This window comes from Rhododendron vialii, chromosome 5a (assembly GCF_030253575.1).
Source record: "Rhododendron vialii isolate Sample 1 chromosome 5a, ASM3025357v1".
NCBI classification, from domain to species: domain Eukaryota; kingdom Viridiplantae; phylum Streptophyta; class Magnoliopsida; order Ericales; family Ericaceae; genus Rhododendron; species Rhododendron vialii.
The window spans coordinates 35,437,369-35,487,990 of NC_080561.1; the positions used below are offsets into that span (position 1 = coordinate 35,437,369).

Sequence of the window (50,622 nt, forward strand, 5' to 3'; positions counted from 1 at the left end):
TTTTTTTTTATCAGCAGGTACCTCCCACTTAAATATCTACTGACACGCGTTTTCTTCTCTCTTGTCCCACTAGACACAGCCTTTTCTCTAAAATTAAGTGTTCCAAATTTCAATCCGTTTGAATGGGTGAGAAGATTTTATTTATCTGATCATTTAATTCTAAAGGGTCATAATTAAATTTTGACTCTAGGGCTCTCGTTGGTTTGTCCTAAGAGATATTTGATTCTACGACTTTCTTAGGGTTAATCAACGAGAACCCTATAATCAAAATTTAATTATGACCCTTTAGAATTAAATGATCAGATAAATAAAATCTTCTCACCCATTCAAACGGATTGAAATTTGGAACACTTAATTTTAGAGAAAAGGCTGTGTCTAATGGGACAAGAGAGAAGAAAACGCGTGTCAGTAGATATTTAAGTGGGAGGTACCTGCTGATAAAAAAAAAAAAACAAAACAAAAGGTCGGGGGCAGGTACTGCTGATCAAAAAAAAAAAAAAAAAAACAAAAGGTCGGGGCCAACACCTGTTATTGCCCTTGGGGCATCGAATAATTTCTCATTTTTATGACACATGTCATTTTTTTTTGGCCCCTAGCAGGTTTTCTTTTTTTCCCAAACTTGACTAAACATTAGGTTCAGCTGATATTCTTATTTTTTTAAGTACTTATTTTTTATTCTTATTTTTTTTAAGTACTTATTTTTTCCTCAACGAGACAGATCATTATTTCAATTTTTTTCGCTTCACGACACAGATCATTGACTTACAATACATCACTTTTTATTAAAAAATAAGTATTTATTTTAATTAATGAAATACATCTTAAACGGTATTTTTGATAGGGTTTTGCTAGAAATAACCCAATGGGCGTCTACATAGGGAAGACAATTGACAGCTGTTTTCATAACAATGGTACACGTGTAGGGACTTTACTTTCATCCCGTAGGCCTTTTGAAACGTCTGCAGGGTAGGCTTTATAACTTCATTAAATGTCTGTTTTAACCTTCGAACTTCAACCTTTTTTCTCTTTTAGCAAACACCTCATCAGGCCCAGCTACTCTTTAATTTTTCTTTACTCCTATGTCTTTTTGGATCAATTTCTTATTCCTTGTATTTTTTACTCCTGAAATGAGACAGCTAGTAAGGTATACTACGAAAAATTCCTAAATTTTTGGATAAAACATGAAGTCCTTCTGTGCACAATTTTTTAAATTTCTTCAAATTATTATTTTTGAAATATCTAAGATAAAGCAGGCTTTTTGCACTTTTTGGGCTTTATCTTGGATATTCAAAAAATATTTGGGTAAAAATCATATTTTTTTACTTTTTTGGTTCCTTTTGTCGAGACGAATCAATAATCCAAGAAAATTTGTTGCAAAACTAACAAATATAAAAAAAATTGAATATGGACAAAAACGAAAAAAGCCCAATAATCTCTTAGGGGAATGCCACCTTAGGCTTATTTTGGCCAAATAATCCAAATGGATTAATTTTTTTGTTCTTATTCAAATTTTTTTCACATTTGTTAGTTTTTTTATTCGTCATGATAAGAGAAATCTAAAAAGTAAAAGATTAAAATTGAAACCCAAATTTTTTTTTAATAAAGACCAGATCAAACCCAAGGTTTTTTTTTTAATATAGACCAAAATATATAAGCCAATAAGCTGCTTATTTCGTCTTCTTTCAAAAAAAATGAGTTCAAATGTTAATTTTTACTACTTTTAGATTCCTCACGTCATGATGAAGCAATAATTCACAAAAAATTGACACAAAATTAACAAATGCAAAAAAAAAAAAAAAATAAGGATAAAAAAAATCCTTTTGGATTATGGCCAAAATAGGCCTAATAAGTACTTACAATTGTCTGGATGGGTTGATTTTTTACAAGGTCACTTGAAAATTTATTTTAAAGTAATTGGAGTTTGGAGTTTGTGGTGAAATTGAAAAAGAAAGTAAAATACTTCATCAGTGAAGGGAAAAAAGAATAGAGAAGTGTCGCCTGACAAAAAGAAGAAGAAAAGATTATAAAGGGGAGGGGAAGAAAGAGAGAGGACAAAGTGCCTCAGTGCATTCAGGCTGTGTTCCAGAAACAAAAAAAGAACTTATTTTTTGTTGAATAAGAAGGGTTGTTCCGGAAAATAAGAAAGATGGTAATTATTTTGGTAGAATTTATATAGGTACCAATGGGCGGCGGGAGGGAAATCGTACCGGCGGTAGCGCCGGGCCGTCTCCGGCCACCGGACGGCTCGGATCGGTAGTCCGGTGGCCGGAGACGGCCCGGCGCTGCTGCCGGTACGATTTCCCTCCGCCGGCGCCCATTATCATAGCAACAGTTTTTTTTTGTATAAGGCAACTTCAAACTCAAAAATCATGTGTTTACGCAAATAATTTTCCTATCATTATGAATTTTATTTGATAGATCTCATTGAGATCTTTCATTTACATTATTTTTGAGTTTGAAAATGTGAAATGAACTTTTTATTTGTATTTTGTGGAATGACCCTTCTTATTTTTGAATGAGAAATGACAAAATAAGTACTTATTTTTTAAGAAGGTTTCCGGAACGGGGCCTCAGTGTTAAAAATTATTCAGTGTTGTTCTATTTCTGTTAATTTTTTATTTATCAAGCAAAAATGAATAAAGTAGATACTACGATGAAAAAGAGAAAAAATAAATAAGAATCCAAACTTACTGGAAATGGTTCTTCCATACGGAGGTGCTATTGGCATAGATTTTATGCGCACAGATCACAATATTGGATTTATTACAGGTTGCACACAAATAATTCAAGCAATTCATTGAAATTTTAATATTTTTTTGAGAATTCACACCAAAAATCACCTCAATACGATACTTATAGATATTCGATCCAATCATCTAATTTTTCATTCATGTTTTAGGATCTTATAATCTGAATGAAAAGTCAAATGATTAGATCGAACATTTATAGATATCGGATTAAGCTAATGTTTTGCGAGTGCTCTAAAAAATATTTTAAATTTAATGAACTACTCGAATCAATTTATGTGAGATCCGTAGTGGACTCTACATCACAATCTGCGAAAGACATTGGGGACAGACTTTTCGTGGAGAAATCACAAATGTGTTGCTTTAAGGTGCCCGTTCCAAGAAAAAAAAGTGCAAATAAAGCAAGTCATAGAAGGGCAAAAGTGTCCAGTTGAAAAAAAAATGATAGTCAGTGGTATCAATTTTGGTCATTAGGTAGTACACGTGACAGAAGCAAGTGCAGACCTTAAAGTTGATTGAAATATATAATAAAATATAAAAGATAGTGATGCCCTTTGGGCATTATGTATTTGAGCTTGAAATTAAAAAATCATTTTTAATTTTCTTTATATTTGAGCTTGAAATTACCTTCTTTTTAAAAAAGAAGGTTTTGAGAGAAAGGGAATGGAGCCTAAATTGTATTTTCGGCCTTTCTATTGTCAGCCTAGTGGATTGGCAATAAACACACAAGAGAATAAGGAAAACACTTATTTCTATTTATTTTTTTTACACTTTTTAATACACATTCACACTTCTTATTGTCAGCCCAGTGGACTGATTTTAGATTTTTCCTTGTATTTTTAGTGGAAACAAGTACTTCCTCCGTTCTAAAATGAGTTACCTTTTTGAGAAAACGTGTTATTTTCAATTGCTTATATCTTTCAATATGAATGTTAAAAAATATATACTATAGATTTTGTTTGATAGATTTTAATTAGTTCTGTTAAACAAAGTTTTCAAAATCACATAAAACTTTATAAATCAAAAGATATAGTATTTTAAAATGACACGGAATCCTAATAAGGTCACTCGTTTCGAAACGGATGAAGTAATATTTGGACATTAGTCTAGATACCAAAACATATTGGGCGAATTCTCTATTATCATGTTCTATTTTTCAGTACGTTACAATTACAGAGGAATCAAAAAAGTTAAAAATTTTAACTTTTACACCCATATTTTGAAAAATATCCAAAAAAAAACTCAAAAAGTCAAATTTGAAACGTTTTCTTGAATATTTCTCAAAATACTTGTTTAAAAGTTAGTATTATTTTTTACTTTTATGATTTTTCTCTTCCTTACTCACCCATATCATATACAAATCTGGCGTAAAATTAGCAAATATAAAAAAATTTGAATAAGGACAAAATCAAAAAATTATAGTGATTGGTATTTGGACAAATAAGCCAAAGTGACTATATTTTTTGTCCTTATTCAAATTTTTTTCGTATCACTTGGCTTATTGTCAATTTTTTGAGGATTATTGCATCCTCATGACAAGAGGAATCTAAAAAGTAAAATTTTTTGACCGAAATTCATTTTTTTTTGAATAAAGACGAAAATAAATTAATCAGTCAATTTTTTTATCTTTATTCAAAAAAAAATGAATTTCGGTCAAAATTTTTTACTTTTTAGATTTCTCTTGTCGTGAGGATGCAATAATCCCCCCAAAAATGACAATAAGCCAAGTAATACGAAAAAAATTTGAATAAGGACAAAATAAAAAAATTATAGTGATTGGTATTCGGACAAATAAGCCAAAGTGACTATTTTTTGTCCTTATTCAATTTTTTTTCGTATCACTTGGCTTATTGTCAATTTTTTGAGGATTATTGCATCCTCATGACAAGAGGAATCTAAAAAGTAGAATTTTTTGACCGAAATTCATTTTTTTTGAATAAAGACGAAAATAAATTAATAAGTCAATTTTTTTTATCTTTATTCAAAAAAAATGAATTTCGGTCAAAATTTTTTACTTTTTAGATTTCTCTTGTCGTGAGGATGCAATAATCCCCCAAAAAATGACAATAAGCCAAGTAATACGAAAAAAATTTGAATAAAGACAAAAAATAAGCCGCTTTAGCTTATTTGTCCGAACAAAGATGAGAAATTTCAAAAAATAATTTTTTGTAGCATTTAATATGTTAACAGAAATGCTACTCAAAAAATTGAATTTCGGTCAAAATTTTTTACCTTTTAGATTCCTCTTGTCGTGAGGATGCAATAATCTCCCAAAAAATGACAATAAGCCAAGTGATACGAAAAAAATTTGAATAAGGACAAAAAATAAGCCATTTTGGCTTATTTGTCCGAACACCCCCTTATTTGTCCGAACAAAGATGAGAAATTTCAAGCAATGAAAGTGGGTTATGGACACGTGTCATAAAACTAGCGTAGGCCGTGCAATATGGGGCAAGTTGACCAACGGAGAAAATAATTTGGTAAAGGCAGGGGTTATTTTTATTATTTGGCTTTCACCTCTTAAATGCGTTTCAAATGACAATCATGCTACTTACACGTATGTTTTCATATATCTTGCATATACATTTTTGTGGGGCTCATATCAAGATTTCATAAAATGATTCAAACCGTTTATTTTTTTAAAAATATTTTTTGGAGGGTTCCTGTAAAAAAATCAACTCCAACGGATATCGGTAAGGGCTTTCTCAGAAATCGTAGGACGAATCATTCTGTTTTGCTCTATGAATTCTAAGAAAGCCCTAATGATATCCGATGGAACTGATTTTGTAACGGCCCTGATTTTTTGTCAATAAAAATTTCGTTAAATATTTAAATTTTATTTTTAATTACTTGATTTCTTTTAAAAAATTTATTTTTAAGTCTAATAATTCGTCATAATTAGATTTGAGACTTATAAAATTTTATCTTTTAACCCCGAAAAATATAGTCATTTTCTAAAGACAAGTATGCTTGTAAAAGCACTTGAGTATTTTCCTAGTGAGTAAATAAAATCCTTAAATCATATTTTTTGATTAAAGGCTTTACTTGGCAAGTATAGTTAGCTTCTAACCAATTAGTTGGAAGAACCGAGCTAGGAAGTCACCTAGTTACTATGGATAGACCTTTTTGCCATCTTTGAACCTTGTGAACCTTTTCAAACCTAGACTAGAAAATTATTTATTTATTTTCTTTTATTATTTTGGTTTTCTTCTTTATCCATTGGACGATAGAAGTTAGGGAAACTTTTATCCATTGGATAATAGAAACCCTATTCTTTATATTGAAGGTATTCATTGAAAGATTTAGTTAAGTACTAATATCTATATAAAAATAGATTATATAATTGTTTTAAAGGACATTTTTGATTATTTAACTATAAAAATTTTCTTATTACTTTTGTCCATTGGACAATAAATACTAGAAAATTTATTATCCATTGGGTAATAAGGTTAGTCTTTCAAACTAAGTACTATGATTTAATAAACTAGTCAATTTCTAAATTTCCATATGATGTTGTACCTATATTTTATATTGTATGTACTTATTAGACTTAAAAGACCTAAGATTTCCTAAGTACTCTAATATTATTTTATATTAGGGTTTTGTACCCAATTGGTTTAAATTAATGGGAGGTTTGATCTACCTAGATTCATAAGTACCTATGAATATATTATATATGTACTTGGATGACTAATAAATTGACTTAGTACACATGTGCTTGTTAACTAGTTTAATAGGAATCTTAGCCTTTAAGTTTTCTTGACTCAAGTACCAAAGTACCTATTATTCTATGTTTATTTGTACATAAGTGTGTGTGTGTGTGTATATGTGTGTGTGTGTGTGTACCTTTGCAAGGGGAGAGAAGGAGAGAGAGAGTTGGCCGAGAGAGAGAGAAATGAGAGAAAGAGGAAGAGATTAAATTTGTACCTTGGCTTGATCTTCCATTGTACTTAAAATCCATGGAGATACACTTGTGCAAGCAAAATCTAACTTCTATTGTCCTATTTTGTACATTTACTAATTTTAAACTTTGTACAACTCTCCTTTCTTCCACAAATCTTCCCAAGATCAAATTCAAAGGACGAAATCTAGCCTTGCATGCCTAAGAACTAGTTAGAAGTTGTACAAGCAACCTTGACCTAACCCATCAAGCTTTCAATCAAGCTTGAAAGAAGAAAAAAATCAAAGATATATATATATATATATATATATATATATATATATATATAGAGAGAGAGAGAGAGAGAGAGAGAGAGAGAGAGAGAGAGAGAGAGATTGATTTCGGTTGAGAGAGGGAGAGGGGGAGCCTTGGCCTATAAATAGCAAGCCATTCCAAGCTTAAACTCACATATTCACTTCTTGCTCTCACTTCTCTCTAGAAATTCTAAGTGTTCTTGGTTCAAAAGTTCAAAGTTTCTTGAGTTTCTTGAAGTTCTTGAGAGCAACCACCAAACTACTTCCAAAACCACCACTAGATCTTTAACATAGCTTAGTTTAGTTAGCAAGTTGTTTCTAGGAAGAGAAAAATCTATCTCTCTTCCTTTCGAAGCAATCCGAAGCCGCCGAATCACAAAACCGACGACCAAATCTTCGTAGCCGACCATCGCCAAGAAGTAAGGTAGAATCCCTAGCCTACTAACTCTACGTATAGTATAGAATTATATGTTGAAAAGTAGAATGTCTTTAGTTCAAAGATCTTAACCGTTTCTCTAAGTATATAAGGTTATTTGTCATAAGTATATAAGGTTATCTGTTGACTGTTAAGTTATCTGTCATAAGTATATAAGGTTATCTGTTGACTGTTAAGGTTATCTGTCATAAGTATATAAGGTTATCTGTTGACTATTAAGGTTATCTGTTGACTATTATGGTTATCTGTCATAAGTGTATAAGGTTATCTGTTGCCTAAAATGTTAGAATTTCATGAAATACTTGAAAGGTGTTTTCTAGAAATAATGAAAAGGATGGGGAATATGTTGAACTCGTCAACTTATGTTTTGAGCATGCTAAATAATATAGAGTTGGATGATCTTGCTAGTTTAGTTTCAAGATTTCAATGAATGCTTTATGATTCCTTGTGTGGAAAGTTCTACCGCGGAGTCTATGCATGAAAACGAGACACCGAAATCAAGAAAGTTAGAAACATAGAACCTAGGGTGTGGTTAACAAGGAAAAAGTGTTTGAAGAAGGAAATATTTTGAAACTACATAATGACCAATTCTGGTGGCATTATGTGAGTTGGGGGTGTGTGTGTGCCAATGGAAACCCGGAGCGGCGGAACCGAGGTAGGGTGTGTGGCTTGGTTACCGCGGAGAGGTGCCAATGCAATTGTGTGCCAATGAGAACCCGGAGCGGCGGAACCGAAGTTGGGTATGTTAAACACAAATTTTGGAAACGTTGATTTGGAAAAAGAAAAGTGGAAAATGGTGACACGGTCTACGATGAATCGCGTAAGAGAAACACATAAAATCATGGACACCAACGATAGCTGAATATCGAATGTGGATGTGTTATTGTTACTGTTTGTTGTATAATTTCTATTGTTGTAAGTTAAGAGTTAGTGGTTTTATATTATTCTATTGAGCTTTTTAAGCTCATGGTGTTACCTTTGGTGACCCTGATATATTATATCGGTGGCGACGCTGGTATAATGTGTCAGACCTTGTAGATAAACAGAGTGAGCTGTACACCTTGGAGGCTTTTGGTGCCGAAGAGCTGGCTAGGATGGAAGAGCAGGCGGAGCTGTAGTTAGGAACCTAGTTTCCCTCCCTTTGTGTAATTATGGAAATTATGATGTAATAATGAGCCAGACTCTCTTTAAATATTCAATAAAATTGTCTATTTAACGTACCCAAAATTGGGGGCGCTACAGATTTTTTACAGGAACCCTCCAAAAAATATTTTAAAAAAGATGAGCTGTTCGGATAATTTTATGAAACCCCAATATGAATCCCACAAAAATGTATATGCAAAATATGTGCAAAACATATGTGTAAAAATCATTACTGTTCAAATGTTGTCAATTCAGCCACGGGACTCGTGCACATGTACTGCCCGGTGGGCGGTAACTAGCATTTCCCATCATGTATAGCCTCCCAAAAAAATGCTGTCCCCATTTGAAGAACCGGAAATGATACTCAAACAACCGTTGTGTGTTGTGTATTCAATTCTGACCGTTCAGATATGTTTGGACGCTCTAGATTTTAAAAAAACTCTTCTAATGAAAAGTTTAACTCTTCTAAGGAAAAGTTTGAATGAATCTTGACCATTTATTACAACAATGAACGGATGAAAATTGATTGTGTTTGATGTTTTGCACAACTGTTATGCATGTAGCATCTTTGTTGAAGAACACACTTGGGCATTATTTCAAACTCAGATATTTTTGTCCAGTCTGCGAAACGATAAGTTAAAAATCATACTACAATTTCTAAGAAAAATACAGAATTTTTACCTGTGAATTTTTTTTTTCGTAGAATGATGAAATCGAAGGGACAACTGCCCAATATGATTTTCATTTGGAGACATGTTATGCAAATAAGAATACAGCTAGTAACATGGGTAGCCAATAGACGTTTTCTCAATTTTATTAAAATTATATCATTGCTCTTAGAATTCTCATCACTAAATGCCACAAGGCCTCTATTTATTGATAACTCAAGTTCTCGGGGTCAACGAATACGCGCACCTCCACTAATTGCATATGTACTAAGCCGACCGTCCACTAAAGTTGAGCCTGTTTAATGGTCTAACTCCGCAATAATTATAAATAGCACCTAGAAAGTATCGATCATAATACCTAGGAGTTAGAAGAGCACAAACTCGGAAGTCCCAAGAATTTATCATCAGACGCATCTTCGGGAGTTTACAATCTGACAAGCGTATGCTGCCAAGTCTGGTAGGACAAATCTAAAATCAAACGATACGGTTCCCTTGCTGGTATGGATCTTAACACTCCAATTATAATCTCTAAGGTCCCGTTCCAGAAACCTTCTTAAAAAATAAACAGCTTATTTTACATTTTCAAACTCAAAAATAAAGTAAATAAAAAATATTTTTTTAATTTTTTTTGCATCGTATAAAAGATCTCATCGAGATCTTCCAAACAAGATTCATATTGCATATTTTTAGATTTTAATAAGCCCATAATTTTTAAACTTGAAATTGCCTTCTTAAAAAATAAGGACTTATTTTTTGTTCCGCAACGGAGCCTAATTCACCCTCTTTTTTTGATGATACCTCAAGTGTCCAGTTTACACACGTACTTCGACTAATTTACTCCTTTTACCTGATGATTTGAGAATAATAATAGTACTCGTTAGTATTTATCTGCAACCTTATCTATTATATTCATTGAAGTTATCACTCTAATCTCTCATTAAATAAAGCATCTTTCTCTATTATGAACTCATTTGGGTGCATGTTTAAAACGAGAATGAGGACTTCTTATCCGGTAGGTAATAATATGGCATCATTTCCCTACACTCACATGCGACAGGTTGGGTATTCATGAATCCCCTTTATTTAACAATGGAAACATAGAATTAGGGTTATATATATTTTTTTTTCTTTCTAACAACGTGCAGTGACCATTTTGCAGAATCATCAATAGCGTGATTTGGGTGTCATCATCATTCATGATACTTTAGCTTATCTACCACTTTAAACAATTGTTCTTTTAATTTTATTCCTCGCATGTGTAATAGGATGGTTCATTTGATAGCCAAGTATATGACCGATCTCTTTTTTTTCCATTGACTTGGAATGGGGATCGACTTTCCCATGTGGGTTCAGTTGGAAGCGACGTCGTTGGATATTCCTAATAATGAATAAAGCCTACCGATTGACATAAAAAAAAAAAGAGATAAAAGAATTAGGTTGATTTGTGTTCATACTGCAGTGTGTTTGGTCATGCGGTTTATGCACACCTCGTCTAATTCTTGCAAGACTAATCTTACAGTCCCCAATTTCCCCCAATATGGGACCCGATTAAATTGATACAAAGTTCGGCACAGACTAGCTACACAAAAGAGATAGTAGCACATAAGAGGTAAAACTTAGGAGGAAACAAATCTATTAAGTCTCGTGTCTTGATTACAAGGCCAACCCTTAGGGCTCCGTCAATAAGGTTGATTGCGAGAAAAAATTATAAGCAAAGCTTCTCGCTGAGTCCAAATATTAAGCCTTCTCTTTTTTCTACGCAACAAAGGCAAGGTTCGGGATATAGTATATAAATATGACATTATGACAAATTAAATTAAGGAACAATGTTATAAATACAGATGTCTCGACACAGATTCAGACACAAATGCATTTAAAACTGTTTGATAAAGGTGGGTCTCGTATGATGCTACACTTATCAAACGGACGACTGTGAACAGATTGATTTGTGTATCCAAATTATTTCCGTAAAAAGGAGCCTTACATGATCCACCTCTCTAAATGCTATGTCCGAAAAAGGAGCCTTACATGAGTTTGGTGAACATTTATTTGTAGCTACAAGAGGCGCATTTGACTAACCCCAATGGTTCGTCTACAGGTTTTGGTCCGAGACTAAAGAGTTTGTTTGTTTTAGGTCTTAAAACTTAACTTTTCTCTTTGCGTGGGGTTTTTAATAATTTTTTTTTTCTTTTTCCACTCATTACCACAAAAACCAAATCGAAGTGTTTGCTCCATCTTAAGATCTCAGATTCGAGTTCTCTTGTCAACAACTCTCTTGAGGCCACTTGCCGTTAAAAAAAAAATTTCTTGGGGCCATGCGTACCTCATGCGTAATCGTAAAAAACTGCTATGGGAGAAGCGGTAGAATTAGTCCGAAGTGTACACAAACTAATCCGGGACACCCTAGATTACCAAAGAAAACGAAAGACACTTGACTTAATTTGAGCCAGCCCCAACCTAAATTATCCTAAAGTGTACCTTAGCTGTTATTGCATCGCTGGGCTGAAAAAGGAACTTACGGTGATAGGCTATTAGGAAGTAGTTAGGCTTTTGTGGAATTATGTCAGCTAGGCCTAGGGCAAGCATAGCCCTGCCCAATTCTTGCCCAGTTAAGGAAATTTTTCGGTGCCGGGTGCATATCACGTGGTGTCCTCTAGGCACATTCGAGCCGTGGAGATATTTTTCTGTGTCGGGTGGGTATATCCCAAGTACATTTCATGCGGTACCCGCTCGGTACATTTGGGCCATCCAATACACTTTTGGATGGCTCAGATTGAAACCCTTTCTCACCTTTCACCCCAACACTTTCTCTCTATTTTTTCTTTCTTTAAATCCAAGCCGCCAAAAAATCCAATGAACGGCTCAAATGTACGAAGCGAACACCAATACCCGTAAAGGAGAGAGAAAATCATACTACAAATTAATAGTTAGGTAACATCTCAATGAAAAGTCATGACCATCGAACCTCAATAACCTCAGTGATCAGAGACCATTTTTCTCGAAAAAATGAATGTACAACATGATTATAAAAATGTAGTTTTCGTCGAGGTGTACAACATAAATGGTTCGGATCTATTAATTTGGTCTCGAGATGAATCTTGTATTGAATATAATCCCCAAGTCCGTCTTGGACGTACGTACATATAATACGAGTGTCAAAACTCAAATACTCCGTCCTGTGTATATTGAGGTTTGTAGTTTTGTGCTCACCGCGTGACTGCGTATTGAGGTTTGTAGTTGCATATCTCCGGTGGCGGAGACAACATAGGATCAATAGGGGCACGGGCCTCCACTGTAACTCAAGTGTTCAGGTCAATTTTAGCACATCTCGTTTAATTTTAGATGATCAATTCCACCGTCCACTTATAAGAGTCCCAATTAACGTTAGAGCACTGTATGACCTTGCTCCAAAGGAGTTAATAGAACATAAGACTTCAAATTTGAGATATTAGGAATGAGCAAACTACTAAGTCTCAAATCTTGACTATAAGGCCAACCCCTCGAGGTTTGTTTGACAGTTAATTTAATGGCTCTGAAATTAATCAATATGCACACAAGTTGGTCTGAATATCTGGTTAATTTGGTGCCTCCACCAAGTGGAATTCCTGACTACGCCACTACTGCATAGCTCTTACTACTATTATATATATATATATATATATATATATATATATATACACACACACACATATACATATAATATCATCTGCATAGCTCTCCATTTCTCCCATTTCTCTTTCAAATTTCGATGATCCGAGCCGCTCAATGTGTTCAGAACGTGATTTTAAGAGTACTCGCGAGGAATCAGCAAAAAAAATGACCAGGAAGTGCTTCATCCGAGCAGTTTTTATTTGAACCGTTCGATAAAAAACAAACAAAAACTGCTCGGATGAAGTCTTTCCGGTCATTTTTTTTGCTGATTTTTCGCGGGTACCCTCAAAATCATGTTCTGAACACATTGAGCGACTTGGATTATTGAAATTATATTGGAAAAGGGAGGTCCTCATTTTATTAAGTTAAGGTGGTCCTTAGGAGAATGAGACTCATAATATATATATATACACACACACACACACACACACACACAGAGTCCGTCTCCCGTAAGGACCACCTCATTTTAATAAAATGCGGACCTCCCTTTCTCGATTGAATTTCGATGATCCGAGCCGCTCAATGTGTTCAGAATGTGATTTTAAAGGGTACCCGCGAGAAATCAGCAAAAAAAATGATCGGGAAGGCTTCATCCGAGTAGTTTTTGTTTGTTTTTTATTGAACGGTTCAAACAAAAACTGCTCGGATGAAGCCCTTTCCAGTCATTTTTTTTGCCGATTTCTCGCGAGTACCTTTAAAATCACGTTCTGAACACATTGAGCGGCTCGGATCATCGAAATTCGATCGGAAAATGTGAGAAATGAGGAGGTCCGTATTTTAACTAAAATAAGGACTCCCTCATTTGAGACTGACTATATATATATATATATATAGCACACTGTTAGTTAAGCATCCATAGATCAAATGTCAGTATCATGATATATCCGAACTAGGGTATCCTCAAATGGCTCTTCAAAGAAAAGGATATATATCCTCATATGATGTTCTAGATTATCATGTGAGTACGTAAAAATAAGGCTCTTCACAATTCTATTTCAATGATTTAGCCGTTCATTTTATAAGTGTCAATGTAGAAATCATTCGTGCAAAAATTCAGGTTAATCAAATACCAATTAATACCAGGCCGAAGGTTATTTATCTCGAAAATAATGGACTTATCTCAATATGATTATAAATCTTCTTCTTCTTTTAAATTTCCTGCACGGTAATTTAAAGATTGAGAGCTTCAAGAATTTGTTTTGATTTCCTGTATGGTAATTCAAAGATTGAGAGCTTAAAAATGAACGGCCTAGTTAATCAAAATCGAACTGATGGACCTTAAAATGAACGGCTTCGAATTTAAGATAGCAAAACTTTAATATCCCTTGTTTCATAAGATTTATAGTTGGATAACACTTATTGTCACATTGCTAGTTAACTGTTCATAGATTGAATGTCAGTTTATCTGAATCATAAGTCTCTTTTTATGTTCCAACTCAGAGCCGGCTTATAGCCAAGGCAAGGGAAGCGGGCGCTTCTGGCCTCCGAAAAAAATTAAAAACGAGGGCCCCCAAATTTTTATGATTCCTATATATATGTGTGTGTGTGTGTGTGTGGTCCAAAAAAAAATTACACTAGCCTCCTTTACACAAAATAAGTCCAATTGAAATTTAATCCAGTTATAGTTGCATCGGGAGAAAGAAGCTTTTCAAAATTGAAATTGATCAAAAATTATCTTCGGTCAATCATGTCTCAAAAAAGATTAAATGGATTGGCTATGTTGTCTATCGAGAAGGAATTGGAGAAGAAGCTTGACTATGGAGACTTAATCAGTGCGTTTGCAAGAAAAAGTGCGAGAAAAATAATTTTCAAATGATGGATTTTGAGGTATGGTAAATCTTTTGTATTGGTTTTTTTTTTTTATGACTTTTTGTAGACCACTTTTATATGAAAAATATAGGGTGGCCTTATTCAAGAGGTTCGCTTCCGGCCTCCAAAACTCATGAGCCGGCCCTGTTCCAACTCTTCATGTGATAACTAGGTTTATAATGTGCGGGGCGGAATCCATATATTACGTCGGGGCAAGCTAGAAGAAATTAAATCTACACGCTATAAAAACATTGTATCCAACATAAACTTCATGGAAAGAGAGAGGATTAAATATATTCAACAAAAACAAATTTCAGCCATTATCAAAAACTTTATGGAAAGAGAGAGGATTTTAAAGAAACTTGCGTTGATGAAAAGAAATTTCAGTCAATTATACAATTATAACTACTAAGCTCACTTATGTGAGCAAAGAGACAGTGAAGTAGTATATGGCTTCCCCCTTTGCCACGATCAGGTCTTGCATTCGATTTTTATTGTGGAGTCTCATTCCCTATATTCGAAGTTAGAGTAGATTAGGTTACTTGCATTTACTCGTAAACAAAAAAAAGTAGGTCACTTTATAATGTAAAAACGGTAAAATATTGTGTCCGTGCCTTTATAAGGTCTACTATTCTATTTTGGTTGGTTTCTAAGAAAAAAATGTAGATTTTGAAAAGTCAATGATTAAACTTGGTAAATTTCCTGTTTAGCCATTTAATTTCTTTTATATTCATCCTTCCCAATTCAGAGAATCAAACTAAATGCATCAATTAAAGGGTACTTCTGAAAAATTAACAATTTTTAACTGCAATTAATGTGTCCGCTTTAAAATTTTGATTTTCAAAGATGGATACTTATAAAGGGACAGATGGAGTATAATTTTGTGTGTGTGTTTTTTTTATCTACTACATGTTAGTTGTTACTGTAGAAAATTTAAAAATTGTCATTGAGTGAGGGCTATGGATATCTATACTATAGTATAGTATATGAATATATTCTAGGACAAAAAGGAGGTCGTGGTCGTGCAAACTAGGGCTAGCTGTAAACGAGCCGAGATTTGTTGAGCACGAGTTAGAGCTCGGCTCGTTTACTAAATGAACAAAAAAATTGAGCTCTTCCTCTAGTCATTTACTAAACGAGTCTCTTTAATCGAGCCGAGCTTTTGTTAAACAATCCGAGTTTACTAAACGAGCCGAAAACTAGAGCTCGAGCTCGGCTCATTTACTAAACGAGACAAGCTCTCAAGCTGCTCGGTTCATTTACAACCCTCAACTCACTCGTGCATATCTATATATATGTATATATACATGCATACTAGTCAGTCTATGTCAATGTGTAAATCATCCATCCAAACAATCAAACATTTATTAGTTGTCGCTAAGGGTTTGGTCAAGTGGTATTTACCCTGAGCGTAATGGAACCACTATAATATTTGTCCCAAGATAAATATGATTCGTTGAGATGATTATCAATGTTTGCTTTGGATTTTTTGCACGATTAATTACTCGTTGAGTCTTTCAAAATGAACATCTCAGCTAATTATATAACACGGACCAGCTGGTAGGGATGTGACTCCGGCAAAGAAATCTCCAAGATTCAGGAGATTCACCCGATGTGGGCTATGTCGACGACCTACCTTTTACGAGTGAAAATCTCCAAGTACACAAGAACTCACGATTCAAGACATTTACCCGATGTGGGCTATGTCCACCCTTGCCTGTACGACTGTTCAACTATGATAGTGATTGATCTTTAATCAAAGAGACACATTACGTCATTACGTGGTTCCATTTATTTTTATTCTGAATAGTGATAGTTTACAAATTGTCCACTATGATCACTTAAAAATAATACTATACCATATTTTTTAATACTACAATACAACAATATCTCCGCCAATGTGTATATCGGTAAAGCAAACTAAGACGCGGTTATCTCGCTTGCTTTGGAGGAGTCAAGCTCTCTCTGGCTTGGTAATATCCAAGAACTCGAGCGCAGTAAAACTTCTCATTACACATTATCGATCGTGTGGCTTGGACCCATATTATTGCACGAGTGGTTGAGCTCAAAACACCATCACATAGACACCCTTTTTGTTGCCTGAAAATCTCACAACTATGCAAGAATGATATAACCATATACTTGTAAGAAAATAGTAATTACATGGATCACTATATGCAAGTCCACCATGTCAACAAAAATGCTACCCACACAGACAATATGTGCACAGATCGTGCACATGCGGCTTTGAGGGACCCACTTTAGTGTTCCCACAAACGATCCAAGCTATCCATTAGCTTTAAAATGATTTTCTAAGTCGTCTTAAAAAATCAGCTCAATCCGATACCTCTAAATCAAACACTTAGAGGTATTGGATTGAGCCAATTTTTTAAAATGACTAAAAAAATGATTTTAAAACTAATGGACCGGCTTGGATCGTTTGTGGAAACCCATAGTGGGTTCCACGGATCCGTATGTGCACAATCTATGCACATTTTATCTATGTGGGTAGCATTTCTGCCTTGTTGATGATTAAACAAATACTAAGTAGCAATGAATCTTACTCTTTAATTCTTGAAAAAAATGAAGAACTAAAAGAAGTAAAGCATAATATATACGTAGTAACAGAATGGATTTAGAAATCTACAAGGCATTCGTGAATGGGATGCAATTGCGAAAAAAATTATGGGCGTTTGGGTGCCCGTAAATGAAATTCGATAAATTGGTAAGTTTTCCATTCTAAAGTTTCGAATAAGTAAATATCATGTCATTTCTTACAACTTGTACAGACAATGGGTCGGGATTGAGGCAAGAATGATCGGTTCTCAACTTTCAACTGCCCGATGAGTAGCGAGAGAGACATGAATTTCATCATAGACGTGACCGACCCATATAATTTCACGGCAGAATTAGAAGATACTGACATCACAAAGGAGTTACTTTAAATCAGATCGGTCATGACCGCCTGGCTCCATCATTGTTATTAGAGTCCTGCAACAGTATTGGCTTATATATAACTTGTTCAAGTTAATTCTAAACAATTCTGGAACCCGAAACCGCAGGTCCCCCTGTGCCGAACATTTGCTCGGTATAAAACAAGGAAACATCGTAACCGGAGGCATTTGAATTCTGCAGGCAACTAGGCATTTTCGGAGGGCTTTTCAGCATTATGGTTAAGCTCCCTGTCATTGAGGATCCGATCTTCCGGACAGCCTCACCAACTTGAGACAGTGAGAGGCCAAACATAAATATGTTTTAAACTGGCGAATCGACAACCTTTGATTCTTCTTTCATGAGCAGCAATCAGAACCACTTTGGTAACCTCCTCCCCGCAAGTTTTCTGAAGCCACCACAAGATAAAGAAAAGGTAACTGCTTTCTGAAAACGAACAAACGTAACTGTTGTGTGCATGTGTGCAGATGCGTGCTTGAACGTGTCAGGGAGACAGGGAGAAAGAAGCAATGCAAGGAAATTGTTCATCAACCAACAGGTAGCACTAGGATGAACGTTATCTCTAGCTACTTGCAGAAAACATGGTGATTGCGAATGAGAATAGAAACAGACAAAAGAATAAAATTTGTGCAACGACAAATTGGGACAAAATCATCACCCCTCCCCCATGGATCTAATAAGACGGAATACTACTATTATAGGAAAGAAAGCAAGACGAGACAAAATGCGGTTTAGAGTTGCCAACCGAACTTACGCAGCAGATGCTACCAGCTCGAAAGTAACGCAGCATACAATATCTTACTAACTTGTGCAAACCTTCTATATTTGGCCAAGTGTTAAACCAACCAAAAACCATTTTCCAAAAAAATAAAAGCACTCTCAAAGGCATTGAACAACTTTAGAAAGTTACCGGCCAGAAGAGACAAGGGTCAGTGCGAACAACATTTAACCACAGATTATGGAAAGCTAAAGCTACAATGTGCTGAATTTAGATGGAAGGTGCTAAATTCAGGCAACTATATGCCGGAAGATTATTCAATCACTCCATCTAGGAAACTCAATTTAAATTGGGAAAAAAAATACAACAGGTGCAGGACAAGTCACAGACCGACGCAACACAAGTAAGAAAGAAAACTAGAAAAGGGAGTACCGTGCGCACCAACAAAATCAACCCGGCCTTTCGGACCAACCAGGTAGCCATCCAGTGCAAGACTAAGTACATCTCTTTATCTGATGGGGCCAAAGGATAAACCAATTTTCTGGAACCCGACACCCATCAAAGCCCCTACAAGCAAAGCGTCAAGAACATGATAACTTCGTTATGCATGAACTCGAAAGTTAACTGCACTTTATGCTCTTCCTGGTTTTGCACAAGCAAAATCAAAGATAATGATTCACTTCCTTGAAGGAATATAACAACAACAACAAAAGAACCCATGTAGTTCCTAATCATTGGGGGTATATGCGGGGAGGATTAGAGATAGACCTAACTTTTGGCAATATGCACAAAGTGGACTTCCTTAAAGGAATATACATCAAAATGTTGTGACGCCGCACACATGCATATAGTGTGTTGAATGCAAAGGGAAACAATTTTTAAAGCAAGGCGACAGTCATAGCAGATAGTAACATCAAAACTTCAAGGTCATACCTTTAAAGGCACAAACTTCTCCATTTCCCCAAAATCCAATTCACGCTTGAGATCACCCTCGCTTAGTATCCACCTACAACCAAAAGAACCATAATTTGGCACAGGATGGTGAATAATCATCCATGGTGAACAAGTAATTAGAGAAATATGTCCAGAATCAATTAATGCAAAACTCCAGCGAACAAGTCAAAACAAAAGCTGAGAACTTGCCTTACTTTTTGTTCCCAAAATGTGCGGAGAAATTTTATTTTCTTGTGATAACCAACAACAATTACTTTTGATTTTCTTATTTACCTTCTTCTCTCCACTTTTTCTCTTCTAACTTGGATAACTTTATTCCCTCCGATTCTTTTATACTGTGCCAGCCTCATATTTTCTCTACTACTTTCTTGTAGAATTTGTATTCTAATCAAACAGATGCAAGGGAAAAAATACTCCCTCCGACTTAATTTATTTGTCCATTTTTTAACTTTTTAAAAGCGTTTGACATCTAAAAAAATTGTCTATAATTTTCAATTCATAATGTTTTTAATATAGAATATGGATCTTGTTTGGTAGATCTCAATTAGTTTTACTATACAAAATCTTTAAAACCATAAAAAATATTATAAAATATAAGATATAAGTATATTTTTAAAAGACACGAATTTCGACAATTGAACAAATAAATTGGGACGAAGAGAGTACATACTAAAACCTTGTGTGTTAACCTACTAACATCCCGTCAACCCCTCCTGATGCATACAATATATAATGGAAAAAAACCCCTCAAAATCCAAGTGCTCTCATGCATTCATTTTACGTAAAATAAATATATACCCAAAAAAAATATACCGAAGCAAAAAACTTTAATGGAAAACGGGCCAAATAGCCCATTAGACACCATTCCTTAGCCCAAGGACAAACCAGTCAATCACTCTCCATATCTCAAAAACCCTAGCTCATATATATCAGCCCAAAAATCACTCACCTCCTTTCTTCTCTGTCGCCGCTCTCTCTCTCTCTCTCTCTCTCTCTCCACCTCTCTCTCACTAGAACCCTCGCCGCGCCGCCCGAGAAGAAACATGCCGCCGAAGTTCGACCCATCGCAGGTCGTGGACGTCTACGTCCGCGTCACCGGCGGCGAGGTCGGCGCCGCGAGTTCGCTCGCCCCCAAGATCGGCCCGCTCGGTCTCTCCCCCAAGAAGATCGGAGAGGACATCGCCAAGGAGACGGCCAAGGACTGGAAGGGCCTCCGTGTCACCGTTAAGCTCACCGTCCAGAACCGTCAGGCCAAGGTATATACATATCTTTTGATCGATGTGGATTTTTAATGGAGGGGTTTTGCATTCAAATTATTTGAACTATGACGGGTTAGGCGTAGGTGGTTTGTTAAGCGCAAGGGAAAGATGGGATTAGTGTGGTAAAGGAAATGCATTTTGTTGGGATGCTTGTTTAATTACTATTCTTAACGTGCGTTGTTTCGAATCACTGCTGTTGAATTGTTATTTTGATTCGTACCGAGGTAAAGTTACTAAGTGAATTTTTAACTACATATGTAATGGATGGATTTTACGTTCAAATTCAATGGAAGTATAAGAGGTTTAGGCGTAGGTGGTTTGTTAAACGAATGTGAAAGATGGAGGTAGTGGTGAAGGAGATGCATTTTGTTGGACCCTTGTTTAATTACTATTCTTAACGTGGATATTTCAAGTCACAATTATTGTATTGGACCCGACCCTTGTTTAATTACTATTTTTGGGGTACTTGGTTAATAACTCTTCTTGATGTGGGTATTTCAAGTCACTATCAAATTGGTGTGTTGAGTATTGTCATGATAAACCACAAAGTGGGTGTTTGAATCCATGTGTAAGCTATGAAAATTTAAGATATATTCATTGAAAACCATCCGAACGGAGGATGAAAGAGTGATCTTGTTCAAAGGATGTTAGAAATAATTGATGAATCAAATTGACGGTTTTTTGGCAATAAACAACATAGGTTGCTGTTGTACCCTCCGCTGCCGCACTGGTCATCAAGGCCCTGAAGGAGCCTGAGCGTGATAGGAAGAAGACCAAGAACATCAAGCATACTGGCAACATCTCGCTTGATGATGTCATCGAGATTGCTAAGGTCATGCGGCCGAGATCAATGGCCAAGGAGCTCACCGGGACCGTGAAGGAGATACTTGGCACTTGCGTTTCTGTTGGGTGTACTGTTGATGGGAAGAACCCTAAGGATCTGCAGCAGGAGATTGCTGATGGTGATGTGGAGGTCCCTCAGGACTGATTGGGGGAGGCTTTCTAGGTTTGTGTTGTTATGCTTTTTTTCCCCCGGAATTTGAAGTTATCGATTTTGGGTTTATGTCTCCGAGTTTTTAGTGTTTGAGCATTAATGATTACTCGTTAGATTTTGTTCGGAGATGTAATTTTTCTGTTTAGGGTTTTGGACATGATGATATTCGAATATTGAATTTGGTGAAATGTGACGAGCAAACTTGATTATACGTCTCACCTCATCAGTTGCAATTGAAGGCTAAATTTTTTCATTCTATTTTGTCAAATGAAATGCAATGGTATGGGTAGTTGTCTGATGGTGAGCCCTAGGAAATTTGAGTATTGCCATAGAATATTTGTGAAGTGCTATGAATCTTTTCAAAACAGCGTCACTTACTGCTGTAGTTCTACCTTCTAACTCTTCGATGTCCAGGGGTAGGAATGCTGAAGTTACTGATAAATGAGTAGTGCCTGGAGGGTGTTATAGTGTTTGGTTTAATGATTAACAAATGCGGTTTGTTGAGAAGAGAATTGGCCTCACCCTTTTCTGTCTATATGACCTCGTGATCTGTCCTTAATTTCAAACAATGTCTGCCAACTATGAAGGAATTCATATTGCCTTAAAGGCTTTCTTCAATCCCTTTTCTTCAGCATGCTTGCATTAGCCTCTGGTGGCCATTTTCTTGTTCGCCCTACTTTTTTAGCTTTATTTGTGCAAGTTCAGCATTTGCCTAATTTGAGTTGCTGCATATGGCTCTTTATAATTTCTGAACATTCAGTGTTTCCTTAATGGCATGAAAGCACCCATCGACTTCTTACTAGTTGCATAATGGTGACGGTTCATGTTCTAAATGGAGCCCATAATTTCTGGGCCACTACACTACTTTGCTTAAGGTTAATGTGGCACTGTTTTGGGATGCATCAACCTAAATTTCCCAATTAGTAAATGCGTGTGGAGCTTGTTTGTTATTGATGGACTTCAAGATTTTGGAGATACTTCCTGTGGAACAACATGGTTGATTTCGACTTTTTCATGGTTTAATTGTTGAAATTTTGTGTCGAGTACTCATGAAACTCTGTTTTTTCTATGCTGTTTTCTGTCGTTGCAATCACACAGCTGAGACAGATATGGGTATTGTATGACACAAATAAATCCCATATGGCCTTCAATTGTACAATACTGTGCCCTTCAAAGTTTCAGTTGTTGGATTCTGATGTTTCTTGTGGTATCCGCAAGTTTGTGCTTTTTGCTTTGATCCAATATGATTGTTGACACATGGGGTTTTTGATTTTGGGTTTCAGGTGACCACATTTCAGGAAGTGGCTACTAACTTTGAAGATCTAGAATTACTACTATGTTACCTTATGTTCCAAAATCTGTTATTCAAAGTAATTTTCGAAAAACACACGTCCTTGTCATTTTTGTGTGTATCAATCTTTCATCGAAATTGTTTAATTGGTGATTTGGAAAAATCGCTTCGATTCTGTTCTCTAAAAATAAACATTGGAATCCATTAACGAGTCGTATTTCAAAACTAGTTTTGGAAATTGATTCTAAAACTTCTTTTTTTTTTGAAAAGTCATTCATATATCACAAGCCCATCGGGCAAATAGATTTCAGAATAGATACAGGAAAGAACCAAAGCAACCTAAACGTGGATCTCAGGTACCTACTGCTGAAGCAGGCTCCGCGATAATGCGGGTACATAAGAACCAATCTCGGTCCAGATAACAGAGGATCTAAAGGGATCCACAGCTCAAACCCGTAAACAAATAAGCATCGCTAAAATCTGAAGGCAAAACAACAAATCAACTAAAATGAAATAGGTCTCCTGGACAAATCATTGGCCTGACGAGGAAGAGAAATGAAAACCACCGGACCACGGCGGCCAAAAACCTATTTTCATCCAGCCGAAATCTGCTGCAGCCCAAAACCCTAAAACTTCTGGGGAACACGATTTCAGAGTCTTCTCCAGGTTCAACCTCTGAATTGCGTATGCCAACAAGTTTTTTTTTTTATCTTCGTATGCCAACAAGTTTATACCTTGATTTCTTTCCTGCTCAAGGTATAAAGAGTTTAATTGTTGGCCTTTCATACAATCTCAGACTCATACGTTGGCTTCAATTTGATCAACCGAACTTCTGTTATCTAGCATTTGCTTGGCTTCAATTTAGCATTTGCACCTGACTTCACATGTGTGAGGCCTTTTTAGCTCTTTACAGAGCCTGAGTTGTAGCTCAAACAGTTGTGGGTGGGCACTTAGTGCAATGTACGAAGGGGGTGCAAAGGAGCCGAGCTGAATTTTGTAGTGTTTGGGCTAGGCTCGTTCACAAACGAGCCGAGCTCGGTTCATTTACTAAATGAGCCTCTACACACTAGCCAAGCCAAGACGAGCTTTAGAGTATTGAGATCGGCTCGTTTGCTACATGGGCTCGAGCTTGGCTCGATTTCTAAATGAGTTGAGCCAGTCGAGCCAAGCTGAGCCGTAACAAGCCGAGCTTTGAGCTGCTCGCAAGCAACTCGATTCTTTTGCAACCCTATGTGTGAGGTTTCAAGTCCAAATCGATGAAATGACGTTAGCTTACCTTCGTAAACTAGCTTCACTACCGTACTAATCTCACAACCCTTGAATTTGCCTCTTGTTTTGGGTCCGCTAATTCTTTTCCCCAAAAGTAGGAAACTCATATAGCCACACAAAGTATCAGCCACCCCTCATTGTCCCCTTTCATGCCTTTACTCCCAACTATATAAAGGGCCTTCTACATTCACATTCCTCTCAATTCATCACCCATTCTCTTTCTTGAACAAACCATAACCCTTTGAAAATACACAAACTAAACCAACTTTTTCTCTCTCTTGCTTCTGTTTCAGCAGGAGGAAGAGAGACAGTCAAGCGGGCCATTAGGATTTGATTCTGTAGATTTATTGCATAATTCGTTCTTCTCATCGCAACGGTAGATCCAAAATGGCTAAGAATATGCAGATCTTGAATTCTTGGATGGAGGTTGCTCCGACGCTCGTTGCCTACCCACATAAGCCTTCCAATTCCCCTCAACTGGAAACCATACATGAAGAAGACGAGGGAGACATTGATGATTCGTGATGTTTTTAATCCTCCTTTGCTTTGCTTTAGATTTTCTACATGTACAATTGTATAGAAGATATCCTGATTGAGGGATAAGATTCGGTCTACAGTTGTCTTGGTCGAACTTTTTTGAATTTTTGTTATATTCGCGTCAAGTTTGATAGACAAATTATTCATTTCGACAAGTAAAATCTGCAAATTTATATTTATTACCAAAAAGAAAACAACATTTGCTAAAGATGAAAAAAGTTGGAAAAAGGCAGTTGCACTATTTTTTTCATCTTATCTAAACTTTTTTCAACTTTGTCTTTTTACATTTTTATAAATCTTCTCGTAAAGGCGAATGGTGAAATAGACTATAGAAAAGATAGCGGAGGTGACTTGTGTGTTTCAACTTATGGATAGCCAAAACCAAAATTGACAAATCATGTTGTTCTAACCATATAAAAGGTTCTGCAATCTGCATGTAATCGTCCAAGTGCGTACAATTACAGCATTATTATTTATACTAATAACTAGGACAAGACGACCGGGTTTTGTAGGTGTAGAGAGAAGCCAGAGTGGTGTAGGGCCTGTTGGCAGTCAAAGAGAGATGGTGCATAAAATCTTTGTATCTCTTTCAAAAGTTAATAAAATCATTTTTTCGCCGTGCAACTACATGGGGATGCAACCAAAAACTGCTGCTTTCGTTTTTCTTTAGTTCAAGCTTTTCACCACTGAGACCAGGGCCGGCCCAATGCATTTGGGGTCCCTAGGCAAAGTTGTGGGGATGGGGCCTTACTTATTTTTGAAATTAAAAACAATTATGAAAAGTCTATTTATGTAATTGTTTTAGTAGTCCACATTGAACTTAGTAAAATTATACTAAAATGCTTCGGCTCTAGTGGTTTAGATTGTGCCTTAATTGAATTATTTTTGGTAAATAAACACACGTCAAAAAACAAGAAGAGATCACATCCGAGTGCCGAGGTTCAAACTCCAGTGTTGCCTGACCTGAGGTATAAAATCGATTTACCGCTAAACTATAGGTATTTATTATCCTATAAAATATGAACTAATAATATACTCCATACTTACTCCAAAAGAGGGCCCCTACTTTGGGTCCAAAACTTTGGGGCCTAGGCCGGTCTCTCAGACCTTACTCTTGGGCCTGGCTCGGCTTGAGACCATGAGTAATCAAGTTCTCAAGCTTCTCACAGCTACAAAAATATGACGAAAAACAACAAAAGAGTTCACTAAAGACAAAAACAGTATTAAACAAACGTCTTTTTTTGTCTAAAGTGCCGTTTTATTTGAATTTTTTTTAATATCGGTCCATGTTTTTATACTTTTTCGATTCGTCTCAAGATGAACAATTTCCCAAAAAATTATGATGAAAAACTAAATAAAAAGTACAAAAAGTAAAAAGATATCGAAATAAGATTCAGGCTCCGTTCCAGAAACTTTCTTAAAAAATAAGCAACTTATTTCACATTTTCAAACTAAAAAATAACGTAAATGAAAAATAATTTTTTAATTTTTTTGCATCGTATGAAAGATCTAGATGAGATCTTTCAAACAAGATCTATATTGTATATTTTTAAAATTTTAATAAGTTCATAATTTTTTAACTTGAAATTACCTTATTAAAAAATAAAGGCCTTTTTTACCTTCCGAAACGGAGCCTCAGAGTTTATAAGTTTACAAGAATGCAGCCTTAATTGGCTAAACAAAAGAGAGAAGAAGAAAGGACAGCAGCCTGACGTTCTAGGTTTTTGTTTTTGTTTTTTTTGATCAGAGCCTGACGTTTCTAGGTTAGCCACCCAATAGAGTCCTTGCTCCCAGTCGGCGGTGGCGTAAAAAATTTGAGGCCTTAACAAGTGAAAGTGGGAAGTAAAGGAGGCAAAGTGAAACGAAATATAAAGTAGAGGGGTGCAAAATGCATTATTAGATCTTAGTACTACTTGTATTGTGTGTCGATATTAGGGCACCTACGGCTACTAGGGTTTTCCTCCAGAAAGTTGATCTCTCTCTCTCTCTCTCTCTCTCTCTCTCTCTCTCTCGCTTAGTTGTGGATTTTGGGTTCAGTGGTTTCGTTCTGTTGTTTGGGCCAGGAATCAAGGAGTAGGTCAGATAACGAGGGGGGAGGGATAGGATGTCGGGCTCTGATGATTGTACTGGAAGGTAACCCTTGACTAGCTATTCTTCTTTTTCTGCCGTATATGGATCATTTGCTACTTCCGTTACTATTATTGTTTCATAGAGATTTATTTCTTGGTTTTTTTTTTTTGTGTCTTGGAATTAGGGAATTCCTTGGAGTACATGAAAGTAGAAGCAGTTCCGCCGATGACCAGATGTCAGTTGATAGTCAGAATCCTGATGTGGTTTTGGATGGAGGACAGTAAGCTTGAATTTGACTGTTTCTTTTCAAAAAAAAAAAAAAAATTGACTGTCTTTAATTTCTTTATCGATTCATGTCTTCTCTATTTACCGAGAGAGAAAGCAAATTCAATCCTTTGTTTGTCTCTTCTGCTGAATCAGGAAAACTTATGAAGGCTCAACCTCATCTCTAGACAAACTCTATGACGACGAAAATGAGTTTTGTTTTGAAAACTTGACTAGTTTTGAACGCGGCGGGGTCTCCGATGATGATACTTGGAATGAATGGTGAGCTTTTAAGTCATTCGTTGTAGTCATGCTTAGTTTTGATTCTATTTTCCCTTGATCTTGTTTTGGCCTGCATCACTAGTACAAGCAGCTTTAACTATCTTCTACCCTCTCTAGGCAAACGATCTGGTTGAGGCCGCTTTCCTACTGATAAACTATCACACTCTGTCAGTTGTCGCATGGTGGAACCTTTATCAAGATACGAGACTCATGTTTGATGTAGTTTTATTGATTAGTTTGAAAATAAGATTGTCCAAATTCTTATCTACTCGAGAATTAATAAAAATTCAGTAGAAGAGTTTTTCCTCCAGTGGAAAATATTGAACTGAACCTTAAATTTAGGAAAAAGTTCTCGGCACGTAGCCAATATCAAATAACACAATTGTGTAAGTAAATTTTCTGATATTCAATAAGGACCACAATAGTGGTATAAATACACATTCCCATAGGGAAGATTCTATGGAGGATTTACAGGTAATGAGGCCACTAATCAAGCCTAATATTATGTCTCTTTATTACCGTCAAAGATACACCATAAACACATGTGCCATATCAATGGAATCCAATTTATACCGGTATTAGTGAATATTCACTAATTCCTTTTTAACATTAGTGAATATTCACTAACTCTTTAATTCCACAGTTGACTCACGCCAACACCGCCCCTCAAGTTGGTGCGTGGATATCACACATGCCCAACTTGACAAGTGAGTCAAGGAATACACTGCTAGCCACTGCCTTGGTAAGCACATCTATTAGTTGGTCTTCAGACTTCACAAATGGGAAAACTAATAATTCCAGCTTCAAGCTTCTCTTTGATAAAATGCCTATCAATCTCCACATGCTTAGTCCGATCATGTTGGATAGGGTTATGAGCAATAGCAATGGTTGACTGGTTATCACAATGTAGATTCATTTCCCCTTTTGGTTTAAACCCCAATTCAGTCAATAAGTTTCTCAACCAGAGCAATTCACATACCCCAAATGCCATACCCCTATATTCGGCTTCGGCACTCGACCTTGCTACTACGGGTTGCTTCTTACTTCTCCAAGTCACAAGATTACCACTTACAAAGGTGAAGTATCCTGAGGTAGACCTTCTGTTGTTAGCTGAACCTGCCCAATCAGCATCGGTATAGCCTTCAACCTTCAAGTGACCATGATTAGAGAACAATAGACCTTTACCTGCAGCATACTTCAAATACTTAAATATGCGATCTACAGCATCCATGTGAGGTTTACGCGAGTCATGCATGAATTGACTCACCACACTCACTGCATATGCAATATCTGGTCTAGTATGAGATAGATAAATCAGTTTCCCCACAAGTCTCTGGTATCTCCCTTTATCAGTATGAGAGGCACTCAAACATTCAAATAACTTGTGGTTTTGCTCAATAGGAATGTCCACTGACTTACATCCAAGCATATCCCTATCTCAGATAATAAATCAAGGACATAATTTCTTTGGGATTAGAAAATTCCATGTTTTGATCGAGCTACCTCAATCCCAAGAAAATATTTTTGGTCTCCGAGTTGTTTCATCTCAAACTCAGAAGATAAATACTGTTGTAACCTAGAAATCTCCTCATGATCATCACCGGTCACCACCATATCATCCACATAGATAATCAAAGCAGTAATTTTACCTCTTTTGTGTTTCAAGAACAAAGTATGATCTGAGTTACTTTGTTTGTAACCAAAATTTTTCATAGACTTAGTGAACCTACCAAACCAAGCCCTCGGAGATTGCTTTAGCCCATACAACGCCTTCTTGAGTTTACACACCATTTTTGTCTTTGAGTATTCTGGTATACCGGGAGGAGGATCCATATACACTTCTCCAGCCAGATCTCCATGCAAAAAAGCGTTTTTGACATCAAACTAGAGGAGTGGCCAATTTCGATTAGCTGTTAATGATAGAAGTACTCTCACAGTATTAAGTTTAGCAACTGGCGCAAATGTTTCTTGATAATCCTCACCATAAGACTGTGTATATCCTTTTGCAACTAGCCGAGCTTTGAATCTCTCAATACTCCCATCTGCTTTGTGTTTGATTGCAAACACCCATCTACACCCCACTGTCTTCTTTCCTTTGGTAGATGCACAAGTTCCCAAGTAGCATTCTTTTCCAATGCTGCCATCTCTTTTGCCATAGATTTGGTCCATCTAGAATCTGCCAAAGCTTCTTGCAATTTACTAGGAATAGACACAGAGGATAATTGAAGTATATACGATGCATATGACTTGGACAACATGTGGGTAGATACATGATTGTTTACGGAATACTTAATTTTAGCTTTGGTATCTGGGACATATCTAGATGGTGGTTGACCACGATTAGACCGGGGTGGAAGATGATATCGAGATGGTTCAGAATTAAGATCAGATGTATCAACTAAATCATGGATATTAGAATCAACAAGAATATGGTCAGGTGATACCTCTAAAGAGTCATCCGGAGAAGATTGGGTTAGTGGTTCTATTGTAGAAGTAGGAGATAATGTACTATCTTGGACTGGATCTTCATAATCAACTGAGTCAGTTGGGTTTTCATTGGAGGGTGCCGGGCTTTCACAATAAATGGAAGATGTATCTGGGAGTTGAAACATTTTAAAGAACCCCATATCATCACGATTCTGTACTTCTTCCCTAGTCTCCCCTTGAAGTGAAGAATCAATGATCCCTTTTGAGTAGTACAATGTTTGTTCATGGAATGTGACATCCATGGAAACATAAAACTTCTTGGTAGGGGGATGGTAACACTTGTAGCCCTTCTGAGAAGATCCATAGCCAACAAAGACACACTTTAATGCCCGTGGATCAAGCTTGGTACGTTGATAGGTGTGTAAATGTACATACACCACACAACCAAAAATACGAGGCTCCAACTGAACAACGGAAGTAAGCGTGCACTGATCGGATAACACATCCAAAGGCCTCCGAAAATGTAGAACACTAGAAGGTGTTCTATTAATTAAGTAGACGGCAGAACTCAAGGCTTCACCCCACAAGTGGGAGGGAACATGACCGCCAAGTAACAGAGATCGAGCGACCTCCAAAAGGTGGCTATTTTTGCGCTCTGCAACTCCATTATGTTGAGGAGTAGTTACCAACTGAAGCCATAAATTCATTTAATTCCCTTTTAACATATTCACTCCCATTGTTGGAACGAAGAACTTTAATAGACACACCAAATTGGGTGAGTACCGTCTGATGGAAGGAGGGAAACACAGCACATACATCACTCTTTCGTCTCATTAAATAAATCCATGTCATTCTGGTATAATCATCAATAAATGTAATGAACCACTTCAGCCCATTATGTGTAGAAAGAGGAGCTGGACCCCAAACATCCGAATGAACCAAGGCAAAAGGAGTTTCAGCTTTATTATCATGTGAATAAAAAACAGTACGATGGCTTTTCGCCATTACACAGGTTTCACAAGCAAACTCTGAAAGATGACAACCATTAAACAAAGATGGAAATAGTTGCCTTAGATAACCAAATGAGGGATGACCTAGTCGTCTATGCCACATCCAAATCTCTCTCTTATTTTTCAACATGGTGTCGCCCATAGCATGAACTAGTGCGCCATCTGATCGTTGTAATCCGTCGTCCAGATAGTACAAACCTCCTCTCTCTTTACCACTGCCAATCCTCTCCTTGGTATGGATGTTCTGAAAAACACAGTGAGTAGGGAAAAAAGTGGCAACACAATTATGAGACTTGGTTAGATGACTAATAGATATAAGGTTACAGTTTAGTGATGGGACAAATAAAGTATTTGTTAAAGATAAAGAAGGTGACAAAGACATAGTACCCATGCCGACAACTGGAGAAGAGACACCATTGGCATTAGTAATGACTGATTTTGAACAGCTAGAGGATAAATTACTGAATACGTAGCGATCACAAGTCATATTATCAGTAGCACTTGAGTCAATTATCCAAGCACTATTTCCAGTAAATAAAGGAAGACTTTGAGTAGAATTAGATATACCTGACTTGGCAACGAATCCGGAAGTAGTGGCTAAGTTGCTCTTAGAAGTCGAACTTTCAGCCTTGGGGTTAGGAGCCACTGGAGATGATGTCTTACCCTTTGGATGCCATTCAGGGTTACCATGTAACTTGAAGCAGGTCTCTATAACATGATTATCACCATTACAATGAGTACGCTTACGAACACCCTTTTTTGAGTCATGAGAGACAGATTTTCGAACAGACATAACAACCCCATCACTTGGTGTTACATTGAGCATAGCATCTTGGCGATTTGCCTCAGCGCAAACAATGGCATATGCAGCCTGCAGATTTGGAAGAGCTGCAGTAGCAAGAATCCGACCACGAACACCATCCAAATGAGAATCGAGACCAGCCAGAAAAACATATAACCGTTGGGAGGTAACCATTGTAGTATATCGCTCAATATCACGGGTACATTCCATGGTACAAGGCTCAATAGCATCAAACTCCTGTCATAGTTTTTGTAGTTTTCCAAAAAAAGAAATAACAAAACCTCCATTTTGACGAACAGAGATTACCTCACAGTGTAACTGATAGGCTTTTGATGCATCTTGGCTGACGGAATATGTCTGTTTAACTGCCTCCCATATTTCCTTTGCTGTAGCCAATCGAAGAAAGAGAGATCGGATGTCCTTTGTCATTGCATCAAAAAGCCAAGATTTGATCAAGCAGTTTTCATCCTCCCATGCCTCATATTCCTCCGTCTGAACGTCCTTTGGAGCAGCCTTAGTACCTGAAATAAAACCCCAACGTTTTCTCCCACAGATCTTGTTTTGAGCATTCAAAGACCACTCAACATAATTGGTACCATCAAGTGGTTCCGGAGTGATTCGAGAAGAAGTTTCCTGGATATGGAACCCAGCTGATATAGTAGTAGATTCGTTCTTCTTTATAGAATCACCACTTGCTTCAATCATAGTGGTAAAGACACTAAAAAAAAAAACTTCGCAGCAGAATGGTATGAATAGAAAAAAAAAAATTGTGAATACAGGACCAAACTTCAATTCCTAGGATAAAGAAGAGGAGATTGAAGGTGGCTCTGACACCATATCAAATAACACAATTGTGTAAGTAAATTTTCTGATATTCAATAAGGACCACAATAGTGGTATAAATACACATTCCCATAGGGAAGATTCTATGGAGGATTTACAGGTAATGAGGACACTAATCAAGCCTAATATTATGTCTCTTAATTACAGTCAAAGATACACCATAAACACATGTGTCATATCAGTGGAATCCAATTTATACTGATATTAGTGAATATTCACTAATTCCTTCTTAACATTAGTGAATATTCACTAACTCTTTAATTCCACAGTTGACTCACGCCAACAGCCAATGGCCTTTCAAAAGGACACCATTTAGTTATCCTCAATCTGTGTTTTGACCAGTTTTGTGTAGGCCGCCCTCCTAGTCACCCTCAGAGTCTTGTTTCCGGTAGGGGATCTATATTGACGATTTGACATGCTGAAGAGTGCGAGGCTTCTGGGGATTGTCTCGCAATCCTTTCTACCATTTTTTTTTTTGGGTTCCAGGATTGATTCATTTCACTACATCTTGACAACTTGACCAAAAATATACACACTGTAGACTTTTATTACCCAAAAGCATGTCCGAGAGCGTTACCACTTGGATGGAGGTTAACGTGCCTTTTGTCCTGCTTATCATATAACGTTAGAAACAAAAAGAGATACCTTGGGACTACTGAATAGGAAATTCTTTGAGGCTTATATGCTTGGATGCATGTTTTGGCAAAAACATATTCTAGCCGTCTTCATGTTTGCCTCCATGATGTCCGCTGATGCGACTTGAGAGTGTCCTAAGACCTCCATTTATGGATGAGATAAATTTAATACCTGCATATGGGAGATTCCAGTCCCCTATGTACCAAGTCTAATCGTTTACTGGTTCTTTGGGCAGCGGTTGTTAGTTAGGTTTAACCAACATGTTGCATAGGGGCTGCAAAAATGGTTAGACTTCTGTCCACGAGGAGGCGTTGTCTTTGTAGTCACTGCAGAATTTATGCCTGGAATAGTGTAAATGATTGAGAAGTTCCTTCGTGTGTGTATCTTTGGTTCTCTCTTTTGTCCATGCCATCTTTTTTGGCTGCTGTGTTATATATGCTTAATTTCTATTCTTTCTTTGTATTGTAAATCAGGGATGCTGCTGCTCTACTTGAGTCTAAGCGGAGAAAGGTTCAAGAATCGGGAAAGAATATGTCGATTAGCAAAAAAAGAAAGGATAGGCCCAATAGGGGTATGTCTGCTGCCAAGGTAAAGCTTCCTCCTTCCCTTGGTGTCAAATCATGTATTGTGGAAATAGAACTGACACAATTGTAATCTTTCTTTTTTTCCCTTTGAAGGTTCTGTATTCAATACCACGTTCTCTCATTCTTTTGCTACTATTATTTCGACATATGCATTCGTTTATTGGCTTATTTGACAGGATGCAAGTGGTACTTTTTTCAATTTAAGTAATAAGTATGGAGAAGTACCATGTCAAGTACCGATAGGCGGTACCAATAAATACCAACAATGGGTACAACTATGTTCTTTTGAAGTACCTATCCTTCATAGTGGATAATCCGTGTTTCTTCCTATTCAATAATAGCAATTGATACTACGCGTTTTTCGGTAGGTTTGATAAGAATCAAGCCTTCATTGTCTGGACCATCTCTTTTTTCTCTGCCATGTTTTGCCCTAAAATTTCAAATAGACTATAAGATATCTAGTTTTCATTAATTTTTGCCTATCATTAATTTGGATACATATCCATGAATCCTCTATTTTTTGACTTGAGGTACCTGACTCTCAGATACACACACGTATCCAATTCTCGTTCCCATATTCGTGTAGCATGCACCTATCCAATCTCGTCGGTGTGCATACAAAACAAGGTTATGAAATAAGAATTGAAAATAGTAAAGTGGGGGAAAATACAAGTATGAGGGCTTTAACTAGTTGCAGGGAATATAAGCGAGTATAAATTGATGGACATTATTCCGGTCGTTAGCTCAAGGAACAGCTGTAGTTAAATGTCAAATGATTAGGATTCCGTAAAATTCCCTATACCTTTCTACCAATTTCCTTAACAAATAAATTGCTTGCATGGTTGATCCCCCCATTATAAATCCAAATTGCTTCTCCGACACCGTAGTCACCATTCTCAAGGATGCTGAATAACTCTTTCTCACAACTTCATTGTGTGGCTCATCAACTTAATGCCGCTATAGTTATGGCAACTTTGAATTTAACAGATAGAAATAGAAGGAAAAAGGCACATGTCGTGACCATTTTTACTCTACTATCCATCCATCCTGGTAAATGTGCATACAAGCCAAGGTTACGATGAAATAAGAAAACAAAAAGGGGAAAAGGGGAAAAATATGAGTTTGAGAAGACTTTAACTGGTTTTAGGGAATATATTGGTGAATATTTTGTTGTTGGTAGTATAAATTGGTGAACGTTATTTTGATTGTTAGCTCTCTGTGTTGTGGATTCCTTAGACCCCATTCGTTTTGGGATTTTGGATTTGTAGGTAATAAGTGTAGAGAGAAATGGAGTAATGATTGAAAATATGGGTAATGATTGGAGAGAGATAGAGAGAAAAATGAGAGTAATGATCGGAGAGAAATAGGATAATGATTAGAATCCAAAACCCTTAACCAAACAAGGCCTTAGAGTTGCTTACATCCATGATGAGATGGTATGGTATGTATGTTTAACTTGATTCGATCCTAGAGGATGCCAATTGCTTTTGAGTTTGTTACAGGGGTTCAGCATGTCATGTATGTAGAAGCATAATTGAGGCGATTCTTATTCAAGCAAGGTTAAAATATAAATCGTACCCTTTGCAATTATGTTACTGGGTAAATCTCTGTGTTCTACATTTTGCTTTAAATTCTAACTTTAAGTGGTTTGTTATTTTTAGGCTTTAAGAACTGGTTTATGGTCTGCTGCAATTGGAAACGAAAAGGTCATTAGGAAAAAGGAAAAGATAGCAGCGACCGTTGCAGGTTTTGCCATACAAGCGATGGATTTTATTATTTGGGGCTACTTGAAGGAGCGACTCTCACCTGATGACTATGAAACCGTCTGGCGAAGTGTTTTTACCAGTGTTGCCAAGTTTGTCTTGAGCATTTTTGATGTGGTAAAGTCTTCTTCCATGAATGGATTGGCTCGCTCTTGTGGCTATTATTTCTTGGCTACTTTGTTTATACTAAGATTTCTTTTTCTTTTTAGTTTGCAGTGAAATTAGTTTTTTCATGGCAGTTTATGAATGACTTGGTTAAGGTTCATTGTTTGCTTGACAAAGAGGACGAAAATGACAATCAATTCTGCTAACAGTTCAAAGGTCAACTTGCTTTTCAAATTAGGAATCATCACTCTGGTCCCCTATAGTCCTATACTTTAAGCGAAATCACTTCTTCCCCTTTAACTACAAATCCCACCCTTAGAGCCCTTGAAATTACCATTAAATTGCAAAAGGTATCATGTCACTCAGAATTCACCAACTGTCGTTTTTCTTGAGCATTTTTGCTGTGGTAAAGTCTTCTTCCATGTGCGGATGGTTTCTTACTTGTGACTATCGTTTCTTGGCTACTTTGTATTCCAAATTTTCAAGATTTCCTTTTCTTTATAGTTTGCAGTTAAATTAGTTTTTTTAATGGCAGTTGCGCCTCTTAATAACAAGTCTGCCAATAGTTCAGAGTTTAACATGATTGTTGAATGGGGAATTATCACTCGTATCACCTGTACGTTAGAGCCCCTGAAATTACCACTAAATTGCAAAAAATATTATGCGAATCAGAATTTTACAACTGCAGTTTTTCCCACGTGATACCTTTGAATGTATGAAATTTGCATTGCCCTAGATACTGCTCTATTCATCATTGCCCCTTGTGATATTCCACTATTACCATTCAACACCTCCTCCACCCACGTGTCCACCTCATCACGCCCAACCAAACCACTATTGTCATCTCATGTGCCTTTTCCTCGCTATTATATCCCCAACGCAGAATGCCATCTACCACATTCTGTTGCCCTAAACGCCATCTACGAAATAGGAATTGATAGCTGTTGTGGCCCATGGTGGGTGCGTTGTGAAATACGGGTATTGTTTTGCGGAGGTGGCGTTGTAGAGGGAGGAGTTGGTGATCATAAGTGATAGGGCCCTTACTATTTTTATATATGTTGGTGTATTTGTAATGTTTAGATTAGGGACCCAAATGACACTTAGTGTATACTTTGGGAACATAAAAGGTAAATTAACGTAAAGGTAAAATGACCACAGTGCCCCTGGTTTTTATGTTCTAAATAACCAACATCTGAGCCAGGGACGACTTTGATGCACATTCTTAACATCGGGGACCAAATTTGTGCAATTGGTCGTTGGGGACGAAAATGACACTTAACAAATATATTGGGGACCAAAAATGTGAATAAGCTCTTTAGACTTGATTGTGTTTGGAGTATATTGTTGTTTATTTATGCATAAGTAAAAACCATTTAAAACAATTCTATGACTCTACTACTAGCGTTTTATGTGTGGGCTATGCGGCGAGTGTAAGTTCTATTGATGTGTTTCACTTGGCAGAATTTTATATCATTTTTTGGCATGCTTTGAAAAGTTATCATTTTCACAAGTGTTTTTTTTTTGGCACGCTTAAATAGTTCTCATTTTCACTAGTGTGTTTGGTGCTTTGATAATATGACCATTGTGTTGCTTTGTTGCTTTCCACATGCTTCTTCTGTCTATGACGTGACTGGACTCAATTTTGTTTGAATTCATCTTCATTCTTGGGGTGGTCTTCAGGAAACATTTGTATTTTCTAGTGGTTCTTTTTCCAAAGCTTGATTTGTGCATTTGTTAATATTGACTTGTTTGAAGTTGGGTTGTTCAAGTTTGGATAAACAACTCTCCGGATAAATCACTGACGAGAACAATGTTATTGTCATTGTGTTATGTCCTTTCGTCTTGCAGGAGGATTTTAAGAGGGTATATAACATGCACAAGATCAATGCAAAGCATAAAACGTTAGTACTGAAGTTACGCAATCTCAAGGTCTGTATGGATGGAACGTCTTTTTCTTACGATAAAGTGCTTAAACTGTTATATACTCGGTGGCTGGTTGATCTAGTGCATGTTATTTCAATTTTCAAGCATTTACAACAGTAAAGCAGAAATTCTTTGTTTTATGCATAATTTTATGTCAGTGCCACTTGTCACTGAATGACACTGGACACTGAATCATTAGGTGCAAGCTAATAAGCTGAACTTATTTAGCTCGGATATGGACACGGACCCAGACACGGGGATTGTAAAAAAATGGGGATACGGACACGGCGGGGGACACGCCATGTGTATATATTTATTTATTTTTAATTTTTTTCCAAGTTTAAATTGCAAAATGTGAACAAAATGAAATGGATGAGTACCAATGGTCCAATACCACTCTAACGAAACGATACATCGATAATTTCAATACAACCCAATTGACGAAACGTCCATAGTTCATAAGTTCCATAATACTAAGCCAAAGAAATAAACTAAGCAACTAATCTCCAGAATTCAATTAGACCCAACTTCCATCACTTCTTCATTGCCATCTCCATCGTCCGTAAAGACTACGACCTCGATTTTGGCTTCATCAAGTAAGAGGTTTGCAACCTCAAGCATCCCAACGTTATCAAGTGAGACAAATTGGTCTCCCACAATATCCCACATCTTAGTCTCCCCTCGACAATATTGTGGGCTTCTCCTTGATAAAAGCCGAATGTTGCTATGAACAAACACCAAGTCCTCCGCTAGTTGGGGGTCATTCTGTTCCTTCTTAATGAATGGATGAAGGAGTATGTACTCTAGTTTCTCTCACAACACGAAGAAAAAGAAAGTTGAATAAGAACCTTCAAGGCTATAGTTTGAAGAGTCGGGGCTGATGACCATGAATAACCCACCGACAATGACAATGATGGTCCATATTCCATCTGTCTTCAATAGAATCAATGTCGGCAAATGGACCACCCTTGGTTGAGAACTTGGCATACTCCATATTGGCCTTGGTACTGGTACGCTCCATGGAATTATCAAAGTACTTTTTCAAACATTTCTCTCTCATTTTTAACCTCTTCATGTGGAGGAACTCACTTTGGATCCTCTTGAAGCCATTTGTCACTATAATACCTAAATTACGAAGAAAATAAATAATTAAGAGGTGAATGGTATAAAGACTAAGCAAGTGAAAATGGTAAATGAATTACCTTGGGTTTAGAGCATGCGACAAGCAATGAAGCAGTGTATTGTTCTTGTTCCACCTATCCACAAGTATTCTATGAATGACATTATAAAATTGTAACCCATCATCCAAATGGATCTTTTTGTGTGTGTTAATGGCTAACTTCACTTTCTTAATCATAGTATTCCTCATGTTGTAAATCAAGTTTAGAGTAGGCTTATCCGTGTCACATGCTTCTTTTTTTCCCAGTAAATCCGTGTCACATGCTCTAAGCATGTCATCAATAGGTGCCGTAAATGATAGAATGTAGTCCACCTTATCCCACCACTTCTCATTCAACAAAGTCTCCCTCACAAATGAAGCCCCTTCCTCCTCCCTATGAGAATTCCACTGTGTTTTAATTACCATCGATTGAACCTCCTAGGCATCACAATGGATGAACAAACTCATTATGTAACTTAAAAGAAACAAACTCATTGATAACAGCCAATCTCATCGAGTGATTCGTTATGTAATTCTTAATGATTGATGCATCACCAATAGTAATATTATTCTATATGTTTCTTGCGGCACAAATGTTCTTCAAAGCAAGATTTAGAGTGTGCACTACGCAAGGAGTTCAATAGATTTGAGGATATTGTGCTTCATTTATTTGTTCCGCCGCCTTACAATTTGGAGTATTATCCGTGAGGATTTGAACCACGCTCTTAGCCCCATTTATTCTTTGTATATACACACACACACACACACACACACACACAGAGTCTCGTTCCAGTGAGGGATCCCGCACTTTCTCACGGTGCAGGACTCCCTTCCCAATTGAATTTTGATGATCCGAGTCGTTCAAAGTGACCAGAATGTGATTTTAAGGGTACTCGCGAGAAATCAACAAAAAAAAATGACCGGGAAGGGCTTGATCGGAGCAATTTTCATTGAACGGTTCAAATAAAAACAACCCCTTCCTGGTCATTTTTGCTGATTTCTCACGGGTATCCTTAAAATTACGTTTTGCACACATTGAGCGGCTCATATCATCGAAATTCAATCAGGAAGGGAGAGTCCCGCACCGTAAGAAAGTGCAGGATCCCTCAGGGGAACTGTTGTGTGTGTGTAAATACACACACACACACAAAACTTCTTATAAGGGCGACCTTAACTTGTTAAGGGCCTTCCCTTTCTTGACCAAATTTCAATGATCCGAGCCGCTCAATGTGTTTAGAACGTGATTTTAAGGGTTACCACGTGAAATCGGCAAAAAAAAAAAAAAAAGACCGGGAAGAGCTCCATCAGATCAATTTTTAATAAAAACGCAATTATAGTGTTTTTATCAAAAACTGATCCGATCAAGCCTTTCCTGGTCATATTGTTTGCCGATTTCTTGTGGGTACCCTTAAAAATCACGTCCTGAACATATTGAACGGCTCGGATCATCGAAATTCGATCGGAAAAGGGGGGAAAAGGGGACGTGCTTAACTTAACTAAAATGAGGGCGCCCTTATAAGAAGTGGACTATATATATATATATATATATATATATATATATATATATATATAGGGAGCGGGGAGCGGGGGGGAGAAAGAGACCTGTCGTCTGTCAATAGTGAGAGGTGGAGGAGCTACCAATTAGCGTTTTAAAGTTCAATCGGTGATATATATGTTTTGTATAGGTTTAAATATGTTTTAACCCCAAACTTAGAGCAATAACATATTTACCACCTTAAAATTAAACAAGAATTACAGATGCCCCCCGCCTTGTCCCCATCTGACACGTTTCTATCCATGTCCCCATGTCCGGACGCGTCGATACGGTGACCTCTAAGAGGTTCAGTGCATCAAAGAGCTGAACTGTTATAGTTTTTTTTCTTCTTTTTCGTATCTGCATTTCTAGTCTGGATCAAAAACTGTCCATTGTCAAATTTGTCTTACCAACATTCTATTTTCCACGTTCCCTTGCCTTGCCCATTTTGCTTTTGGGGTTTGATTAAACTCATAATCAATTTGCAGGCCGACAATTGTTCTCTAGCAGCAGCCATAGCAGAGAAGAAGCTGGCAGAAGAAGATTTTTGTGGCCTAAGGGAGCAGGATGTTGGTTTGGTATTGCAGGTACATTATCTGTTGCGTGTAGCTATGTGGTCATCGTAACACTCATGTTTCCTCAAGATTCTCATATAAACACTTGCATGTTTGCAGGGTTGTCATTGGTTGCGTGAGTACGGCACGAGGGTAATGTTTTTCCTGTAATGTTCCCTGTATATAGCATTGAGAATTCTGGTTATATTCTCTGTTGCATTCGTTATAGCTTATGTTGGTTAAAAAAAGTATAAATTGTAAACTATATTATTAATTATCCACCTATGCTTCGGGTTGCGTTTATTTGTCAGTCCTAGGGCAGCAATTGAGATACGCTGAGAGAACACATTTGTGGATTGGTAAGGTACCATTGGTTGAAAGTGAGTTGAAAAAAAAAAGTTGAGTTATAAACTAGGTTTGGTCTGTTTTGGTATCTCAGTTCAAGGGTGATCAGTCGGCAATTAAACAGTTGGCTGTGGTAAAAGAATCAAGGATTTTGTCCAGTCTTAAATAGTTTGAGCATGCACAGACCTCCGGAATCATAGATCTCTGGTAGCTTTCAGACATTGACAAAGGTTAGCGGGAAGGTGCTTTTGGACCTTGGATTCTCTGCTCTGTTACCCAAGTGAAGAACCAAAGACGCCTCTTTCTATCTTTAATTGAGGCTCTCTTTGAGACCTTCCTAAGCCTTTTAGATGAACAGCCCGTTAGTGCATGCATCCGGAAGGCACTCCGATGCCCTCAGTCTCAACTTGCGGTAGAAAGAGTACAGAACTTTAGCAAGATAATAACGACACCCCTTTTTAGGGTTTATCTTGTGCCTTTGTACAGAGAGTCTAGGCTTGGGCTCCAAGTAAGCTTCTGCCGTCCAGGACATCACCAATAACCGTTTATTGGGAATAACGTCATACGTGAAGATTACCAAATGGCACGTATACGGACGCCACGTGGCCTAGCCATCCTACTCAATGTGGCTCCACCCTGTCGCATATGTCAGCCGTGGGGCCTGGACCCAACACCTCGCCCCACCTGATTTTCCACAGGCTGAACTGACCTGTCTCTGGACTAGGCCGTTGTGTTCTTATTCGGCCCACGAAAAATTTGTTATGTTATCATCTTTCATAGATTCTTCTGGCATGTAAAGAGATTTTGTTGAGAGACAGAACTAGAGAGAGCGGGAGGGTAATGTTTCATAGTTGCACTCTAAATCTGATGTATAGGCCCTGGTTGCCTCAGATTAAGTCACAATTCCAACTCCAATGAATTTCCGTTTGACCGGAAAAAAAAAAAATTTTCCAACTCCAATGGTGGCCTTAGATGATGAAAGCTAAGAGAGTTTGAAAATACACCGAAGTTTATAACATCCACCATCCTTCTCTTGGCTTGCATCCCTCCGGAATCCGGATGAATGGGGTCCATTTATCAAACCACACAACCTCAACAATCATCCCCACCACCAGAGCCCGACTCAATAGACTTATTCCTTACCAAAATCTCAAACAATCTCAGTAACATTTCCTACACAACACGTTTTACCGTATATTTGAAGGTGCCTTTTCTGCATCAATAGAAATTTGGAGTTAACTACTACCAAGTAGAATAGTGGTTAAGATCGATGTGGTTCTTAAGAGTTAAGAGTCTGAATGGCTGAGTTTCACCAATTTCACATCGGTGAGGGCTGTGCTATGCGCTGCGTCCTTACCCTGGAATACTAGTTTAGCAAAGTTAAGGATAGGTTAGATGGGTCCGTGACCCTTCCTTTCCTGAGCTGGAGCCACTACCATTGTGGAGCAAAGTTTTTATAAACCCGTTCATTGTTGAGATCGATTATGAGTATTGCTAAGGCTTGCAATCTCTATCATTTATCTCCAAGGAGATTATTATGTTTCGTCAGTTGGCATATAACCATGAAATAGATGAAAGTAAGTCGAGCAATATGGATTAAGGACTTAACAAGTATATATTAAGGGGCCTCATTGTATGCATTTCGGCAGTTATCAATTGGCATCCTGCGCTGTCTTTGTTTCATATGCTTTGAGCCAGATCTGCTAACCATAGATGAGAAGAAAAACATTCGACTTTCCTGGGCCTGCCATCCATCCTTCCATGATTTCTCTGAACCAATAAACTACTATCCTGATAAAGCAGAGTCTGAAGGTGCAAAAGCTGTCCTCTGTCCGTTGTTTCTGCGCAGCTGAAAACAGGGTTGGCTGGTCCTTGCTTGTTTCGTGCAAAAGCTGTTTGGTTTTGCTTGAATTGTTCTTGGTTCACTACTTTCTTCCTGTGATATTTAAGATTCAGCTACTGTACGAGAATAAATGCGTTGCCATTGTTGCACTCTTCCTTGTTCTCTCATTGTCTTTTTTTGCAGCTTAAATATGTTTTATCATTCAAAGCCTAAGTAGATCCATGGACAGCCTTTTGCATGCACAAGTATCTTTTCTATTGTCTTTTTAAACAGTGCACTTATTTTCCAGTTTGGCTTCTGCTTAGTTGCAGGAACCTCCTAAGTGGGTGGCGAATCCACCTCATAAGAAGCCTCGCTTCCGCGCTCCCAAGTCAGACTCTCCTATGAACCTCGCTATCATTGAGAAAGGAACCCACTCCCAACTAGGATAGAACCTCTTAGGCATATATATCCCAAAAAGAAAAAGAAAAAGAATATAAGATACCAAGCAAGAGAAAATACAAATTAATGATCAGATAATAGAAAAATAAGAGACTCTTTTGCTGGTGTTGGTTTTGTTACTTCCTTTTTTCCCTTTGGGCTCAAGGGCGTTTGGTGGTTCTAATTAGCTTCATACTGCTCAGTTTTGGTTTACCATTTGTGTAACTAATTATTTCACATGGCTTTCTTTTTTCTTTTACTTTCTTTGGTTGGTTGTACATCGGGATAGATAAAATGATTTATCTTCTTTTGCGGACTCTGATGTTGGTGTGCATACTTCTCAATGCAGGGTTCTGCTTGGACGTTTAATATTTGCCCTTTTCAGGTTTTTGACTTGTTCGCTGAAATTTTGCATTGCTGGACATATTTCTCTAATTACTTGTTTACCATTGATGGATTACTCACCATCCTTGGCCAAATCATGGTTCTTTTGGTTGTAGGTGGATGACATTAGTGAGGGTGAACTAAAGCTTGTATTGGAGGAAATGGAGAAGTTTGTGCCTTTGAAGGTATAACCTCGAAATTAGTTTGATGTTACTGTTACTTTCTCCTCATGAGTTGTCATACTGCTTTAACATTGTTTCCTTTTGCTTTCACCAAACTCTCTGCAATCGAATTTGCCCCCTATAATTATTGCAGCATGTGTGGGGTGTCAAAATTTTATGATAATGTATTCCAAGTTTCCAACTCATCATCTTAATTTTGCTTGTGGAAAACCAGGAAGAGCACAAAACGCAGTTATCTCTGGAGTTCCTGCACAAGCGAAGTTATCATGTTCTTGACGCTTTGTTTGTAGAGACTTGGAAGGGTGTTGAGTTTAAGAAAGTGGTTCAATATTTAGCCCCAAGGAAGTATAACCCTGATGATCTGTTTACGTGGGGTATGGCAAATTTTGTCTCTGCTATGCAGGCTGGGTTGTTTTTCTTGGCCAGAGAGAAAAACTCTGCGGTACTCCCTTTTCTTTCTTATTTGTGTTGCATGTGTCTGGGACTTGTCCTGCACTTACTCTACATTATTCCTCCAATAAAAATTGAGTTCCTTGTTTCCTAGTAGATGGAGGTATTGGATAATCTCCCTGCATCAGCACACGTCTATAGTTATCTGAATTCGGCATCTGCTATTTAGGAAACTGTTCCTCCTACATTGGTTATTCTTCATTTGCCCCAGAAAGGCTATGCGTTGATAGCATGAATAGTGAATTCCGATGTTTGGTATTTCCCCCCTTCAGGTAGACATCGCAGCAATGAGTTTCCGTCTAAACATTGTACCAAGTAATTATGACTTACGTCTAGGCTGCAACCAAACGCTGTAAATCTGGGATATAGTCTTCCAGATGGGAATGAATAGTTTCCATTCTAGGTTTCATTGTTGTAGTTGATGTTACCTGATTTCTAGTACCATATTATCTTACTGTTACTGACTTCTCATTTTTCTATTGTACGCAAGTCTTTACTCCTATTCATACATGATGCACATTAACTGAACCTCTCTTTTCCTGTGCTGTTGGAAGTGGGAGAAGATAATGTTCCCACTTCTGTTCCAGTTAAATAATTAATTTCCTTACTATTAAAAACCCTGCCAACACATTCTAGCTTTAGCTGTCCATAGTACGTGGCTGAATGTTGTTCGCACTGACCCTTGTCTCTTCTTGCCGGCAACTTCGAAAGTAGTTCATTGCAGTTGTGGGTGCTTTCGTTTATTTGGAAAATGTTTCAGGTTGCTTTAGCACTTAGCTAAATATAGAAGGTTTGCACGAATTGTTAGACATTGTACTTTTCATTAATTTCCAGCTAGTACCATCTACTCTTCACCTGCTGCATAAGTGCAGTTGTCATCTTAAAAAATTGTGATGTTGGGGGGGTCTAAAGTGCATTTTGCTTCGTCTTGCTGTTTTTCTATTTTAGTAATATGCCTCTTATAGATGCACAGGCGGTAATGATTTGATCCCAAGTAGTTGTTGCTCATTTATTAATTCTTTTCCCTGTTTATTCTCATTCCACTGACCATGTTCTTTGTGAGTAGTGATTACGTGCATCCTAGTGCTGCCTGTTGATTCTTGATCATCTCCTTGCATTTCCTCTCTCTCTCTCTCTCTCTCTCTCTCTCTCTCTGACATTTGCAAGCACACACACACACAACAGTTTGCTCATTTTCAGAAAGCAGTTACCTTTCCTTTATCATGCGACATCGGTAAGTTTGGGGAGGAGGTTATCAAAGTGGTTCTGATTGCTGATCATGAAAGAAGAATCCAAGGTCGTCGTTTCATCAGTTTGAAACATATTATGTTTGGCCTCTCACTGTCTCGAGTAGGTGAGGCTGTCCAGAAAATCCTCAATGACAGGGGGCTTAACAAGTTCACTGAAAAGTCTCCGAAAATGCCCGTATACTTCATTTACATGTTGTCAAGTGAAGCTGCAAGATCTCTCGGTAACTTTTCTGTCTTCCTGTTCACCATGATTTCTTGTCTTGCATGGTTTAATACTCTTCAGTTGATGTTGAATGGCTTAAATACATTCCATGTCCCTATCCGATCTTTTAATGTTAAGTGTTGATGTTGAATGGCTTAATTACATTCCATGTCCCTATCCGATCTTTTTATGCTTCTTTGTTTTTATAATGAGTAAATTTTCCACTTCGTGTTTTCTTTGAGACATTATTATTGTCCTCTTGGTCCTTGTCCAGAATATATGGCTGTGTCCTTGATATGAGTGTTGATTGCTACAGTCGCATGGAAGGAATTATGCTGTTTCCTTTCAGCCTTTCCTTTTTAACCTTCCCCTTACTTCAAATTTCTATGTACTTCGCAGGAGAGGATGTTGTGCAACTTGAGCATTTGGCCTTGGCCATCATATATGTGAAACAGGAAAACGATACGAGCTTGAAGGTACGGTTCAAGTTTGTTAAGATCTTCCTATTGACTTATTTATTGCCAATTCGTTTTTCTATCTGCCTTAAACATGCCAGTCTTTGTAAACTTATCTGTAGTTGTTACTGAACTTGTTATATACTTAGTAATATGTATGCTTCTTGATGAGTGGCATTGGCTCTTGAACTGTCCCCTCTTATTGGTATGGCCACCATGTTTTTACTTATTGTAGAATGCTGCGGAAAAGTGGGCAATTCTCGCCCGTGATCACTTGGAGAGTAAGAAAACAAATTGTCCTTGACCCTTGGTGCATTAATTTTTCATTTTTAGTTTCAGTTAAATTTGTTTGTAATGGATGTGGATATTGCCCTCTTGTTTGCTCTGTAGGTTTGGAAAAGGCCAACACCAGGTATGGGATGAAAAGTGTGAAGGTTGATGTCATAGTAAACAATCTTCCTAAAGAATGTTATCGTGGAACCCGCGTGAAGTTTGATTATTCGGTGACGAAACTCATCCATGACTTTGGTGCTGGCTTGAGCTTTCCTGCAATTCGTGCATAGTACTATCACTAACTAAAATAAGTACTTATTTTTTGAATAAAATGTGATGTATTGTGAAAGAATGATCTGTCTCGTAAAGCGGAAAATAAATACTTAAAAAATAAGAACCTTAGCGGAACGGAGTCTTAACCGTGCTTTTGTTCTGTTTGGGATGTGAGCAACTCTGTATCATCATATGTAAAACATGAGATTAATTGCTGCATGTAATTACCTACTTGAGAATTTTATTTATTACTCCACATCCCAATTTGTTAATCCTTTTTTAGAGTGCCATTTTTGGATTTCTTATATTTGTTGGTTACATCTTGTGCGATTTTAGAACTTATCTTAATAGAACTAATTGTGATCTAATAAACAATATATATTCCCTCCATCCCAGAATAAAAGTTCAGTATTCCATTGTAGGTTGTTTCTTATTAAGAGTCTATTTTTAAAAGTTAATGGATAAAAGTTTGTATAATTAGCATTGTCTTTTTAGCAGACAAAGGTAGAGATGTAACAATAGAAGAGTTTGTTGGTTATATAGATACACAATTCACACAATTGCAAATGGATTTCCCTAAAGTCAGAAAGTGAGAATCCTGCAGAAACTGATCAAACACACCGACTAGTCGTATTGACGCCCCGTGGGGCCCACTCTGGGTTCCGCATGGATGATCCGAGCCGTTATCAAATTTAAAAAACAAAATGAGAGGACCTGTGAAAAATTAGCTCAATCCGATATGTGCAGGTGCTCGATTCAATCTTCCATTTTTTTATGAATCCGAAAAACGAATGAAAAATTGGAAGGTTGGAATCTATCTTATAGCCGACCTTCAATTTGTAAAGGGAATACAGGAAGATTTGACAATGAAGGGCATGAGACTATATTCCATTCCCAATGAAACGGCCTGATTAGAGGACGACAGATACTTGACGATTGAGACAAGAGGAATGCGCGGAACCCCAAAATACGACTAAAACCACTTGTAAAACTCATCTCCAATGACACTCTCTTTTGCCTACCCATTTTGAGTTCTATCATTTTTCTTACCCAAATGAGGGGAGGCCTAAATCCATTCCATTTTTTTCTCAATATGCCTCTTTTTCACTTCGTTTTGGTACTTACAATTGTGTCATTTTGACTCAAATTTTGGAGGGAAGACCAAAAATACATTAATTAGATTAGGGTAAAAAATACGTATACCACTAGAGAAAAAACAATCAAATAAAGTTTTTGACCCAAATTTGTGTAAAAAATGGGTCGAGGTCGGAGATGCTGCAGCGTATTAAGATCCCTACCCAGTGGAAAAAAAACAAAAAACTTTGTACAATTTGATATGCTCTATGTTATGGATAATTTTTCTTTTGGCAATGCATTTCCTGGTTGGATTTGCACCTAAAAAGAGGGGCTCAAAGCTGTCACAACTCACAAGCCTTCAATTTGCCTCTTGTTTTGTGTCCGCTAATTCTTTACCCCAGAAGTAGGAAACTCATGTAGCCACACAAAGCATCTGCCACCCCACATTGTCCCCCTTTCATGCCTTTACTAGCTCCCAACTATAAAAAAAGGCCTTCTACTTACACATTCCTCTCAATTCATCACCCATTCTTTCTTCTTGAACAAACCACATCCCTTTGAAATTACACAAAGTAACACCTTCTTTCTCTCTCTTTCTTCTGTTTCAGCAGGAGGAAGAGAGACAATCAAGCCCTTTAGGACTTGATCCTGTAGATTTATTGCATAATTCGTTCTTCTCATCGCGAAGGTAGATCAAAATGGCTAAGACTATGAGGAATTTGAATTCTTGGATGGAGGTCGCTCCGATGCTCGTTGCCTACCCGCATAAGCCTTCCAATTCCCCCGAGCTGGAAACCATACATGAAGAAGACGAGGGAGACTATGATGATTCGTGATGTTTTATGTTACTTTGTTTTGCTCTAGATTTTCTACATGTACGTTTGTATAGAAATATCATGATCGAGGGATAAGATTCAGTCTACTGCCTTTTTGGTCGAACTTTTTGAATTTTTGTTAGATTCGCGTCAATTTTGATAGACTAATAGTATTTGTTTCGACAAGTAAAATCTGACAAGTTAAAATTACCACCAAAAAGAAATTTTTTTTTTGCTAAAGATGAAAAAAGTTTGAGAAAGGCAATTGCACTGTTATTTTCATCTAAACTTTTTTCAACTTCGTCCATATTTTTACATCTTTACACTATTTTTCTCACAAAGGCGAAAATGATTACATAGACTCTAGAAAAAATAGCGGAGAACATACGGATAGCCAAAATTGACAAATCATTTTGTTCTAGGGGAACTTAGGATGGACACCTAAATAGGATGCGAATTTAATTTCTTCAAATATTAACCATATAAAAGGTTCTGCATGTAATCATCCAAGTAAGAACGTTTTCCGAAACAACTGGTGGATAATATCCACTTTGGGGAACTGCCGAACTGGAAGGACGGGGAAATGAAATGAACTTGGGGTATTTTTTCCCCGTTCCCATATATATAACTAGTAATTACGCAATGCTTTCTAAACATAGTCTAATGAAGTATTAAACCCTATTTTTCTGAAGTTTTGTGTGTGTGGATACAACGGTTTATTTTAACGCCATCTCACATGAGATGAGTCTTGGATATGTGTATGGTCCCACCTTATGCGAGAGAAGCATTACAAATAATCCTGAATTAAAAAAAAATCCTTCTCCCAACAAAATCAACTTCTCGGAAATTTTCAAACATAGTCCATCTAACCAAGTTCATAAAATATTCTAACACAACAAATGTAACCAAATCTATTAAATTCTGTTAGTTGTAGTTAGGGATAGCATCAGAGATATTAAAAAAGTATAATCATACGGAATTCCAACTCGAATTCAATTTTTTGAACATCCATTCACTCAAAAGTGGCACCCCTATCACACTTGTTTCTTTAACTGACTTAAAAAAATAAAAAAGCAAAATAGTTCCAAGATTACATATAATTGGTAAGGAGTAGAGTTGGAAACTCTACTACTCAAAAGGCTCTAACAAAAAATCTACAATCTTCAATACCAGGCAGATCATGGAACTCCAAATCATCTAAACCAACAGTTCAAGTTGATTGAACAACAATTTTGTTATCTTACCTATTACTTAAAAAGATGAAGAATTTGACGCGAAAAATTACAATTAGCCATAAAAAAATTTTCTTGACCGCAAAGAATTACTCATGCCGCAAAATTTTACTTCTGGCCGCAAAGAATTACTCCTGGACGCGAAGAATTACTCTTGACCGTGAAGAATTACTCTTGACCGCAAAGAATTACTCGTGGCCGCAAAATTTTACTTTTGGCTGCACATAATTGCTCTTGGCCACAAAGAATTGTGAGACCATAGAGTAATTCAATGCGGCCAAAAGCAATTTGATGGGGCCAAGTGCAATTCGATGCGGCCAAAAGCAATTCGATGCGGCCAAAAGTAATTCGAAGGGGCCAAGTGCAATTCGATGCAACCAAGTGCAATTCGATGCAGCAAAGTGCAATTCGATGCAGCAAAGTGCAATTCGATGCGGCTAAGAGGAATTCGTAGCGGCCAAGAGGAATTCGTAGCGGCCAAGGGCAATTCGATGCGGCCAAAAGTAATTCGAGGCGACCATGTGCAATTCGATGCGGCCAAAAGTAATTCTCGGCCAAGAGTAATTCATTGCGGTCACGAGTAATTCTTTGAAGCCAAGAGTAATTTGCTACGGCCAAATGTAATTCTTTGTGGGCAAGAGTAATTCATCACAGCCAAGAGTAATTCTTTGCAGCAAGGAGTAATTTTCTGTGAACTTCTAATCTCAGTCATTGGCTTTAAGGGTTGAGATGAAGAGTCTTTTTTTGTGTTCTCGGAATACTCTCCAATATATATTCTTCAAATTAGCACAGAATCCGGAAAGTTTTGGTATTTTTCTCTTCTTTTTTTTTTTGAAAAATCAC

General features: G+C 37.2%; 3 protein-coding genes and 1 long non-coding RNA gene across 6 annotated transcripts; 3 read left to right on the plus strand and 1 right to left on the minus strand.

Annotated features, from left to right (window-relative positions):
• The first annotated feature begins 20,208 nt into the window (after nt 1-20,208).
• Nucleotides 20,209-22,979, plus strand: LOC131327285 (large ribosomal subunit protein uL11). Of its 2 annotated transcripts, XM_058360371.1 has the most exons (3): nt 20,211-20,528; nt 21,232-21,537; nt 22,809-22,979. In XM_058360371.1, exons 1-2 carry the CDS (start codon nt 20,316-20,318, stop codon nt 21,517-21,519), a joined length of 501 nt encoding a protein of 166 aa, XP_058216354.1. In that variant the 5' UTR covers nt 20,211-20,315; the 3' UTR covers nt 21,520-21,537; nt 22,809-22,979. The 2 variants fall into 2 exon arrangements, with proteins under 2 accessions (XP_058216353.1, XP_058216354.1); XM_058360370.1 differs by lacking the exon at nt 22,809-22,979 and having other exon boundaries at nt 20,209-20,528; nt 21,232-21,736.
• A 3,586-nt stretch (nt 22,980-26,565) lies between these two features.
• LOC131325720 (uncharacterized) lies at nt 26,566-46,927 on the plus strand. Of its 2 annotated transcripts, XM_058358124.1 has the most exons (15): nt 26,566-26,755; nt 26,877-26,972; nt 27,113-27,238; nt 33,430-33,544; nt 35,202-35,420; nt 37,257-37,337; nt 40,513-40,611; nt 40,699-40,731; nt 43,536-43,571; nt 43,687-43,755; nt 43,967-44,194; nt 45,388-45,673; nt 46,054-46,130; nt 46,345-46,390; nt 46,500-46,927. In XM_058358124.1, the coding sequence occupies exons 1-15, from the start codon at nt 26,727-26,729 to the stop codon at nt 46,670-46,672; spliced, it is 1,713 nt and encodes a 570-aa protein (XP_058214107.1). In that variant the 5' UTR covers nt 26,566-26,726; the 3' UTR covers nt 46,673-46,927. The 2 variants fall into 2 exon arrangements, with proteins under 2 accessions (XP_058214107.1, XP_058214108.1); XM_058358125.1 differs by lacking the exon at nt 40,699-40,731.
• LOC131325723 (uncharacterized) lies at nt 30,391-32,578 on the minus strand. Its single transcript, XM_058358130.1, has 2 exons — nt 31,243-32,578; nt 30,391-30,919 (listed from the first exon to the last, which is right to left on the minus strand). The coding sequence occupies exons 1-2, from the start codon at nt 31,685-31,687 to the stop codon at nt 30,885-30,887; spliced, it is 480 nt and encodes a 159-aa protein (XP_058214113.1). The 5' UTR covers nt 31,688-32,578; the 3' UTR covers nt 30,391-30,884.
• Nucleotides 46,928-47,946: 1,019 nt separating the features above from the next.
• LOC131325724 (uncharacterized) lies at nt 47,947-48,671 on the plus strand. The gene is made up of 2 exons (XR_009199802.1): nt 47,947-48,382; nt 48,421-48,671. It is a non-coding gene; the product is annotated as an uncharacterized LOC131325724 (long non-coding RNA).
• The last annotated feature ends 1,951 nt before the right edge of the window (nt 48,672-50,622 follow it).

Coding starts and splice junctions, on each gene's coding strand:
- LOC131327285 (XM_058360370.1), top strand. CDS start 20,316: ATGCCGCCGAAGTTCGACCCATCGCAGGTCGTGGACGTCTACGTCCGC. Junction 20,529..21,231: donor TCCAGAACCGTCAGGCCAAG/GTATATACATAT, acceptor TAAACAACATAG/GTTGCTGTTGTACCCTCCGC.
- LOC131325720 (XM_058358124.1), top strand. CDS start 26,727: ATGTCGGGCTCTGATGATTGTACTGGAAG. Junction 37,338..40,512: donor TGAAGTTACGCAATCTCAAG/GTCTGTATGGAT, acceptor ATCAATTTGCAG/GCCGACAATTGTTCTCTAGC. Junction 40,732..43,535: donor TGCGTGAGTACGGCACGAGG/GTAATGTTTTTC, acceptor TTCTCAATGCAG/GGTTCTGCTTGGACGTTTAA.
- LOC131325723 (XM_058358130.1), bottom strand. CDS start 31,687: ATGGAATGTACCCGTGATATTGAGCGATATACTACAATGGTTACCTCC. Junction 30,920..31,242: donor CGGATTCGTTGCCAAGTCAG/GTATATCTAATT, acceptor TGTGTTTTTCAG/AACATCCATACCAAGGAGAG.